Here is a 53,874-nt window from a genome sequence, read left to right on the forward strand (position 1 = left end):
ATTTATTCAGAATCAGACAAGATTGTTATTCTTTGACTGGGTGTGGGAATTCCCTGAGGCAGACTCCAAAGCCAGAAGATTTAGAATCCCTGAATTATTGTTAGAACAGAAGCCCCCTAAGGTCAGAGGACTTCAAAATCATTTGCTGTTTTCCCTGGAAGCCATATTACATCACAGGCCTCTCTGAAATCCTCCTGATGATTTTTACAGAACAATAATATTCCATGACATTCATATACCATAACTTATTCAGCCATTCTCCAACTGATGGGCATTCATTCAGTCTCCAGCTTCTTACCACTACAAAAAGGGCTGCTGCAAGCATTTTTGCACATGTGGATTCCTTTTTCTTCTTTAGATCATCATATAATCTTGTCAACGTGTACAGTGTTCTCTTGGTTCTGCTCACTTCACTCAGCATCAGTTCAGGCTTTTCTGAAATCAGCCTACTCATCATTTCTTATAGAACAAAATATTCCATTACATTCATAAACCATTTCAGCCATTCCCCAAGTAAGGGACATCCACTATATTTCCAGCTCTTTGCCACTTCAAAAAGGGGTGCTACAAATATTTATGCACGTGTGGGTCCTTTCCCCCTTTTTATGATCTCTTTGGAATACAGATCCAGTAGAAACATTGCTGGATCAAAGGGTATGCACAGCTTTATAGCCTTTTGGGAGATTTGCTATTTTATTACATAAATAGCACATAGACTCAACCAACCATATCAAAGCAAGGCAGGGTCTTAGGTGATTGAGCAATTTATTTTGGGGGGGAAATGATTTTTAAAGTAGAGGAGTGGAGAGTAGACATAAGAATATGTATTGAGTTGCTGAGACTGTCGTAAAGATAGTCTGAGAAAAACAAGTTCCCATCAAAGCTGTCTCATGCTAATCAAGACAGTCTAGGAAAACTTGAGTTCCCATCATGATTGACCATAGGAACAGAATGGGCTTGATGAGGTCCTAAATGGAGTGTTGAACAGAGAGAAATTAAAGAATTGGTCCCTGAGGCAAGAAGGGAAAAGGCACTGATAAAAATCAATTTAGCTCCATGGTCCTTCCCTCTGGGGAGTTCATCCAGTCAGGAATCCAAGTTAAGTCAAACCGCAGAGACCCGCCCTCTATAGGGGTCTCCAGAAGTCTCTTCTTTGTCATGCCCTGTCAGAAATCCTCCAAACTCATTAGGTGTTTCCTTTGTACTGGGTAATTGTGAGTTCCACTGAGAAACTTGTCTTTCATATGCTCTCCCACTGTTTCATATTTAGCATTCCTAGTGTCCATTTTATCCCTTTGTTTTGTCTATAATCTGTTCCCATAAATAAATTTACCTTTTGCCAGAGAGAATGGCCATTGTGGATTCTTCACATGACCAAACCCCAACTTTTGATGCCTCTCATCATCGGGTGTCTACATCATCCATATCAGGCTCTTTTAGCAATTCCTGAGAATAAGCTGGGCCAGCCCACAAGCTGGTCCAGAGTTTCATCAGCATTATTCCCTAATCATTACTCCCTAACCACTTCCCTATTTTGATTTTTCCATGGGGATTAGAGAGGTTCAAAAGAGTCAAGCCAACTTTATACCCAAAAAGATAGAGTTTTGACTAAGCAATGTTGCATCTAGAGAAAACTTGAGGATTTGAGAAGACTGCATCTTAAATGCTCTCCTCTGTTCCTTTCTTGCACCCAGCCCCAGTATCCAATCTGTTGCCAAATCTTGTCCTTTCTCTTCTTGAGCCATTTCTTTTTACTTGCCAAGGTAACAGTCTCATTTTGGGCAGCTCATTAGTTTTTACAGATCTCAGGGCTAAATTTGCCTCCTGATAACTTCCCTTCACTTCTCCTGGGTCTGGCCTCTGGAGCCAAAGGGAACTGAACAAGGCTGATCTCTTTTCTAAGATTCAACGCTTCAGATACTGGAAAGTTTTCTCATGTCCCTATCTGTGCTTTCTTTCTCCTGGCTACACAAGGCTAGCCCCTTCATTGAATGGCCCCCTGACCTGGTCTCTAGTATCATTGCTTGCCTGCTCTCATTCCTCGGCCAGCTGCTGAGACTGAAATAGAATCCTGAGGTTCAATTGAGGAGAATAATAACCGGATTCCTTCAATAGTCATCCTGATATAATGGTGGGAACCAGGCTCCTACTTCCTCTGGGGGAGAGGACCATTGTTCTCATATAACTGGGGTTCCCTGCCCCCACCCCTCACTACAGACATACTCAGCCTTTGCTTCTAGCAGAGCTGTAAGCCTCCCTCACATCTGGGCACAGCTGTTTACCTGGAAGCTAAAGTCAGGTGGCTGGGAGAGACTGGGAAATTCCAGGAACCCAACCACCTGCAGCTTGGAAAAGAGCCAGCCACTATGAGGTCCCCAGGGCTGAGAGGCACCTGTCCTGGAAAGGGCAGTTCCTCTAGTATTTCCCCACCTCCTCTGCTATCCCCACTTCCAATGGAACCCCAGAGTGCCCTCCCTTACCTGCCAACTGAACTTCTGTAAATGTATTTTAGTCTTTCTATGGCAAAGAGGGAAGCCTATCCCCCACAATTCCTAGGGAATTAACCTCTCCCCTGCTCCCAGGTTACTCTCTGTAACTTTCCAGAATGGTTTTCTGGATAACAATTTGGAATTTTATATATATATATATATATAATCAATAACTATAATTGTCCATACCCTTTGACTCAGTGATCCTACAGCTCAGAATATGCCCCAAAGAGGTCAAAGACAAAAACAAAAGTCTAACACATACCAAAATGTTCAGGACAGCTTTCTTTGCGATAATAAAGAATGGGGGGAGGGTAGCTAGTTGGTGAGTGGATAGCGCACCAGCCCTGAAGTCAGGAGGACCTGAGTTCAAATGTGGACTCAGACACTTAGCACTTCCTGGCTGTGTGACCCTGGGCAAGTCACTTAACCCCAATTGCCTCAGCAAAAAAAGAAAAGAAAAAAGAATTGGGGGAATGATGTCCATTCATTGGGGAATGGGTATAAAAATTGTAAAATATTAATGGAACATTTTGCCATAAGAAATAATAGCTAGCTATCATTTTCTAGGAGCAGTTAGGTGGTAGAGTGGAGAGAGCACTAGATCTGAAGTCAGAAAGATTCATCTTCCTAAGTTCAAATTTGGTCTCAAATACTTAACAGTTGTGTGACCACGGGTCACATCACCCTGTTTTCTCCAGTTTCCTCATCTGTAAAATGAGTTGAAGGAAATAGCCAACCCCTCCAGTATCTCTGCCAAGAAAACCCCAAATTGGGTCACAGAGAATCCGATACAGTTGGACAATAAAAATCATTTATGTAGCACTTTAAAGTTAACAAAGCATTTTATATACAGTATCTTATTTAATCTTCACACCAAGCCTGGGAGATGGATACTGTCATTTCAGCCGTTTTATAGGTGAAGAAACTTGAGACATCCAGAGGTGACGTGCAGGGCTACACAGCTTCTATGGATCTGAGACTGAAATTGAACTCAGGTCTTCTTCACTCGGGCTCTACTGCACAATCTTTTAAAAATGAACCTTCTCTGAGCCCCTTCCCACAATTCAGCACTTGGAGATTACAGACTGGGTCCCTAGGGCCAACTACCACCTCAGACTCCAGGAATTTTGTGGCACTATGCTTTTAAAAACGGAAGTCATTATGCTAGACTTAATTTTTCTCAGCAAAACGGTGATTCAAGATAATTCCAGTAGACTAGGGATAGAAAATGCCATCCGCATCCAGAGGGAGAACTGTGGAGACTGAATGTGGATCAAAGCACACTATTTTCACCTTTTTTGTTTGCTTTTTCTTTCTCATGGTTTTCCCCTTTCGTTCTGACTTTTCTTTCACGATATGACAAATATGGAAATATGTTTAAAAGGATTGTACATGTATAACCTATATCAGACTGTTTGCTATCTTGGGGAGAGGAGAGGTAAGGGAGGAAGGAAGAAAAACGCATGTTGAAAACTACTTGTACATGTAAATAGAAAAATAAAACATTATTGAAATTTTTAAAATAAAGAGTGAAGTTCACGAAAGGGCAATAAATAGAGAATGGAGAAAAACAAGACAGAGTGGTAATGAGCAGTGTGCAGAAAGGTAGTGAGGTCTTTGGCAGAATGTTTTCCCACTGGCTCTGCTGGCAATGGGGAGTGGTAGCTGGGTCAGGCTGGTGGCCCCGTCTGGATCTGCGCTTGGGGCAAAGCCTTTTTTCTCCTGGGGGGGAGGGGGTCAGGGGGTGAGTTGAGCAGCTGGTCAGTGTTAGAGAAAGAGGGCTGGAAGGCAAGGGAGGCTGCCGCCAGCTGCCTGGGAGCTAGCCGCTAGCTAGATGATGGACTCAGCCACGGGTTAAAGGCCTGAGTTTGCCCAACGCCGTAGGTTTGCAGTCTACACCAGCCGCTGGCAGGAGGTCAGTGCTAGTGACCCAGTTTCGATAGCATCGGGAAACAGAAGCTTTGGTTTGGTTCCCAGCTGGGCTACTTCATACCCACAGGACCTGGGCAAATCCCAGAGCTTCAATTTACCCAGCTGTAAGACGCATCCATTGCACAGGATGATGTTTGATGACTAAGCCAGCAACAAGCACTTATTAACACCTGCTTAATGCCTGGGGAAGCCCTGGGCTCAGCTTGGCCCAGCAAGGGCAAAGAGCAAGCAGGCGTCCCTGATCCAGACACGGAATCCACAGCCCTTGGCTGGCTGGCACCCTCTGGGCTAGGCCATCCGCCTGCTGGGGCCCTAAACCCGAGGCGGTGCCGGGAGCTGTGGGGGAGGAGCCGCTCCCCCCCCCCCCCGGGGTGGGGGAGCCGGCGCTGGGGACCCGGGAAAGGAGCCGAGGCTGACCCCTGGAAGCCCCCCCCCCCCCCCCCCCACACACACACACGTCGGGCTTTATTTTCACACTTAGCACTTCCTGCTTCCCTGGGACGTAACGGTGACACAGACGCGCAGTGGCCAAACTCTAGGGGCCTGTGACTGGCCGCAGGGATCCTCCCTTCCCCAGAGCAAACCGCAGGGCAGGAGGCTGCCTCTGGGAGGCGCTTCGCCAAGCCCGGAAGCCGGCGCTGCCCGGGAAGCGGACGCCGGGGCCTCCCTGAGCGAGGCGTCTGCCACCGGCCCGGACCTCAGGCGGCCGGGCTGCCCCGACGAGGGCCGCTCCTGTCCCTGAGATAACCGCCCTGCCCTTATTTTCCCCGCTCAGCCCACTCCGTGAGGCCGGCCGGGATCGGGAGCCTCCGGTTCCCTTCCCATGGGGGGGGCCTCAGGCTTCCCCGCCCCGCTCCGGGCCGGAAGCAGGGACGGGGCCGGGCTCGGGGGCCAGGAGACCCCCTCCGTTCTCTCGGCCTCCGTCCCGGAGCCCCCCGTCAGGCCGGCTTGCCTTCCCCTGCAGGCCCGGGGGCCGACGCCAGCGCCAGCCACACGCCCCCTAGAGCTTGGCGCGGGCCCCGCCGGCTCCTTCAGGGCCCTCGCTTGTACAGAGGAGGAAAGTGAGCAAGCGCGGGCCGGGCTGAGGCCGGAGGTCTGACGGACCGGAGCGGGAGAAGGTCCGGGGCTGGGGGCCTCGCCAGGGGGAGCTCGGTTTCCCCAACTGCTCGGTGGAACGGACTCGGAGCTCGCTCCTCCCCTGCCCTGAGAACCCTCGACTGTGGGCAAACGGTTCGGCGCCCCGGGCCTCAGTTTCCCCACCCGTACCACGGGAAGGGGTATGGCCAACGGCCTCTCCCAGCCCAGAACGGAGCGTCGGGCTCCCGGAGAGCTCGGCGCAGTGTCGGGCACAAAGCCGGAGCTACAAGCGCCGGTTCTCCCTCCCTGCGTACTCCCAGCGTCAGGTCCAGGAGCGCTCGGGGTTCGGGAACGGGAGCCGCGGACCCTTTAAGAAAGCTCCGCCCGCGCGCTCGCACGCGGGTGACGTCACGACGGGCGACCAATAGGGTTGCTCGTTGCTGGCAGGAGGGCCGGACCCCGCGGGCCTGGGGGAGGAGCGTCGGGGCCGGGCCGGGGCCGTGGCCATGGGCTGGGAGCGGAGCCCGCGGCCGCCCGAGGCCGGACGCGAGCCGGAGCCGCAGCCGGAGGCGCCGAGGGAGCCGAGCGGCTGAGCGGTCCCCGGAGCGCCCCCCCCGGCCGGGCCGCGCTGGAGCCCGGCGGCTGCTGCTCGGCCCCCGGCGGCCCCCTCACGCCGCCCAAGAAGATGAAGAAGCGCAAGGAGCTGAACGCGCTCATTGGCCTGGGCCCCGGGGACGGGCGCGGCCGCAGCCGCCGCAGCCGCCGGGCCTGGAGGGGCGCCGCGGGCCACCGGCTGCTGCGCACCGAGCCGCCCGCCTCAGGCTCCGCGTCCAGCTCGGAGGACGAGGACGAGGACGACGAGGACGAGGACGAGCGCGGCGGCGGCGGCGGCGGAGGGAGCGCCCGCGCGCGCTTCGCCAGGTGGGAAGGGGCGCCGCGCCGCGGGGGGGAGGGGCGGGGGCGTGACCCTCAGCTGCGCAGGGGCCCAAGGCCGTGTGCGGGACCTCGCAAGTCAGGGAGGGGGTGGGGACGAGGCTCCCGGGACAGCAGCAGCAGCGGGAAGCCCGGAGCGCTGCGGGACCGCGGAAGGGGGAGGGGCCCGGAGCCCGCATCCCGCCCCGGGTCACGGAGTAACGCTTTTTCAGGCAAGCCCGCCCGCCCCCTCTGCAAGGGGCTGTCCCGGAGCCTTGTGCTTGCGGGCCGGGCTGACCCCTCCTCTGGGCTTCCTTTCAGAGGGGACTATTTCCGCTGCTGCAAGGTCTGCTACCCCCTGTGCGCCTTCGTGATCCTGGCCGCCTGCGTGGTGGCCTGCGTGGGCCTGGTGTGGATGCAGGTGGCCCTTAAGGAGGACCTGGACGCCCTCAAAGACCAGTTCCGAAGCCGTAAGTATGGGCGGCGGCGGAGAGCGGGCCGCCCCCTCCGAGTCCGGTCCGAGCCCTAGAGCATCCCCGCAGCGAGCCGTGGGGGGAAGGGTCTTCTCTGACCCCGGGCAAGGCCTCCGTTCCCCTCCCCCCCCAGGGGCAGCGGTGGCGATTCCCTTTCCCAGCCTTACAGGGATCTTTGAGAGAGCCGCTGTGAGAGAGACCCTCTGTGGGAGAAACACAGGCATAGAACTTCAGGGCTTCCCGGAGACCCGCTCCAGGCCGGCGTTTCCCAGGGTGGCAGCCCAGCGGCGGCTACTCCCGTGCGGCTTGTGAGAGAGCTCCCAGAGTGGAAATGGGGGTCAGGACATGAGTGACAGCTGCGCGCGAGCCGTGTACAAGGAAACTTTTTAAAACAAGTGAGCTCCGGGGGCCAAAGAAGGGAAACAACATTCTTCCAAGTAGGCCAGTGATTTTGGTTCATTCGGTCAACCTCCCTCCACCTACCCTCCCAGTCTCCTCCCAACCCTTTTAGACGGTGTTTTACAAGTTGCGATTAGCTTGTGGATGTTGACGGGCCATCTCAAAAAGTAAGGAACCTGTTTTGCCGGAAAACAGTCCAGTTGATTTCTAATTTGTTATTGGGGCCCTGCTAGGGGCCGGAGGGACAGGATCCATGCTGGAAACGCAGATAGCCGTGGCCACATTTCTTTGGGAATCACAGGACGCGCCCCTGGGCCTTGTCCATGCTGATCCTCCTTTGGGAGGAAACGGAGGGCTTGCCCGGCAGAAGAGAACAGCCCCATGAGAAAGGCAGGCTGTGAGTGGGCTCCGTCACGATTGAGGGGATCCGAAGGTGGCCTGGCCTTGAAAGCCTTCAAAAAGTGGTGCAGCTCAAGTTTGACTTAGCCAGAATGTCCCCTCAGTAACTCACCTGAGTTATAGTTCTTGAGGACTGGGGACTTGCAGCAGATGGGCCTCCAGCCTATTACCAGATGGTCTAGAAATAGACTTGGGAGCCTAACCCTTTAAGTATTTAGGCTAGCTAGTCAAGTGTGAGCTGGCCCCTTGCCATGAGTGATCAATAAGCACACTAACTACCTTGATAACCTCCTCGTAGAAGGAAGCCACAAGAGCTGAGCTTACCTGCAGGTATCAGGGACCGGGAGACGCCTCCTGCCTTCCTGTCCCACACCTGGCGGGTCCTGCCATCCTGCGGTGCTTCTATCTCAAAGCCTTTTTCTCATTTGCTGTCCACAGTCATCAGGCTCCCAGACTGTCCCGAGAAAAGCTAGCCCTGAATGAAACAACAAAGACCCTTCCTGGAGGAGAGAATGCCAAGGGTGGCTCTGGCCCTTCCTGGCAAAGGACTTGGGGGACTTACTGCTGTTTGCTTGAGAATCTGTATCCATCTGACCCATTCTCCTCATCTCTTTGTAGAATAATTTATGAGGGAGAGAGCTTTACATTTGAGTTAATTATCCTTTTTTGACCCTTTCATTCTGAGTCCCTTGTGGAGTATGATGAGCAGTTGCTAGTGGTTCTGATGTGCATCAGTCTAACAATGGGAGTCCTGATCCCAACGGCAGAGGGTGTTTTTTGAAACTTCCCAAACCGTGATTACAAGGGTGCATGCTGGTGAAGTGGCGGGCATTGCTGAAGGAGCTTCGGCGGGTGTTGGCCATCACGTGGAGTGTTTTGTTTGTAAAGGAATATGTTCATCTTTGGGTTGTTTCCCATCTTGGAAGTGAATAGGGAAAAACCCAAGCCTGCAGTTGTGGCCTTGGGATGGTAAGGAAGTGGATTGGGAAGCTTTAGAATCTCCCCAGTGCTGTCCAGCTGGGGCTTCCACAAAGACCTCCAGACCAGACTCAGCACAGGCCTGTTTTCCCCCACTTCTCTGGGGCTTCACGCTGCTTTGCACACAGTAGGTACCTAATCAGTGACTTAAACTACAGGAGAAAGGAGAGAGCAATCAGAGCCAGAGCTTAAGGTTCCAGGAAATCCTGCTAGTCCCTTTTCTGCAACCCTTCCTTAGTCTTAAACAATCATCTTTAAAACTTTTGCTTTTTGTTTTAAGTCTACTTCAATAATTAGTTCCATCTAAGTTTCATACAGACATTTGGCTGTGCATCCTAATTAAGAGGAGTTGTTTGTCTCTCCTCAGGACCTTCTGAAAAGCCAGAGCCTCTCCCTATCCATGTATCATTAAAATAAAAAAAAAAAAAAAACCCAGTTGATAAGCTTGTATTAAGCACCTGCTGTGTGCCGGGCACCCTCCTAAGTGATAGGGATACAAAGAAAAGCAGAAGCATTGGCCCTGCCTCTGGGAGCTTCCAACCTCATGCTAACCAGATAAGCCTCAGACAGTCTAAGTTGGAAGTGGTCAGTAAAAAGGGGAATGGAGAAAGGCCTCTTGGAGAAAATGGGATTTTTGGTTGGGGTTCCCTGGGTCCCGCCTCTGCCCCTCGGCAGTCGGTCACTCCTCAGCTAGAAGCTGACAGCATTCTCTGTAAGGCTCACCACCGGCCTGGAAAGGTACGAGGCGCAGCCTGTGACAGATGTCCCACAGGGACAGAGAGGTCTGACAGAGGGAGCCTCCTTGGGTTCCTCCTCAGGCAAGAGACCAGCCCTCAGGCCCTCCCAGGATCCCCTCCCCAGGGCCTCCCCAGCAGGTGCTTAGATGGCAGACTGGGGCTTCCTGGAGCGTCCCTAAATGGCATTTACTCAGACACCAGGGTGGGGTTGTTTGCCTGAAAGAGCCTCTGGGTTGCTGGTCTCCCCAGCATGCCCAGGGATTACTGGTGGTCAAGGAGGATTCCACAGTGGGCTGCTGGGAATCTTCCCTGCAGCCGGTCATCAATGTTGTATGAGGTGCTCTTGGTGTTGAAATTTCATGAATTAGTCATTGGGATTGTTGCTTGCACTTCCTCCTATGTATTTAGCCAGAGAGTACTGCTCCTGCTTCCTTAGGAGGCCACACTGAGGGTCCTGCAGGGCCTGCCATGGTCCTGGGCTTCGGCTTCTCCCAGGAAAGCCCCAAACTGGGAGGACTCCTTTGGTTGTCTCATTCTTCCGGTGAAGATGGGGAGATGGGGACCCAGTAATTAAGTCAGGTGGGTTCAGAATTGGCGAGGTGTCTTTACTCAAAGAACAGCTGTGCACACAGTGGGAGTTCTCTGGTGGAGACCTCCAGAGACTGTCTGGGGGCCTGTGCTGCCTTATGTTTATCAGTGACTGGAATAAAGGCATGGGTGTCCTGCTCCTAGGACTTACAGATGACTCAGAGCTGGGAGGGAGCTAACCAACCCACTGGATGACTGGGTCAGGATCCAAAATGACTGTGACAGACCTTAGAACCTTGCCCACAAATTCAATAAAATGAAATATCATGGGCATGAATGTAAAGCACTTGAGTATTAAAGTCAGCCTCACAGTAGGGTAGGGGAGGCACAGGTAGCAGTGATTGTTCTGAAAACGATCTGGGGTTTTCAGTGGATAGTAAGGAAAACAAGAATCATCTAGGAAGATAGGGCAGCCAAAGGAACTAATGCATTAAGGCAGGTGGAGCTTCCAGGAACAGGGAAGTGGGCGTCTCTCTGTCCTATGTCCTAACTAGATGTCATTAAAGCATTATATTGAGGCCTGGGAACCATTGTCTAAGAATCCTGGCAAGCTAAAACATTTCCATAGGTGGGCAAACGGGTTGGTGAAGGGCCCTCAGTCTGTGATGATGGGGATTGGTTAGAAGAAGTTGGGGCATTTGACCTGGAAGAAAGATAAGGCTTGATAACTGTGCAAGTATCTAAAGAGCCATCCTACAGAGGAGGCCTTGTCTGCCTGGTTTGGGAGAGCGAGCCCAGGAACTGTGGAGTGGGGTCCAGCTGGCTGGGGGCAGAAAAGTCACCTACCAGTGAGAACTATCCCAGAAGTAGAAGAGGCTTCCTTGAGACAAATGAGCCTCCCCCTTAGAAGTCCAAAGTCCCTGTGTAGAATGTGTTCTAGTGAAGATTTATTTGGTGATGACTTTGAACGAGGGCCACTGATGTCCCTTCCAAGTCTCAGATTCTGTGATTTAGGGCCTGCCTTTGGCTTGGCCCACAGAAACCCCTGTTCCCTCAGGATCAGGGTCAGCCTCGCTAGCCCCCCACCAAGCCAGGCAGTTATCCGTGTGCCTGCATGTGATACCCTCAAAGTGGGCAGCATGGGACAAAGGAAAGAAATGGTGGCCTTGGGCTCCATCTCACCTCGGATACGGACTCCTCTGTTACTTTGGGCACTTTCATTTCCCTGCCAGATGAGAAGGATGGTGTCTGCTGAGAGCCCTCCTGGCTCCAAACCAAGGATCCTGAGCCCATCTCAGAGATAGTCGGGGGGGCCTTGGGCCTGAGGAAGGGCAGACACATGTCCAGATTAATGTGAAAGAAGGGAGCTTGGCTGGCTTAATTCAGAAGATAACTTGTGTTGGATAATATTAGCACATCATTTTCATTGGGATTTTGTACCATGGCATGAAAGATAAGGAATGGGCATACCATTAATGGAAATACACACTGTGAACCCTGTTCTGACCCTCTGTATACCTTTCCCCACCCCCACCCCGTTCCCAGGTACACATGCCTCATATCGCTTGGACACACACAGACACCTGTGTCTCCTGGCCCCTTCTATGGAGGGGGAGCTCCTGGAGAGCAGAGAATGTTCTTCTTTTGGTGAGGGTTCCCTTCACATAGCCCAGTGCTTTACACACAGTCAGTGCTTAATTTGTTCATTGATTTTTACTCACCTGTGTCTAAAATGAAGCTGCCTGAGTGTGCTGGTGATAGAAGGAGCGAAAGGCTGCATTGCTTTAGGGCAACTAACTTGAGCAGCTGCTTCTCCAAGGTGGAAGTGACCCTTGTACTCATACTGCTCAGGGCCTGCATGTTAGAGATGAGAAACCAAGACTGGGGGGGTGGGGGAGAACTTGCCCAGAGAAACAGCTGCTTCATGCCCAAGCTGGGCGAGGCTCCCACCATCGGCTGCCAGCCCAATCCTTTACTGCTGTACCAAGCTGCCTGTGTGGATCCCTCACCTGATGTGGCTTATTAAAGGATGCTGGTAATGGAAAGCAGGGAGACAACCCCCTTCCCCTGTCCCCTGGACTTTCTTTAGCTTTCCTGAATACTTTCAACCCCCTTCTCTACTGAGAGAAATGATTATTTTTTATTATATTAATTAGGGTCCAGACCTTTTATTTCCTTATTCAGAGACCAGCCCTTATAGGTCAGTCAGTCAAGTCTCCAAAGAGCATGACAGGTAGAGGAGATTGCCCTAAACCTTGGGGTACATGGTCCTCAATCTTGGGTAAGACCCCACCCAACTAGGAGACCTTACTTCTCCTTTGAGGATGCTACTTTGAGGTATAAACAGAATCTAATCTAGGTAAATTCTCTGAGAATAAGCCCATGTCCTTGCACACGCCTCTCTCTCTCCCCCTCAAATCGGGTTTAGGATGACTAAGCTCATGAAGGATAGATAGATTCCCCTGGCCAGAGGCCTAGAAGCACTGAGTCGAGTTTTCAGCAGGAAAAGCTGAATCCTTTTGACCCACCACCACTCATTCAAACATCTACCAATCAGGGTTGATTTCTCCTATTGGAATTCCCTTTCAGAAAAGTCTTTAAGGTATCCTCTATTAGAGGTCTTTGTGAGTGAGAGAAACCGCTGACCATCAATTTTTGGATTATTAACTAGCCTAATAGATTATTACCCAGAAACTCTGCCCCTTAAATGTGTTCACTTATCACACTACCTGACAGTTTGCTCCAAGTCCCTATGAAGATTTAGGAAAGTGTTTCCTCCAAGTATATTTATGGCTGATTCTTTATAGCAGTTTGTTAAGAGCTAACATAATAATGAATGTTTAAGCAGCATCGGCATATGAGAAGGGCGTGGGGATGTGGGGATTTGTGTGTTTCATATGTCTTAGCTATTATGAGTGTCATTTGGGTATAATGTTGTCACTTAAAGTTGTAGAAACTATAGGTTCTCCAGGGCTCCTGCTAGGCCAGGAATCTTGAAGGTCTCTTAAAAGAGTGAGCTCTGGATAACTGCAGCTCATAGCCTGTCTTCATTGTGTAGATTGTCCAGGCCCCAAATCCTTTATGAACAGATGAATAAAGAGGACGTTAGTGTCATAACTTCCAAGTCCAAGGCCAGACCAACTGGCCTGTGTGTCTCTTGATAACCTCATGCCTAAGCTAAATCCTTCCCTTCCCAGCCAGGCCCAAATCTTCTCTGAGCTTGATCTAAGTTCTCAATGTGAACTTTCTCAGTCCCCTCCCTGCATAATTAGGGACCAGTGTGACTGGTGGGTGAGCAGACAGATTATAGTAGAGGCTTAAGGTTTTAGAGAAGAAAAGATTAGAAAGGTTTAGCTTAGTCATGTGGTAAAGGGATGGCTCTCCCCACCTTTGTTCTGAACTTAAGTACAGTGTGATATAAAATGCCAAATGTGAATAGTGCACCTTTGAAGGCCTGGAGGGTTGAACTGTTCCCAGGTAATAGCTGTGTGGTACTTTGGGGCACACAGGGTGCTTCTATAGATGTAATCTCATCAGATCAGGGCCCAGCAGGGCAAAGATTTTTATCTCCCTTAACACTTTAGAAAGTTGGGGCTTTAAGAGGGAATATGTGGGCTAGATGCCCCCAGGGAGGAGATAGCAGAGTTGAGACCAGAACCCCCCAGTTTAAAGAGTCGACTCTTCCCCCTCCTCTTTATAAATCCTGCTGCCCTCCCAAGTATAGAAGATGTTCTTCACGCTGTGTTTGATGAGAACAGAACAGTACATGTCCTTCCCCTACTTAGGTAGTTGGACATTCACTCATTTTGGGGGCACAGAGATTACTGGCTGCTATTGCTGATCTTCTTGTTTTTGGTTTTAGTGGAATCTAATCAGAAAAGCTCATTCCAAGAGATCCCCAAACTAAATGAAGAACTCCTCCGCAAACAAAAGCAGCTGGAGAAGATTGAATCTGGAGACCTGGGCTTGAGCAAAGTCTGGATAAACATCACAGAAATGACCAAACAGGTAGAAGGGGTTTGGTTCCACTGCTCTAGAGCTCCCTGCCTATAGCTAAGAGAAGGTCCAGGCCATGGAGATAGCCTCTTATCTGGATAGTTCAGGAAATGCAGATGAAATTAGGTGATATGGTATGGTCATCTGACTTAGCCCAGATCATTTGGCAGTTGAGCCATCAGCCTGAAGTTGCCATAGGCTTGTCCTTTCTGAAGACAGAGACAGGAGTGTCCTCAGGCACAGAGGGTTGAGGTCAGTGTCAAAAGGCACCCCCTTCCTCAGAGGACCAATGTCTGAAGTGCCGCCCTGAGATGGACCTGCCCCAGGGTCACAGAAACAAGAATCCTGTTTGAAACGGGACAGCCAAAACCAAAGGGTGAAATAGCAGACTGAAAAGGCGTTTGTCCACTTCCCAAGTTCTCCTAGATTTACCAGGATCTGTGTCCTGAGATCAGTGTTCTTGTGATTTCTAAGATTTTACCAAAGAGCCGTATGGTCTCCTATCCAAATGTCTTACTGGGATTTAGCAGTTCTTGTGTTATAGGTGCTTTCTTGAAACAGTTTAATTACCAAATAAAAGTAAATGGTTAAAAATTCTAGCTGCCCTGTAGATATTGAATACTAGAGACAGACCTTTTATTAATGATGTCTTATTCTATTGCATGGACTTTCAAAAACTGCCTTTTACTAAAATAGCCTCAGGTCCCAGCCTGGACTGTGGTCTCTGCAGTCTCTTCCAAATCAAAGATTCAGTGGTTCTGGCATGAAATATTAAAATGCTGGGCTCAAACGCAGCCAAAGCTGTCCGGCCCTGCACCCCTTCCCTCCAAGCTGAGATGCTGCTTCTGGCCTAGATTGGGGAGGTGGGGTAGGAGAGGGCAGTACTCTGATTTGTTTTGTCAGAAGGGGCTGGCACCTTGTACCTGAGGGTGTGATGCAGAGCCAGCAGCTGCAACACGGCAGCAGGGGCTCCAGAGCAAGGATGCCAGGTTCCATCCGGTTCACAGGTTGGAGAATGGCATTGCCCAGGTTTGGGGAGTGGGTGGTGCTCACTGGGTCCTCAGAAGGTGACTCTCCTTGCTGACAGTTCACTAAGAAAAGCCTCTGTGAGGGAGGGGAGCATCCAGGTGTCTCTGACTTATTTGGTGCCCCTGGAACCGAACAGAGTCTGACATTTGGGCACCAGCGCAGGCCTGGAGTGCCAGACTAGGAGTGGGCCCCAAGGGGACGAGCCCTCCCTGTCAGCTGTCCTCACCGAGGTTGTCATCTAGAAGAGGAAAGGTCTAGGAGGGGGAATCAGGCCTCGTTGAGCTTCAGGGAGGTGCTTCTCTGCTCCTCAGGTCTGGCCTTCTCAGCCCCACTATTCACCAGGCACCGGGGCCTGGTTATGGAGCCAGGGCCGCCCCCCTGCCCCAGGACTTCTCTCCACTGGGGACAAGGCAGTCTTTGACCTCAAACAGAGCCAGCCCGGAGTTGGGAGAGGGCCTCCTTCTGGGGACCTGGGGTCCCTGAGCTTTTGCCTCTTCTCTGAAGCCTCCCCTGCTGTTCCGTAGGGCCTGCCTCCCCTTCCCCCCTCCCCCTTGAGGCTCTCAGAGGCCGGGTTTGGAGTCACGCCACCTGCTGTCCTTTACCTTCTGCCCAAGGATACTTCACCTTACTGGTTTCAGTTTTCTCACTTGTAAAATGAGGCACTGGGACTAAGTCCAGGGGTTTTCACTTTTTCTCTGCCGTGGACTCTCCTTTGGCACCTTGGTGAAACCTATGGACTCCTGAACCATGTTTTTCATGAGTAAAACAAAGTAAATGGGATTGCAAGGAGAAAACATTCCAATTAAGACTCCCTGGGCTGCGGGCTGTCAGAGGTCTCTTTACCACCACCAGCCCAGGGTCAGCTCCACGGGGTCCCACTCATAGCCATTTCTGAGCCTCCGGAACCGGGAAAGGCACCGACTCTTGGGGGCGGCCCCTCGGGGCTTCCTCGGCCGGAAGGAGCCGAAGACCGAAAACAGTCCACTGGCGTACGATGAAGGCTGGCATGCAGCACAGGGTCGCCCACGGTGGCTATTTTTACTCCTGCTCATTTTGAGCTGCCTCCTTGTGAGTGCAGCACTTTTATTTTAGGCAGCTCTGGCTGACTCATCCCCAGCTCAGGCTGTGCGATCCTTCCCTCTTTCAGTTTTCAATGAGCTCCGCTTTTTAAGCCCTCCCATTCATGGATCTGTCAAGCCAGTCGTAGCAGAAGGTGGCAGCAGGCTCCATCTTGTCCCTCCCGGCCTGCCTCAGAGTGGCATCCTGACGGGGAAACACCAGGGGCTGGTGTCCAGATTCTGTGTCATGCTTTGGGAGCTCCTTCCAAGGTTCCTGATTCCTTGGAGGATCTGCTGTCCTGGGGGCCTTGCCAAAGGCTAACGGGTTACCCAGAGCTAGGAAGGGCAGTTCTGTCCAGCAGCTGCACTCTTGTCTGATGGAGATGCTAGCAGTGGGTCCCCAAGACGCCTCAAGCCTTCTGCAGGCCTCTGGTGGCTGGAGGCCGAGGCCTGCCTTATTCCCTGCCTCATATTTCACTGGGGAAGGAACTCTGGAGGAAATGGTTACCCTGTGATTGTCTGGGTTTGTGGACTAACCACATTCTGTCCCTCTCTGCTGGCACCTTTCTTCTGCTTAGTGTTTCTCCTTGGCCCAGATTTCCTTCTTACCAGCTCCTCTTCCTTCAGTTTCTCTCAATCTTGCTCCCTCCAAATCCCACTCAGTTCGTCCCACCGCATTCAGCCTGCAGTAGGGGCTCATTGTCATTGGAGTGTCTTCGGCCGGACTTTCTCAAGACCCATTTGGGCATTAGTTCTGTTCTGGCTTGGTGAAGGCAGACTTGTTCCTAGTGTGTTGTAGCTCCCTCCCCGTCCCTCCCTCCAGATCGGAAGCTCCTATGGCCGAGGGCATCCAGCTCTCTTCCTCTCTGATCTGTAGAGCCCCTGCTCGGCTTCTGAGTCTGCTCAGAAAGACCCAAGAAAGAAGGCAGAGAAAAGCGGGAAGGGCAGAGGCTGGCCCTGACTCGGCTCTTCTGCGTCCCCAGGGGCAGGAGCTACTATGAATCCTATTTCACCGATGAGGAAATTAAGGCTCAGAGGGACTTTCCCCTGGCCCCATAGCTAAAAGTGGGAACCTGTCTCCCCACATCCATCTTCAGCCCACCTGCTCCACCAGGCTACCTGAGAATGCTCTCCCCAGTCAGTTGGCCAGGTGTGCTGGGGAAGCAAAGGGAAAAATGGGCCCTGCATTTAAGGAGCTGACCTGTAGGGGGAGGCAGCACATACACAAGGTTCTACACTGTCATCCACTGCACATGGACACTAAGAGGGGAGCACTAGCGACCAGGAGGTGGGGCAGCGGGATGCGTCCAGAAGGGCTTTGTGCAGGCACTCCCACAGGGGTGGGGAGGGGAGCACTCCTGTTAGCATCTTGTGTGGGAGGAACAGCAAGGGGCCAGTGGGATAAACCGGAAATAATGGGGATCTAGGTAGGGGAGCCCGTGGAGGGGTCTTTAAAAGCTAGACCTGTACTTTGTATTTGGTCTTGGAGCTAATAGGCAGCCACCGCGACCTTCTAAACCAACCAGGATGTAATTGTCCAGGAGAAGGGGGGACCAGAACCTGAACAGAGTGCCAGCCACGTCAGTGTAGAGGATGCGTGAGGAACATGGGAGAAGGAGGAGTGGAGGATGATTCTGAAAGGGCAGGCCTGAGTGGGCAGAAGCATGGCCAGATAGTCTGGCCAGAGACAGGGGACACCAGAGCTGCGGGTTCATTCCACCCAGCCGTAGCTCTGAGCAGAGGAAGGGTCTCCTTAATTAGACCCAAATTCACCTCTGCAGCTTTACCTTTTCTCCTCATTCAACCAGTTGAAGCCAATCAGGGCAAGATGAATGACTTCTATGTAACAGTCCTTCAGATGCCAGAAAATAGCCTTCATATGGACCCCTCCTGCAGCCCCACACCCCAGACCAGAGTCTTTTCTTCTCCATCCTAAACGTCCCTCCTTCCTTCAGCCAGTACTTAGTAAGGTGTCCAGACCCTTCGCCTTCCAGATAGCACTTCTCTGCATCAGTTCTAATTTTTCTCGGCCTTCTTGAAGTAAAGGCCAGGAAGTGAACCCCGTCCTCCATATGGAATCTGGTGAGGGCCGAGGACTTGTTCCCATAGACCAGAGAGGTTGCTGCCTTTTATTTTGAACCCAGCGCCTGCTCCTCACATCAGGAAGCTCCTTGGCAGCCTGCCAGGAACATTTGTTTGAGCCACAAGGTGTTGTCAGCTGCTTCCAGTGCCTTAGATGTCCAGTTTTCTCCTGCAGTGCAAGGGCCACTTTGGTCACCCAGACACCGAGCACATGTAGATTAGTGAATGGCCCAGGTGCGATTCTATGCCAATGTCTCGTCTCCACCTTGCCTTGAGGTTGCATCGTGGAGGCCGCTGCATCTTTGTGCTCAAGGACCAGGGTGCAGGTGGGGGGGAAGCCTAAGAGACCCACGGCCTCTAAACTCTCAGGCCTGGGCAGCCCCACCACAGAGAGAGCAAGTGCCCCGTGAGAGCAGGCCATGGCGGTGGGGTTTAGGATCAGGAATTCTTGAGAAGAAGATCAAGCTTTCCAAAAAGGGCTTTCCCATCTTTTTTTTTTTTTTTTTTTTTCCAGATTGCTTCATTGACTTCTACAGTGAACCACCTCAAAGCTAACATCAAATCGGCTTCAGATTTGATCAGCCTGCCTGCCACTGTCGAAGGCCTTCAGAAGGTAAGGGCTGTGAACCTGGGCCCTGGCTTTGCAGCAGAAACCTTCGGTCTGGCACTGGAGACTCCTGCCTCTTGGGTTTGCTGGCTGGCTGTTACCTCAGGGTCACCCCCCACAGTGGGGGTGAGCTTCTGGTCTCTGGCATTTTTACTAAGGAGTTTGAGGGTCATCCATTGGAAAGCCGCCCAACCGCACATCAAGGAGACCTTACAACTTCTCGAGCTTCCAGAACTGGCAGCGGTGTGATTTCCCAAGGGCTGCAGGGCACAAGAACTCAGTTGACCCCATGCCCGGTGCCCAGAGCTTGGCCGAGGCTCTGCCTATTCCTGAGCCCTCAGGGGCCCAGGCACTCTTGCACCAGTTAGGGGCAGGAAAATAGAAGGACGCAGTCTCGGTCTTCCCAGAGCTCACAGACTGCAAGGGGGAGGGGAGCCAGGTAGAAGTTCGGATGTAGCTCGTTCCACAGCATCTTTCCATCAGGCTGTAACCAGCCACCATATTCTGCAGATAATTATAGCTTTGAACAGGGCATGTTTGAACACCAGGTTTGTTCTTTGTTCCAATGGGACGTGACTGGTGAGTATGTGGACAGCAGATAAGGGCCTGTGTCCCCTGAGGGGACAAGGAAAGCTTCTTGTAGAGACAGTCGTGTCAGACCTTCAGAAGGTGTGGGAGGGAGGCAGGGAGGCCCTCCAGGATTGGGGAACAGCCTGGGCTTTTTTAGAGGCTGCTCATCCAGTTGCGGAAACAGGCATAGGGTGGTTTAAGTGCCTTGGTCACAGTCACCTCAGCAGTGAGTGGGCGGAGCCTAGACTAGCTGCCCAGGCCCCCTGACTCCAGATCCAGTGCCCGGTCTTGTCTCAGAGGAAGCAGAGCTGCCAGCCGGTTTATGGGCAATATGACAAGAATTCAGAATGATGGTGAGGGGGGCTAGAAGGGAAGGCAGGGAGTCGAATGGTAGACCAAGGTGGGGGGGGGGGGGGAGTCCCTCCCAGAGCAGAGCCCCTGGCCCTTCTGCTTCTCCTGATCTTTGCCCGGCTGGCAGCCACATTCTCATAGGCAGAAGCTACTTTGGCATTTTCCCAACAAGAGGTCAGAGGCCCTGAGTGTGAATGAATGAGTGAAAGGCCCATGTCACAGTCACTTGTGTGGGTTTCTGGGGTGCTTCCACCATTCTTCATGGGCCCATACTGGCCTGGCCGCACAGGAGCAGATGGGGAGGCTGAGGCGCGGTGGAGCCGTGTGGGCTTTGGCCCGGGTCCGCATCATGCTCCATGACAGTCCTCCAGAGGTTCAGATAATACCTGAGTCCGATGGAGATGAAAGAGGCCAAGTACTCGGAGGTCTGTGGGCTTTCTGGTTCTGCTATCAGAGCAGGGGACGGAACCAAGACATCGATGGTGTCCTCTCATCTCTAGGTTATCCAGCCTCAAACTCACCGATGCTAGACTGAGGCTTCCTGAGCACGGGCACTTGTCTTATTTGTCTTTATTTTTATACTCGGCGCTTGGCAGAGAGCCTGGCATAGGAGGCACTTTGGCTGACTGTGGCCCTGTTTGATGAAGAGGAGTGAATGAATGAATTCAATCCATGAAACTGTAGTTCCTTTCTGCCCAAATCTCTGCTCGGGCCCATTGCTACCCCTTCCTCAGGGCACCAGGAAAAGGAATCCTGCCCCTTGCTCTCCAGCCACTGAGAGGGAAGCTTGGGAGAGAGGCCGAGGCCCGGGAATTCTGGGGGCCTTCCCTGCACATGCTCTAGCAGCCACATGCCCTCAGGATCCACAGAGACGCTTCCCTGGCCCCGGGTTCCTGCACCCCTGGGCACTCACTGATCCGGGCCCTGGGTCCTTCTGCAAAGCTGCCCAGCCATCAAGTAGGGATGATGCCCACATGGGGTTTTGACAGGACTCCCTCCTGAAACCTTTGTCCTTGGCTAAACCAGCCACAGCCAAGTGGCTTCTGAGTTCCTGAGCTGGGAAACCTCATCTCCCCTGGACTCGTCCAGCAGGGAGAGTCTGGCCAGGTCACTTTGTGTGCCTCGGTTTCCTCATCTGTAAAAGGAACTGGAGAAGGAAATGGCAAGTCCCTCCAGTATCTCTATTAAGAAAATCCCCAATGGGGTCTTGGAGAGTCAGACCCAGTTGAACAACAAAATCACCCACAAACTGTCATCCCTGCACATATTCCCCAGCCATGCTGTGAGGTCTGTGCTGTTTGTCGTCCCCATTTTACAGATGAGGCAAAGCTGAGGCATCCAGAGGTCACTTGAGTTGTCCAGGGCCACCAGCTGGAAGTGTCTGACTTCCTGACTCCTTTAGAAGTGGGTGCACAGGCTGGCACAGGCAGGGATGACCGAGGGTAGCTTCTTCCTGAGGACCCACTATCAGGCTGAGCTCTGTCCAGCTAGTTGGCCATGGTGGTGGGCAGCGCCCATGATCCCCAGGCAGTGCCCATGAACCTCAGGCAGTGCTCATGAACCTCGGGCAGCACCCATGATCCTCAGGCAGCGCATCGCTTCAAAGAGCCATGTAATCATTGATAAGTTGGCATCATAGATTTGGAGCAGCAAGGAGTCTGAAAGTCCAAGGCCCTCATTCCTAAAGGAAGTAACCTCCTCAGGTTAGACAATTGAGTTTGTCTTTCCTGGAGAAAAACCCCCACTCCCTGCTCTCTTCAGGGCTCAGAAAGCCTGAGACATCACTCGATGTTCCTTATTTCCTGCCATCTGTGGGGGGCTGAACTCTGGGGTCTCTGTGAGGTTCCCTCTGCTTGTGACCTCACTCACTGGGTCTCTCTCCTCAGAGTGTGGCCTCTATTGGGAGCACCTTAAACAGTGTTCGTCTGGCTGTGGAGGCCGTACAGAAAACAGTGGATGAGCACAAGAAAACCATCGAGACCCTGCAGAGTGACCTGGTAAGGAAATCCTGCCCCAGCCCAGAGGCGGGCAGCCATATCGGCCACGCTGCCTGCCCTCAGAGCTGACCTCTCAGCCAAAACAGGAGGCCGGTGCCCTCCCCGTTCCTTTAGGAGCGTCGGGCTCTGCCCAGAGCATGCCTAGATCCCTGGTTAAGCCCCATGGAGCAGGTGCCCACAGATAGGATCCCGGCGAGTGCCGATGGCCCACCTGAGGTTGGGAGGAAGGGGGAAGGGACAGCCTTGGCTATTGGAGGTCACACTGTCCCAGGGTCGTCACCCTGCATGGAGCTGGGAGGCCGGGTGGGCCAGTCCAATGCCCAGGGCAGGGGAGACTCATGGAGAGCCCCCCCCCCCAAGGCACCCAGAGCAGACCTGCTGCTGAGAGCCAGGGTGACTAGGAAGCGCCAGGGAAAGCTCCTGTTCCTATAACACCTGAAGCTTTGCAAAATGCCATCCTTGGAGGCTGAAGAGGGTGATCGTGACACTTTGAAAATGCTGAGACCGAGGCTTAGAGCTGGGCTTGGGCTGTGCCGTGCCCACAAACCCCAGGAAAAGCAGAAATTGGGGGAGGGGGGACTGAGGGATGGTCCAAAGGACAAGCATAGATTGGCAAAGGGAGGAAGGGGAGAAAGAAGAGGCACTTATTTAGCACCTAGTGTGTAAGGCAGACACTGTGCTAGGACTTTGCATCCTCAGTAACCCTCGGAGCAGCTACTGTCGTTATCCTACTGTACAGTTGAGGAAACTAAGGCAGGAATCTGTTAAGTGACTGGCTTATAAGGGTCTCCCTGCCTCCGGGCCCAGCACATGCCTTCTGCCCAGCCCAGAATCCCCAGCCCCCCACCTCCCAGCACTTGCCCCCATTGCCTTGCTTGAGTTTAGGGAGTTTAAACTCCCTGCAGCCATCATCTGTCCCCAGACCCCACTCTGCTTCTCCCTCCCTTTTGAGGAGGCTTATGGGATGGACCAGAAAGGGGCTTGTCCCACGATGTCCCCAGCTCTTCCCTTGCAGAGGAATCAGTGGTGGGTTCTTTGGTGTCCTGGGGGCCTCGGCCACCTCCTCCAGGCAGGCCCTCGGCCATGTCTCTCTGAAGCTCCGACTTCATTATCCTTATCAAAGCAGAGGCCGAACGAATGCTCCACAGAGAGCCCCAGATTTCGGAATCCATTGGCTGCTGCCGGGTGTGTTGTTATAATTTAGTCTCTCCATCTTGGACCTGCCTGGCCACCAGCCAGGAAAGCTTTTGTGGGTGGGCCTTAGCTGGAGCCCTCCTCTCTCCCGGCCCTGAAGGCGGCAGGGGCGATGGGTTCCCAGGGTGCCGGTCTTGCAGAGGGGGGCCTGGGCTGGGCGTACAGAGGAGCTGGAGCCCTGGGGACCCGGAGATCGCACAGCTGGTTCAAGGACAGAGGCTAAGCAATGGCATGAGGACGCTGCCCCGGGAACAGTAAACATTGACTCAGGCCTAGGTGTGGACCGAGCCTGGCGCAGGGCCCGAGAGGAGGCAGGGTTAGGGAGAGGAGGGGGCGGGGTGCCCCACCCCCACCCATGGCTGCCTAGGGTGGGCAACACCCGAACTGAGACTGAAAAGTGGGCTGGCGGGGCAGGGTTCTGAGCCGGAGGAGGCTGGGCTTCTCGAAACCAAGTGGTGGCTCCATGTGGGCCCAGCTTCTCCTGATTCCCAGTCCTTGCGGGTTCTCCTGGTGTGAGCAGAAGCTCAGAACGGGGAGAACATGGCAGGGCTGGGCATCTGGGCGCTCCTGGAAGGCCAGGACACTGGTCTCTGTGCCCCAGCACTGGACAAGGCCTGGCAGTGTCCCCTTTGACTAGAGAGGAATGTGAGTGAGGTCCAGGGCCCAGCCTGGGCATGGATGGGGGGGTTCACCAAGGGCATGTTGCTGTTGGGCTGCCCCCCTGCAGTGTCTGGGGAGAGCCATGAGATAACGGCCTCAGTCGTGGCTTCTCTCTTCTCGTCCCTCCTAATAGATCCAACACCTTGCGAAAGAGAGTGGGACAGTCACTCCATCACCCTCTGCGGCCCCCGACCTGGGCAGGAAAAACCTGAGAGAGGGCTTGCAGCAGGTACTTGTGGCGCCTCCATTTGGGCCCCGTCAGTGACTCCGGGCCAGACCTCGGCCCACAAGCCTCGGCCCCGACTGCTCGGCATTAGCTTCGCGCTGCCTCCCTCTGGTCTGCGGGCTCAGGGAACTTTTCCTCTTGGGCGCGGGGCAGGCGGCGAAGGGCCTTTTCTCAGTTGCATGCACCCCGGGTGCCCTGGAATCGCCACCACAAATGAAAGGGATTTATTGTGCTTAACATCTCGAGCACGTTGGAGGGAGTGGGATGATGGACGGGCCCATTCAGAAATCAGAGCTTGCAGTTTGAGGCAAAATTAACTTAGGCCTCTCTAGAACTTCCAGTTGTTTAAAAAAAAAAAAAGCTGAGGCCGGCATTGGGCTGAGGAAAGAAATCTGACAAATATTGGGTTCAGAACCCATGAGAAAGGCCGATCTGCTCATTAGATACAATATATTCTTTTTATTTCCTTTCTTTTCTTTTCTTTCTTAATTTCTTTTTTTGTTTGTTTGTTTGTTTGTTTCAGTGTATTCTTAAGCCTACAGTACCAGAGACTGTCCACAAACACGCTGGCTCTTGTGCTAAATAATGTACAACTTATCACAGGGCTCAGTGATTGTTCTCATTCCTAAGGTGGGACTGTTCAGATAAATTAACACCCATGGCCTTTTCATGAGCCCGCCAGCTTTGCTGCCCACCCGCCAGCAGGTGGGGCAGACGCTGAGAAATCTGTTCCCAGGCACTTTGCTCCCGGGCTCGAGGGACTCTCGTAAATGAGCCTCTTCCCTTGTCTGAGGTCAGAGCCACCTCGCGAGAGGAGCCGGGCCAGAGCCAGGGGAAGGGCGTGCGGCCATGGCCTCCAGGGAGGTCTCCTCAGCCGGACAGAGTCCGAAGCATGCTCTGTTTCTGCTCTAGGACGTGCTCCACCTTCAGAGCTCCTTAGAAGAGGTCAGCAGTTCCCTCGTGGGGTATCAGAGACAGAATGACCTCAAGCTTCTGGGGATGGATGGGACAGTCAGGAATCTGACCCAGAGAGTCAGCTCGGTAGAAAGCGGCCTGGCAGCTCTGAACAAGTTAGGGAAGAGAGACAACCTGTCCTTCACCATGGTAAGAATGTCCAGGGTCTCGTGACCCTATACGTCACGTGCTCTGCCCCCCACCGTGTGCTGCATCCGCATGGCTGCCCAAGGGCTTCTCCCAGATGAGATGTCACTCGAGCATGGCAAGTGCATGGCGCTTCCCATCCATTGTCTCATCCGGTTCTTGTGATGTGGTGAAGTGTGTGGAATAGGAGTCACCACGCTGTTTCACAGGAGAAAAGGCCCCCACGTAGGCCCTGAGGTTGAGGACGCCAGCCTGCCCCTTGTGCTCCTCAGTCTGGGCTCCTGCCTGGCGTGGGCAGAGGAAGGACTAGAAGTCTTAACCATTCCCTAGACTTTGTTTGGATTTAGAAGTAGGAGGAAGCGTGTTTGCCAATGAGGAAACTGGGGCCCAGAGCTCAGACTTCAGTGTCACAGCCACAAGCTTCCTCATCCTCAGGAACCACAGGGGTGTTCATGGCATTGAGGTGGGAAGGCGACTGTCGGCACTCCCTGTCTGACCGCCAAAGTCACCAGGGCAGTGTCCATCCAGGGAGCTGCCCAGGGTCCCCCGTCTAAGGTCCAAGAAGCCAGGAAAGCTCTTAGCGGTGGGTCCTGGTCCCTCTCCGCCCTGCTGTGCCTCCCTTCTGAGAGGACTGCAGTCTTAAGGTGAAATGATCCCGTCCCTGCTAGGCCAGAGGGCCGTGTCCCATCCTTCCCATCCTACAGAGCAGAAAACCGGGGACAGATAGCTAGTTACTCTGTTCTTCTAAGACTGGCCTCCTCCTAGTGCACCATGTTGTCTTCATCCTAGGGCATGTGTTCTGCTAGGTTCCACATCGTCATCAGTGTGTCCCCCTCTCGTCACCCGCATGTATGTGGCTCTGTGGTAGGCCCGTGGCTTTCAGGAAACGCTCCACAGACATGCCCAAAGTCGAGACCCAGGGTTTCCTGCAGCACCCAGGCTTGGCCAGTGGCCTAGCCAGCCTCCTTTTCCTCTGTGAATTTGGGGGTACCCAGGTGCCCACTTCTGTCCATCAGACAGAGCAGGGAAGGTAAAGAGGCTCTCCTTGGGACTCCTCAAGGCATCCTGGGTGGTATATTCTCTGGGCCTTGGTATATCCCATAGAGGTTTGGTAACGGGGCCCAGCTGCACAGCCCACCTTTAAAACCAAGTGGAGTTTTTCAGATTTCCGTGGAAGCTGCCCCTGTTACAGGCTTCTTTGTGGCCTTCTCCTTTTCTCCTCCCACTCTCCTTTTTTACCCCTGCTATAACATAACGAGTTCTCCAGCCTTCTGGTTATGTGTAGCTGAGATTCAAAAGGGCACAATGTTTGGGAGACTTTGATGTTTGTCTTACAGAAATTTCTCCTCCTCATTCTCCTTCACCTCTCTCTCCTTTCCCCCCTCTTCTCCCTCTGTCCTTCCCCCTTCTCCCTCTCTTCACGTTCAAGATGACTGATGGAGCTTCTTCTCTGAAAAAAGACTCTCATAAGACAGATGGGGAACAAGCTCAGATCCTAAAGGTAAGGGAGAAAAGGAAACAGACAGGCAGCACCAGACCTTCCCCGGGCAACAGCTCTGCCCCATCCTCCATTATGGCAGTCCCTGAAGGCCTCTGTGAGCCATGTCATCTCGACTTAATGTGCATGGACGCACACCAGCTTCCTGCAGTCCTCCACCCTACTCCTTCCGCTGGTCTTCCCAAAAAGCAGTCAATAATTCCCTCAGCTCTATGTGCCAGAGACCTCTGACACGCTCTGTCCATTTGGGGAGTTCAGAGGAAACAAATGTGGATGAACGCGCCCTTGAAGGCAGCCATGGAGGAGTCTGTGCCGAGAATCCTGTGTCTGAAATCGTGTCCTGGTGCTGGAAAGCTTCCAGACTCAGCTTCTCTCCCTTGCCCTTGGCTTCTCTCAGCTCTGTCCGCACAGACATGGATGCAGAGGCCACTTCTGTTTGTCAGTCTCCCCCCTACTTCCCCCCCCCCCCTTCCCCCCTCCACTTGGGAAGGTGACCACTCTTGCTCCTTTAAAGCCCAGGATGCCTTTGCCTGAATTAGGGAGCAATTGGCCGTTCCCTGCATTGTGCTTGTAAAAGTGCGATGAAGGACAACTCTGCAAGGGCAGAAGGAATCTGCTCATCATCAGCTTTTTGCTGCCCAGGACAGGAGTGCTGCCATCAAAGGCATCAAAGCAGGGGGAGGGTGGCAATGCAGCAGAGAGGGAGCGCTGTGGAGGAGTCCAGGCTGCAGACCAGAAAGAGCCGCGGCCACATTGAAGGTGCCTGTCCTGGGCTGGGCACCTGCTGGGCAGTGGGGGGGAGAGACCTCAAAGAACTGGGCAGGATGGCGGGGTGGGTGACCTCTGAGCCCTTCCTGAGAAGCCCTGCCTGGGGCTTCCAAGCGGGGTGAGATCCTCTGCCAAGAACACTGGTGGTCGCTGCCCTCTGATCCCATTTGCTACAAAAGACTTGGAAGGTGCTGGAGGTAGCGAGCTCGCCAACTTCAACCGTCACCAGAATGATGGCACTCTTGGCCCAGCCAATTTGGCCTTCCATGCCGCCTTCCCCTGGCCCAGAATGAGCCATTCGCTCACCATCACTAGCAGGGGCTGCAAGTGACAGCCTTCAGCCTTCTGGGTTTCTTAGACCAAGGTTCTGCTGCCCAAGAGATACAGGAAGTCCTAGGCCAGATCGTCCTCAGGTGGCAAGTCCACGCTCTAGAGCATGACCCCTTCCACTCTCCTGAAGAACATCCTAGTGCTCCACTTTACCCTGGCCCCAGAGGAGATGAAGCACCTCATGCCCATGATCATGGTGGATGGAAGTCAGGTCCTGCAAGATTCAGGGTGTCCTCTGTACTTCTTCAATGAGCCCTTTTAGGGCCTTGCCCTCTTGGATTTCATCCAGCCCAGAGAGTCACCAGTTTTAATGTATACTTCATAGCACATAGGGAAGGAAGGAGGAAGGGAAGGTTTGGCTATTATAAGTGCTGAGTAAATGCTTAAGGAAGGAAACTGAGGACAACAGAGGGAAAAAAGCTACTCATGTGGCCCAAATGTGTCCAGAGACCATGTGTGTTAGAAGTCATGCTGGAAGTCGGGAGGAATCATCTCTCAGGGGGAGGATACCACGGTCCTCTCGCCAGGAGAATGCTGACCAACATTTTCCAATCTAAATTTGGCTTTCATGGAGACCACAGCTTTACAGAGCAGACAAGCTCCCGCTTCACTCAGCGTTTGACCATTGCAAAAAAAAGTCTTCAATTCAGTCAAGTCAGTTAAGCGATTTTTCCCTGTATGTAGCAACATTTTACAAGAATCTTACATCGATATTACAGAAAGGATCCTGTATAAGAATGCAGGCTTGCTTAAGGTGTTTTGTGGAGAAGATCCCTTGCAGAGTCCCAAGGACCAGGAGGATGAAGCTCCTCTTTCCAGATGGCCTCCAAAATGGAATCCATAATATTGGAGAAACATGGACTAACTTTCCACACAGGAAAAAGCAACTAGATGAATAATGTCTGTGTTCTAGACTCTGGTGTGTATTTAGAGGGCAAAAATGGACCAATGTTCATCAAGGTTTATGTGTAGTTGTTCATCTACTATAAATGGAAAAGGAATTGAACCTGAAATCCATCAGTTGAGGGAAAGGGTCACAGTAGGAGTAAAAAAGCATTCCTTAAGCTCTGACTGTATTCTAAGAGCTAAACATACCAAAGTAGGGATGCTCTCAACAACATGCAAAAAAAACATAAACAAAATAATGTGGAGGTGAGGCATTGGTACTTGAGGGGCTCAGCAAAGACTTCTCATAGAGGTTACTCTTTTAGGGAGTCCACAGAGAGCAGTTATTAAGCACATACTGTGTACTAAGCACTATGCTCTGTGCTGGGGATACAAAAAAAGGCAAATACATCTGCCCTTAAAGAGCTCATATGTTAATGAGCCAGGCACTGGAGGAGAAGAAGAGTGCATTTCAGAGACAGGTAGGTAGGAGCTGGGGTGCTGTGTGCGAGAAGCAGCAAGAGGACCAGACCAGAGGGAGCCAGCTTGTGTGTATGGATGCGCCTCCGGAACCCAGTAAGCTGACCTCTGCTTTAGGAATATGATGGTAGCTGGGTGGGAGGTGGATGAGAGGCAGTCAGAAGACTGGTGACAGATGATGGCCTGAGTGGGGATGAGGCTATGGTAGCTACAGAAGTGAAGAGCTTGGGACAAGTGGGAGGAAGGGGGGCAGAGCCTGCAGAGTTACTGCTAACCGGGTAAGGGAAGAAGCATCAAGGTGACTCGGAGGATAGTGGAGTCCTCGGCCAAAAGCGGAAATGAGGGGAAGGGGCACGTTGGAGAACAAAGGTGGAGGCTCGTGGACACACTGAGTTTGACTGCAGACGAGGCAGGAAATGCTAGTTGGCTGTGGAACCTGGTCCAGGACAGAGTAGTGGCTGGCAGTGCAAGAGACGTCGTGCAGAGCTGGCTCCCCAGGAGCTTGAGGGAGGCCCCCGTGGGAGCGGATGTCACCAGAGAAGAAGCCCAGAGGATGCAGGGCACTTGGGGACTGATGTGGAAGCAGTCCCTGAGAACCAAAGACCCCGTCTCCTTCCTGAGACCAAAACCTGCCTCCCTGGTTCCTCTGCAAGGAGTCCTGCCAGTGGGGAAGCCCCTGGTGGAGCACACCCCGCAGAGCAGGAAGTACAAAAGAGGCCTTGTCAGGAATGGAGGGGCAGGCCGAGAGATAACCTGAACACGGCCCCAGAATCCTGCTGCCCCCGGTGCCAAGAGAACTTGGGGGGCAAAGGGGCTGGGGAGAGTGGATTTTGGACAGCAGCTGGACGCAGTCTGCTCGTTGCCAGGAAAGCCTTCTTCCAGGAGACCATGGGTCCCTTTGAGATCCATGTCTATCTCAGCCCAGACATGGACACTCCTAATGTCGACAGAGCTTGTGTGCACACGGCCCCTAACAGGTTACAGATGGACCCTTTCACGTTCGGGTTATTGTGAGGGTTGGGGGATGATGGGAGAGAGACAGGAGGCACGGGGTGTCTCTGCTTGACAAAGATGCAAAGTGTCCAGGACTGCGGCCCGGTCCTGGAAGTACCAGGCGAAGTTCCTGAGCAGAGCTCATTGTGAGGAGGTGTGACCACGTATGTACATGTGCTGTGGGTGTGGCGTGTTAGCTGAGTGATGCCCTCCTTTGGACAGCTGGATCTCCTTTTGGGTTCTGAGAGCCTCCATCATGGCCTCCCAGGCTCTGGTCGGTTATTCCTACAACCCTGTTTTGGTCTTTTTTGGAACAGAAAGAAGAAAGTTCAGTCTCCAAACTGAGGGAGAAGCTCCAGCTGATCACTGCTCTCACAAGCAAGCCGGAGGCCTTCAAAGAAGGTGGGTGAGCTCCCCAACTCTGAGGGCTTCCTTCCCCAAAGGACATGGGAGAGTTCTGGGCTTGGGGGTTCCCCAGTGCTCTCTCCTGCCCAGCCCCGTCCTTTAGAGCTTCTGGGGGTGAGAATCCTTCTGCTTCCCTTGTAAAGCTGGCATCTCCTTAAATGCCCAGGGAGCTTCAGGGGCCACAGAGTTTCGTCCTCCGGGAAGGTCCCTCAGACTCTGCCCACGGGTTGGATCTGGGAGCCCTGAGGAGGGACCGAAGGAAGTTTTTCTGGTGCCATTCAGCCATTACTACCTTCTGGACCCAGGCCCTGAACCTGTGAGCATGTGCAGTGATGGCTGTTCCTGCCAGCTTCCTAGCTGACTCCCCGCTGCCCATGTCACCGACCTAATTGTCAATCCCCCCCAACCCCTGGCTCGTGCTCAGCACTTAGATCCATATGAGCCCTGGGACTTCCCAGCCCCTCTCTGAGAGTGCAAGGGACTCTTGGTCCTTTCATAGAGGAGGGAACTGCAGCCCAAGGCCCCCTGCCACCCTTGTCATCAGCCTGCTGGGGGTTAGAGATGCATGTGAAACAGCTCCTGTGCCATCGGGGGGACAGCAAGGGTGAATGTGACTGTAGAGTAAATGAGAAAATGGGGGAAGGGGCTGAACAAGTCTGGAGAGAAGCTGAGGCCCAGCAATGTGCAGTTTTAAGTGCCTGACCGTATTTTGTGTTGGATCTGGTGGGCAACAGGGAGCCGAGAGGTGGGCAGCTGGATCTGGTAGACGATGGGCAGCCAAGAAGTGGGCATGTCGGCCTCAGAGGGAAATCACGTTGGCGGTTGGCCAGTGAGGCAATTTGTTTTGCCTGATTGTGTTTATTTGTGGGGGGGAGTCTCCCCCCCCCCCATGGGGAAGTGCTTGCTATTTGCAAAAAAAAAAGTATTAAATAGTAATAATAATGAAATCCATGGGGCCTGAGGAGATCATAAACATGAGGGCAACAGTGAGAGGTTGTGGTCAAAAAAAGAGGGCCCAGGCCAGAGCCCCGGGTGTCAACTGGGGCAGGGGCACTTGGTATTGAAGATCAGGGAAGGAAGCCCAAGGAGAACGCGGAGGCGGGGCAGGGGGGAGGGGGGGATGGGAGCAAAGGGATCTGAGAAGGAGCCCTTGGGAAGCGCTGGTCTTGGGGTGCAGTTGTACTCCCCCAACATCTTCAGTCCTATTCTTTGAGTCCAATCCCTTGTCAGCTTCTAAATCCACCAGATTGTGATCTCCTTGACCCTGCCTCCAAGAGAGAATATCAGGAAATCCATTGCCAGGTTCCCTAATACAGCCTTTACTCCCTGTCCAGAAAAGAGCCATCCGTCTGGTGGCTTGTTCTTAAGGAACCTTTTCACAGTGGGCTTCAGGATGGAGGCCGACTGTTGGCCACCACCTGGAAAGCTCCATTCTGGCTGCCCTTTGCCCACATGCCACAGGCAGCGGCGCTCCACCCACCCACACACACACACACCAGCATCCTTCGGAGCTCTTCTCCCTGCTCCCCAAGTCATCATGCCTAGGGTTCTCTAGCCCCGGGGGAGGAAGGGAGCAGGATGAAGGTGGGGTCACTGTGCCCCCTACCCTCGGAGCCCTTCTGGCCCTTCTGATCCAGCCCCACCGTAGGCTTGTGCCCCTCGGCGCCCTGCTTGCTGCTGCGCCTCCATGTGCAGGTGACTTCAGAGGGGGCCCTCCATGCTGGTTTAACCCTCCTGTGTGTGTTACAGAGAAAAAGCAGAGTGCTGCTTCAGAGCCAGCGACGTTCCCCAGAATTTCCCCACGATCCCTTGGAAACCAGGTAGAGGCGGCTAAACACCTGAAACCTGTCATCCCAGAAATTTCCAGCCTGGCAGGTGAGTGGGGGTAAGGGCGAGGGCAGAGAGTGTGTGTGGGGCGGCTGAAACTGCCCTTTGCAGTTGGTCAGGGGTCTGTGAAGGGATCTCAGGGGAGCCTTGGAACACTCCTGGCAGAGGACCTGGATTCAGATCCACTTTGGGACTCCCAACCCTGACTCCTTGGAGCTCCTTGGAGCCTCAGAGCTGGCTCAGGGGCCTGTAGGCCGAGGGAACTGCTACCTCTGGAAGCTCTCACTGTGAGTTAAGGAACTTCCTCTAAGGCCTTTAACCCGCTCCTCATTCCCATTCTGCCCGCTGAGGGGCAGCGTGGTTCAGTGGAAAGAGCTTGGCTCGGACATCAGAGCACCCGGGATCAAATTCTGCTGCTGCGGAAGCTTTCGGTGGATGCTGGGCGGCCTCTGAGGCCCCTTCCTCCTCCTCAGGACACTCCAGCCAATCAGTGTCCTTCCCAAACCGTGTTGCCCAGAAGAGGATGCGGTCCTCCAGAGCCCTGCCCAGGACAGCAGAGGAGCTCCTCACCACCACGTGGCTCTTGATACAGCCCAGGATCCCCCGAGCTTCAAAGCTGCCCCATCCTGGTACCTCCCTGAGCTTGTGGCCCACTCTGATCCCCAGGTCCTTTTCAGAACAGCTGCTCTTTAGCTGGACCTCCCTGTCTTCCCCTTGCCTTGGGAGGGACCCAAGTGTGAGACTACAGTTACTCCCATTGCATCAGGCATATAAGTCTTTTGTGTTACCACTTAGCTGGCGGGCAGTTGGCATTTTAAAAGTTTTTTTCCATGCTGGGCTTTGTGCTAAGTGCTAGGTACACCCACAGAAGCAAAAAGCCCCAGTCCCTGCCCCCCCTGGGAACCTCCGGTCTAGGAAAAGACACCACAAAAGAGGCAGGAGTGGGGGCTGGGTGACACAGTGGACGGAGATGATCTCGATCTGTCCCTAGAGATCCAGGAAAGGACTCACCGGTGGGCAAAGGGGGCTGGGCAGCCAGGCCCGGGAGACCTCTCTGTGTACGCAGTGCAGGGGACGGAGCTCAGGAGTGGTCCCGCCCCCGCCCCCCCCGGGGCAGATGTCAAGCCTACAACCGCCAGCCCAGTGGGGAGAGCCTCCTGCTGGGCAGACAGGGATAAAAAGGGGGAACATGCAAGGGGGGTCACCCCAGTTGTTGATGAGTGTGGGTAAGAAGGTCAGCTCTGCGCTGGCCTCATCAGCGTTGGGGATCTAAGGGAGCTGCGGCCTCTGGAAGACGCTCCGTGTCAGGGGACTCGCTCCCTCCAGTGTCCTCCCATTGCTCCCAGTTGTGTCATGTGGGGCCAGCCCACCCAGGGTGCTTGGTCTTTTGGATGGGGCTCCCTGCTCTTGCTGTGCCAGCGGGCAGTGGGCCCGCGCTTCCAGAGAAGGACCCTGGACCCACATCCTCACTTTGCATTGAGATCGGGAGTGAAGTGGGATTCGTTTAAGAATCATTGGGCCCCTTCCCTGACCCTTCTGCCTGCCAGGCTGGAGCAACTGGGGGGGCGGGGCACGAAAAGCTTTACATATATTTGCTTTGACCCCCACAGCAACCCTGTGAGTGAGGTAGGTGTTCTTCCATTTTACACATGAGGGGACTGAGGCAGGTGGATTAGGGGCCTTGCCTAGGGTCCCACTGGCAGCATCTGAGGGGACCCAGCAGCTTTCTTCCTCCCCTTGGGATCAAGGCAGATAGGAAAGCCTCCAGGGGAGGGAGTTAGTCCGAGGGCCCAGAGGGGGAAGAAGGCAGCCATACTGTCCCTGTCACCTCCACCAAACCGTCTCGGCTCCAAACCTTAGCCAGTGACTGACACTGTGAGCCAAGGGGAACGTAGAACCCTGCATCCCCATCCTCGGGGGCCAGTGTGAAGAATTGGGAGCTCTGGTGTCCCCCCACCCCCTTTGGTGAGGCTTTGGCAAGGGGGGGGGCGCCCTGGCCGACAGCCCCCACTTCTCTGCTGTGAAACAGCAGGAGCCATACAGGCCCCCCGCCCCCCCGCAGTTTGCCCAGAAATGAACCAATCATAACTGAGTGCCTTATTTTAACAGATCTCCTGGATTTGTTCCAAAGGACGGGCCAGGGGCCTGAGGGAAAGCTGTCCTACCAGGATCTCTGGAACCTGCTTGGCTCTGCCCTCCCATCTGCCCAGAGCATGGCAGAGTTTGATGTGGACAGAGACGGGACATACTCCTTTCCAGAGCTGAGACTGGCTTTAGGCATTGAGCACATGGAGCAGAACTAGAATTGGGAGCCCAGCCCCGGTCTTCAGCTAGCCATCGCCTGCCGCGTCAGCCCTCCCTCAGCCCAGCAGTCCCCACATCTTGAAAGCTGCATAGCACTCCTCATTTGGAGAGTCTAGATAACGGTTATTTTTTTAAAGAGGAGAACATTTCCTTCTGGAAAGTAACTGCTTTCAGGGCACCCACAGGAACGTCGCTTTTGAAACGCCCGCCAATCCAGAGAGTCCTCCTAACTCCGGTCCCTCTCGAGAGGCAAGACCATGTCTTTAAACTGAACACGGTGTACATAGAGAGAAACCCCTATTTTCTATTTTACATAAATTTGCCTTAAATTAGCTGCACTTTATAGAAACCCAGAAAAATCTTGTCTTTTTCTGTCCGAGAGAGGCCTTTTCCAAGCATTTGTCAGTAATTGACATTGAATGGGGAATTATGTGCACTGGGGAGACGTGAGAAAACGGTTCTGAATCGGCCACTAGTGTCCAGACCCTTCGTGCAGGACCCAGGCGGGAGAGCTGCTGCCTCCCCGGGGTTTTCTCACTAAGCTGTCACCCTGCTCCCATCCCCATCCTGACCAACGGGTCAGAAAAAGGGCCTTGTGGGCCCCTCCAACCTCGTTGGAGGCTCTTCAGGTTGTTGAGCTTAGCTAAAGTGTTTGCAGGAAAGGATGGTGTGAAACCCTGGAGCCCACCTTTTGTGGCTTCTCCTCTTCCTGAGATGTTGCCTTCCCCTCCCTGCCTGCCCCCTCCTCCCGCCAATGGGATGGACACAGACTCATCCCCTCTGGGTGGTCTCTGCCTGGTCATTGGGGCCATTCTGGGGGGCGGGCCACCTCTCATCTGCCGGCGGCCAGTGTCAGAGCCTCCCCCGGGAGGTTTCCATGGGCAACAAAGTGAAAATGAAATGTCAGACGTGCCGGGCCCTTGCATGAGACAAGAGGCCAGAAACCCCCGGAATCTTAGCAAGTGCAATAGCTTTCCTTCTTCCCCCCCAGTGGGGCTGGTGGTAGGTGTTTGGGGCAGTCAGTTCCAGCCGCATCTGCCACGTCCCGAAGCATCTGAGGAGGAAGCATCTGCAGAGTCATCTGTGGGGACAGGGAGACCGGAGAAGTCGTGGGGCAAATGCCTTTATTTAGAGGGTTTGGGTGTTGGCCCCTTGGCAGCCTGGCAGTAAAGCATTGCCCCTGCTTGGGTGGGGGCTGTTCTTTGGCGCGATCCTTAAGTTAGATTCACAAAGCCCCTGTCGAGGCAGGTAAAGGTCGGCTGGGGACAGGCGGGCCAGTGCCCCGGGAATGTGTCCGGTCTGTGCGACGGAGGCTACTCCCTGCATCCCCCTTCCGGCCACATCATTTCCCAGCAGGGGGACGTGATCCGCTGACCACTGTCCTGGCCTTGCCTGTGACCCTCTTTGGTACACCTGTCCCTATGAATACTCTAACAACCAAATAAAATTCTAGCAATAAAACTGACCACTCTTAAGAGCTGTATATATTGTCCAGTGAGGCTTATGTCTACGCCTGTGAGAGTTTTTTTTGGTTTGAATTTTTTTTTTTTTGAAAATTGATTTCCATGAAACAGCTAAGGCTTCAGAGCAGTTCGGAGATCTTGGAGAGCCTTTGGGCTGTTTTAGTTTAAAAGTGCGTTTCTTCTTGAGTTTGGCTCAGGCGCTTACCCAGGAGGAATCCCATTGGCATGGGCTAGGCCAGGGCCAGCCAGGTCGTGAGTCTGTCTTTGCTGGCCAACTCCCAGGGGTCCCAGGGTCGAATCACCTGCCTGACTCCCTGAAGCACAACGCACTGACTGGCGGTGCTGCCTGGGCACCCAAGGCCCGAGTGACCACCTCCTCCAGGCCCAGCAGCATAGGATGGCCCTCAAGGGATGGCTTTCTCTGGCCCCGTGCAGCCAACCCCGCCGGGCTCCCCAGTCATTTTGCCTGCTCTCTGTGGCTCCCGCTCTAACTCCTGGGGCTGTTTCTTGCTTTTGGACCCGGTTGTGGGGACGGGGGTTGGCCAGGGAGCTCCCCAGGTTCTTTCCCAAAACTGGCCGGCAGCTTCCAATCTTCGGAGTGAGGAGAGGTTGGGACGGGGCATCAGAGGGAGGTGTAATGAGACCCTAAGGGAGAGAGGATCCCTTCTTCATTAGTTGTGATTTAGCCCCTCCCAGTCCAGGGTCAGAGCATCTGTGCCTAAGGACTGAATCAGGAGCTGAACTCCCCCATCGCTCCTTTGTCCCTCTTCTCTCCCTCCTAATTTCTGTCTCTTTGTCTATCTCTGAATCTCCCTTTCTCTCCCCCTATTTCTCCATCTCTCTCCCTTTCTCTCTTCTCCCCCTGACCCGTCTCTCTCTGTCTCTCCCACCCTTCACCTTGAGATGCTCCCTTACTCTCCTGTTGGAACTACATTTGGTAGAGCATTAGCCATCTTGTCCTTGGTTATCTACCTTGTCACTGTCTCATCCTGAGGCAACAGGTGGATCTGTCCTGTCCTGGGACCCGATTGGTCCACACCCAGAGAGGGGCTGGATGTCTTCTGCCTGTGGAGTAGCCTGGGTCCCCATCCCTGAGAGAAGCTTTGCACTTTAACATGTAACAAGTTTGAATTTCTCTAAATAAAACATTTCCTCTTTTTTTCTGATTGTGTCTGTGATTGAAGCTTATTGAGGTGGGTTGAGGGGTACAGCAGAGAGGAAAAGGCTTCCTTCTGGGAGATGGGGTTGGGAGGGGGGCGAGATGGGTGGAACAGAAGCACCACGTGAGAAATAAAGTGGGGAAGTGGCCCAGCACCTTGGCAGAGGAGTTTGGGCAGCTTGGGCTGGGAAGGGACAATTAAGGACAATCTGCAGCCAGGCCTGAGAGTGTGGAGAGGTTTCCCAGGGGCTTGGGAGAGAGTCATGGTTCTCACACCTATCTGTCTGTGTGTCTGTCTGTCTCTGTCTCTCTCCTTTTGCTAAGTGGGCAAAATAAGAGTTGCCTCCACTTCCTTCCTTCCCAGTCAGCCACTGGGAAAGAACTTTCCAAGATTTAAGGGTTAAACTTTGTTGTATGATTATTATTGCAGCTGAAGCCTCGAGTGAATCCTCCTCTTCACCCTAAGTTAGTATGTATTGAAAGGATGAGAGAAGCAGGTGATTTGGGTCTGAAGACCCAGGCATTTGGGTCTGTATTTTGGGGTGCTGACCTGCTGAACCTGACTACTTGGGGAAGAAGCCATATTCCCCTGGGGAAAAGTGGTCACAAGTGGTCTCAGTAACAGGATGACTTGGAGAAGCTTGGGCCCGTTGTATCGGGGTACCCTGGGAGCATGAGATTCAGAGCCAGAAGGGAAGTTGGAGATTGCAGAACCAACCCAAGCCCTGGTTCTTTTGACAAGGAAACAGGCCCAGAAGGGAAGGAAGTAGCCGTGGCTGCCCCTCAACCCGAGATGAGGGACGCTGCCTCCCGCATCTGTCATCGCTGTGACTGGGCAAATGACGATTTAGGCGTGGTCCCAGGCTCAGCTCCTTTTGTTTGCCGCGGCCCTCAGCCCACCCTCCATCTCCAAGACCAGCGGGTTGGGTTTGTTTTTAACATTTTATTTTAAAAGTCTAATATCAGACTTGTTTGCCGAAGGTGATTTGGCTGGGGATGGACAACTAAGGCGATTGAGAAGACAGAGGCCACGAACTTTAAGAAAAAAGATCATTGCATGGGTGTGAGTCCAAAGCAGGCCACTGGGCCCCCCGGGGCCCCTGCCCCACACCCCTCCCCATGCCTACATCATAGCTCATAGGCCAGGCCCTTAGGGTTGAAGCAATAGTCCCGATGGGCCAGAGCTGGCAGAGAATGAAACTGGACACTCCTCTGAGGGCAAGCAGCGAAAGGGTAAGAGGCCGAGTGGTTCACCATGGGGGGCACGTTGCCCAGAGAAGGGGCAAAGGCCACCTCCTGAAAGACGGGGTTGTGGGGCGCTGGGGTGGGGTAGCAGACCAAGGGCGGCGCAGAGGCCGGGCACATGAGGAATCTGGCTTGGGGCGCGTCACTCTTTCCTTCCGGGATGCTAGTCAGGGGCTTGGGGACCTCGGGCTGGGGGCTGGCCACTGGAAGGTCCACCTTGACTCCGGTGTTCATGCCGTACTGCCGACGCTTGTTGATCCAGTAGAGGAGGGGGCTGTAGGTGAAGGTGGCCGCCTGCATCACCTCCACCCACTCCTGAGCCTGCTCTTCCCTTCGAACCTTCTTCCTCCAGTGGAGAAAGACCATGCAGCCGCCAGTAGCCACAGAGCACAGCCCCAAGACCCCAAAGTATAGTGGGAGCCAGACTTGGGAAAGGAAATAATAGGGGGCACGTTAACCAGCGCCCGAGATGGAAGCATCCCTCCCACCTGACCACCGCAAGCCCCCCCCCCCACCGAAACTCACAGGGAAGCACAATCCCCACTTGAGGAGAGACTCTGGCCCCCGGCTGCTGCCCCCTCCCTCCCACCCCTCAGATGTCTCCTACTGGGCCCGTGCCAGGGCCCTGCTCTCCTCTGACTGCCGTTTGTCCTCCGTTCTCAGAGAGCGCCCCGACATCAGGGAGGGGCCGTGGCATGCGGGGGAGTCGGACAGGAGTGGGGGAGGGGCCGTGGCATGCGGGGGAGTGGGACAGGAGTGGGGGAGGGCCGCGCAAAGTCGCCAGCCCCCGTTCTCCAGAGCCCTGGCCAGATTGTGGCCCCACCGGAGCCGGCCCTGGAGGCAGCGGGAGGAGACAAGAGGCACCTACCACCAGGGATGCTCAGCCGTTCTCCTCGGGAGTCCATAAGGGCAGAGGCTGGTGGCGCCGGGCAGCCTCAGGAGGCTCTCCTAGGGAAGGCCCTCTGTCCCGCCCTCCTCCAGCAAGGCCAGAACCCCCGCATTATTGCTCCCCAAGGTTGCCAGGTGCCAGAACCCGAACATTCTAGAGGATGGGGCAGCCCTGAGGGCAGGGCCGGGGCAGCCCCCGGAGACATCCATCCGGGGCTCCACGTCCCTCCCCACCCCCTCGAGCAAGGCCCTTCACACCACAGGCCGCTTCCAGGATAAGCGGAGGGACAAGTGAGCTTCCATCCGGGTTTCAGCGGGGCCCGCGCGCGCGCTTCTCCTACGATCACCCAGTCTCCCTCGCCATTTCCTGAAGCTGTGCTCCCCACAGCTGCCATTTCCCCGCGCTGGGGAGTCTGGGAGCGCAGCAGCCTTCCTGGCGCCCCCGCGCTCCATCTTTAAGTGTGGCTGTTTGGTTCCCCGCCTCGGAGCTCCCCGGGAGAGTGGGTCCGGGCAGGGCCAAGCCCCGAACTAAAGTAGAGGCTGGAAGGAGGCCACAAGGGCCCTGAGGAAAACCAACGAGAAACATGGCAGACGAAGCCTCCCGGCTTAGCGGGGCCAGCCAGGGGCTTCCCCGGGCCCCTGAGAAGGCTCCTGGGCCTCGGTTTCCTCGGCTGTGAGAAGGACGCCGCGGGCCTCCGCTTCTGGCCCAGCTTAGAGCGGGCCGCGGGCCGCGGGGACAGGCTTATTCCCTCCCCAGCCCCGCCCCCGTCTCGGACGCAATCCCCCGGGCGGGATCCGTCAGGCCGGGCCCCCGGGGGGGCAGGGACCCCGCTTTGCCCCTCTCTGTATCCCCTGCGTCCTGCGGTGCCCGTCGGCGCTTAATCGATGCGCGCGGATTTAGTCTGCGTTAGAAACAGGCTCCGCTCCCACGAGGCCAGAGGTCAGGGCAGGATCCAAACCCGGGCCCTACACCAGCTGCGGGTCCTCGGACCCCACGGGGCAAACGGCCCGGGGGAGAGCGAGGGCGGGGCGGCATCGCAACGGGAATGGGTTGCCTCGACAGGCAGAGAGCCCCCCCCCCCCCCTTCGTGGAAAGACTCTTCGGGGGCCGGGAGCCGGCCTAGAGCTCTCATTCTACAGGTGTCGCCCCGGTTCGGAGCATCCCCGAAGGCCCCGCCCCTCTCGAGGCTGCGCAGAAGAGGCCCCGCCCGTTAGGCAGGAACGTTGCGACGGCGGAACCTTGGACGCGGGGGCGGGGCGGAAGCAGCGGCGCCAGGGGAGGGGGATGGAAGGGCGCGCGGCGGCGGCGGCGGAAGCGGCGGCGGCGGAAGCAACTGCGGGGGCGGGCGCACAGGTGGAGGACGAGGAGGAAAAAACTATGGCGGCGGCCATGGCTGCCATGGCAGCGGGAGGCGCGGGCCCAGCCGTGCTGCAGGTGGCCGGCCTCTACCGGGGCCTGTGCGCCGTGCGCAGCCGCGCTCTGAGCCCGGGCCTCGGCCTAGGCCTGGTGGGGACCGAGCAGCTGCGGCTTTTCTCCGTGCGCCGGGGCGCCGGGAGCGGCGAGGCCGAGCTCGAGACCAACCCCTACTACGACAAGTACCGGGACAAGATCCAGCAACTGCGCAGGTGCGGAAGGGCGGGGTGGGGCAAGGAGGAGGCGGAGCTTCTCCCGCTAATGAATGAGACCAGAGCCTGTCATTGCGCAGGTGCCGAGGGGCGGGAACGAGGATGCGCCTCCCCCTGACTGCGCAGGTGCCGAGGGGCGGGAACGAGGGGGCGCCTCCCCCTGACTGCGCAGGTGCCGAGGGGCGGGAACGAGGGGGCGCCTCCCCCTGACTGCGCAGGTGCCGAGGGGCGGGAACGAGGGGGCGCCTCCCCCTGACTGCGCAGGTGCCGAGGGGCGGGAACGAGGGGGCGCCTCCCCCTGACTGCGCAGGTGCCGAGGGCAGGAACGAGGATGCGCCTCCCCTGACTGCGCAGGTGCCGAGGGGCGGGAACGAGGGGCCCTCCCTGACTGCGCAGGTGCCGAGGGGCCGGGAACGAGGGGGCGCCTCCTGCTGCCGGTGCCGAGGGCGGGAACGGGGGCGCCTCCCCTGACTGCCGCCAGGTGCCGAGGGGCGGGAACGAGGGCGCCTCCCCTGACTGCGCAGGTGCCGAGGGGCGGGAACGAGGATGCGCCTCCCCCTGACTGCGCAGGTGCCGAGGGGCGGGAACGAGGGGGCGCCTCCCCCTGACTGCGCAGGTGCCGAGGGGCGGGAACGAGGGGGCGCCTCCCCCTGACGGCGCAGGTGCCGAGGGGCGGGAACGAGGGGGCGCCTCCCCCTGACTGCGCAGGTGCCGAGGGGCGGGAACGAGGATGCGCCTCCCCCTGACTGCGCAGGTGCCGAGGGGCGGGAACGAGGGGGCGCGAGCCCCTGCTACTGCGCAGTGGGAACCTAGAGGGGCGAGTTCGAATCCTGACCCGCCGCTGGGATTCCGCCGTCCCGCAGCCTTGGCTCCGGGTCCCCACGTCCCCCGGCCTCCAGGCTCCCCGCACTCACTTCCTGTGCCTTCGGCCGGGCAGAAAACGTGCTGGTCTAGTTTGCCCGTCTGTAAAGGGAGGCTGGATGGCCCCCAATCCTCTAACCCGGGCTCAGAATTCAGCGCCGTAGCCTCACAATGCCAGGCATATAGTAGGTGACTAATAAATGCTGGCTGGCTGGCTTGGGTCGGAATTCTGTGTCCCTGTAGCCTGATGATGCCAAGTATACAGCAGGTGATTAGCAAGTGCTGGCTGGCTGAGGTTGGAGAAGGCAGAGGCTCCCATGGACGGGCACATGCTCGCCTGGCCTGGGTCACAGAGCCCAGTGTTTGGCCCCCACAGGAAGCTTGCCCCAGAGCCCGAACCTCCTGCCCTGGAAGCCAGCTCCGTGCCCCTGGGAAGGGAAGAACGGGGGCTCCCTTACAAACACCAGCCTCCAGAGCGGCCTGCGAGGGCCTGCTACGAGAAGCCCCTTTTACATTTGGGGAAACCGAGGCACAAGGTCACAGCTGGGCAGCGGCTGCGGCCGGATTAGGGTTCTGTCACTGAGCCCCGCCGGCCCTGGGCTGCGCAGTCGGAGGCCTTTTCTCCCCCACCCCTTGCCGGACCCCGCAGGGGGCGAAACAGCCAACCCCGTCCTCCCTCCCCTCCCACAGGTCCGACCCCACGGCCTTCGAGTCCCGCCTGGAGAAGCGGCATGAGCTGCGCAAGCAGCCCGTGGGACACTCCAAGCAAGCCGACTTTATCAAGTGTGTGGAGCAGAAGGCAAGCGAGCTGTGCTGTGGCTGCTGCCCTGTGGCAGGGCCTGGACATGCGGGCACTCCCCCGGGGCTCTGCAGGGTGTGGTGGGGGCTGCATCCCTGGCCCAGCCTCCACTCTCGGCCCTGGAACCGAAGGACTCCAGGCCTCTGCCAGGGTGAGGCGGTCCTTGCCAGGCCAGGCTGTACCACCTTGTGGGCTCCTCCCTCGGCGGCGCGCGTTGCTCCTTGGTCTCCCGGCAGGCTTCTTTGCCCAGTACCCGGGACCCCCAGCATCCCTGCCTCATCCCCTCACCACCCCCTCCCAACTCCCTGCGGTTCTGGCCCAGCCGGGGGAACCAGAGCAGAGTGGGCTCGGGGTTCTGGGGGACATTTATCTCCTGATCCCCAGGCCCCGAGCAGGCTCAGGAAAAGCCGCTGTTGCTCAGGCGGCCGCTTACCAAGGATGATCAGGGAAAGACTCAGAATGGCAGCGCTAAGTGGATGGAGACGTGGCGAGGGGCAGGGGGCTGTGAGGGTTCGCTTGCTCACAGGGAGCTCCCTGACCGCTCCTTTCCTTCCGGTAAAGCCGAGACCAAGTGACTGATTTCTTTCAGTAGGAGGCCCTGGGGAAGCAGTCTTCACAGAGAGGATTCACTAAAGAAGGTAGGTCTGGGGTCCGGGATGGGGGGGGGGGGGCTCCTTCCTTCCCCACCCAGAGGATCGACGTCCCCGTCTCAGTGGGTTCCCCTCCCCCCCGGGGGCAGATCCCGTCAGTCAGACGCCTCCCTGACACTCCGTCTCCCGGAGCAGCTCCCATTGGTCCTGGGAGGAGGGGAGAGCAGAACCCGAGGGTGCAGAGGGCTGGAGTCACTTGGGGGTCACTTGGCTACTCCCAGACCCCGGGGCCAGAAGGGAAAAAGAAGAGCAGCCGAAGTTCCTTCTGAGGAAATGGAGGCCAGAGGTCCCCTCGGCACCTCGGCACCTTGTCTATAAAACGATGAAGGGTCGCGAACCTGGGGTTCGTGGGAGTGTGGACGCATCTCAGGGCGTCTGTGAGCCCCTCGGCTGTCACTTCATTCGGACCAATGTTCAGCATTCACTTCCTCTGATTCTTTTACGCATCCGTCAGAGGGGATCCGGGGGCATCCCCAGAGGGGTCCCCCAGCCTCCATGTCCCGCCCAGCGCTGCAGGTCCGTAGCTGGGAGCCCGGACTTTCTCCAGCCCCCCTTGTACCTCACTCCCAGCCCCTCCCCAGGCAAGACTGAGCCCCAAAGCCTCGGTGACAGGCCTGGCAGGAGCCCTCCCGGCCTCCTGGTTACCTGGGCCTCGGCAGGGGCCTTCCCTGGGCCGGGACAGGATTCTGAGCTTCCCCCGGGGATGGCTCTGGGAAAGGAGTGGCCCTTCCTTCCCAACCAGAATCTGGAGCTGGGGGAGGGGGGGTCCTTCCTCTTGACCACCCTCGTTTCCCATTTCAGACGCTCAGCTCATTCTTCAACCTCGAGATGGTGAAAGATAAAACTGGAGAAGAAATCCGGCAGGTAGCGCATCTCCCCTCCCCCCCCCCTGGGGGCACCCCCAGCCCCGCCGGGGGGGGCGGGGGGGGGGGGGGGGGGGGGCCCCGGGGGGCCCCCCGGGGGGGGGGGGGGGAAGAATCCCTGGTCTTGCGATGTCTGCCCCCCACCAGCTAATCCCACAGCCTGTCTTTGGGGTTTCTTCTCCCTTCTCAGCTTCAGGGCAGGATCCCTGCCCACCCCCAGCCGCCACGTTCCAGCTGCAGGCCCAGGCAGCCTTGCAGAAGCCCCTCTCCCAGTCTGTCCCGGGCCTGCTCCGGCACTGCTCAGCTTATTGGGGACCTGGAATACTGTGGAACTGGGGGGGGAGGACCCCGGGCCTGGGCTCAGCTGCCCCTCAGACACTGACTGGCCGCGCCACCCGGGCAGGTCACTTCTCTCTGTCTTAGTAACACAAACTCCTGCCTGCCGGCCTCAGGGGGGCCAGCGATGATGTCCGAGAAGTATCTGCATGCTTTAAAATGGTGTACAGAGGCTAGCTAGGAGGAGGAGGAGAAGTACTGAGGAGGAGGAGTGCTAGGAGGAGGAGTACCAGGAGGAGGAGCAGCAGTACTAGGAGGAGGAGGAGCAGTACCAGGAGAAGGAGGAGCAGTACTAGGAGGAGGAGCAGTACTAGGAGAAGGAGGAGGAGGAGTGCTAAGAGGAGGAGTACTAGGGAGGAGGAGAAGCAGTACTAGGAGGAGGAGGAGCACTACCAGGAGAAGGAGGAGAAGCAGTACTGGGAGGAAGAGGAGGACATTACTAGGAAGAGGAGGAGGAGGAATACTAGGAGGAGGAGCAGTACCAGTAGGAGGAGGAAGAGTTCTAGGAGGAAGAGGAGGAGGAGGAGCAGTAGTAACGACCAGAGTCTTTGATCTGGCATTCAGAGCCCTCCCAGCCTGGCCTCCACCTCAGCCTCAGCGGCCACTGCTGCCTTGTTCATGCTCTGTGTCCAGCAAAGCTGGGTCTCAGAAATGGGGGTCACGAAGCTGTAACAAGGATCCTGCAAGTACAGGTGACTTAGAAGGTTCCATGTTAACATGCTTCCTTTTGTTAGACTTGCTTGGGAAAGATTTAAGTAAAAAAGGGAGAGTGTCGCACGGAGGCCAGACCCAAGCCGGGGCCTGGACAGTTCCCATCAAGGAGAGAGTCCTGTTCTCCCTCAGACCTTTGCCCTTTTGAGAGGAGACTGCCCTGGGGGCCCAGCAGCCCTCCCCAGCTGCTGCTGATGCCATCCTTGGGAGCGGGTTCTAGAGCTCTGAGTGCCGGGGGGGGCGGGTGCCAGTAGCGAGCCTCTGCCCTGGGGAGCGAAGCCCTGCTTGGAACGTCCCCTCTTGGGGACCAGCTTGTCGCCCCTTCTTCCCTCAGGCCCAAGGGCTTTGCTCATCATGAGCTGTAACTGTGCTGACCCGGGAGCATCGGTGGTGAGTCTGACTCGGGGGCCTCCCCTGGCAAGGACTCGGGGGCCCCTGTGACTCCTCCGGCCTTTCTCCTCTCTCCCCAGATTTGGCAGCAGTATTTCGCTACAAAAGATACCATCTACGCCGTGATCCCAGTAAGTAGCTCGGGAGGAAGAAGGAAGGGGCTGTGGGACGTCTGGCCCTGAGCTCCCACGCCCGGACCCATCCCTCAGGGGGCTTCCCGCTCCTGCTGAGCTGAGCGCCCCTTCGCTCGGCCGGGCCCTCATGCCCTTCCTCCTTCCCCAGCTCAGAGACCTCTCCGTGTGTCAGGGGCCAAGGTTGCCTCGGCTTCCCGGTGTCCTGTTGGTTTGCTCTCTGACATGCTGGAGCCGGGAGGTCATGGGCTCTTGGGGTGCTGGGGGAGGTAAAGGGGCTTCAGGCCGGACTTGCCAGTGACTTCTGGGAGGGGGAGCCCAGGGGCTGGCCCAGCTGGAATGTTGGGGGACCCCCTTTGATACTGAGGGAGGCCGTTCCCAGGCGGGGCTCGGAGAGGTGTCCAGGTGCAGTGTGTGAGGGTCTGGGCTTCTCAGGGGGTCCAGGGCCAGGAGGCAGACGCCCAGCCAGGCCTCCCCCGGGGCTCGACATCAGTTCTAAGTACCATGTTTGGGGAGGCCTTGGGAGGGCAGCAGGCTGATGGAAGCTTGTACCCTCCCCAAGAACCCGGGGGGAGCGTGGGCTCCGTCTCCTGGTGTCGGGGGGCCGGCAGCCTTGGCCCCGGGGGAGGGGGTCTCACTTGGAGGAGGGCGAGGTGGTGGATGCAGGCAGGGCCGCAGTGCGGGATGGGCCGGAGCCTCCGGGGGCCCCCGACACCCATCGGGTGCCTGCTCTGTCCCGGCTCCTCTGGTCTTGGCAGCCGCTTCCCGGGGATGGTGCGAGTTGCAGGGGTGACTTTGGGGAGGAGGGCGCGGTTTTCCCTTGGACAGTCAGGGTTTCCTTGTTTCCCACCTGCAGGCAGAGAAGTTCGACTTGATCTGGAGCCGAGCCCAGAAGTGTCCCTCAGTAAGCACATCTCTCTGCCTGGGGGGGGGGGGGGGGCTGGGGGGGGGGGGGGGGTCGGCCAGAGGGACCAATCCCCCAGAAGGGGCAAAGCCTTTCCCCAAGGCAGGGACCTTTTCCTTGGCCCCCAAGAGCCCAGAGAGCCAGCTCTGAGACCCGCAGACCCGGGTCCGCCTCTGGGGGCCAGTCGGCAAATATCGAGTACCTGGCACGTGCCCGACACTGCGCCGGTGCCAGGGATAAAAGGAAGGCAAGAGTCGGGCCCTGCCCCCAGGGGGCGCCCATTCATCGGGCAAGAAAGCAAAGCCCCGTGTGCCCATGAGCTGGAGACGAGATGAACTCCCCGCAGGAGGCACCAGCACTAGGAGGCGTTAGGAGGGAAAGGGCAGAGGCCCTCGGGGGAGGCCGCTGCCCGCCGGCTCAGCCCTGTGCTCCCTCCTGCAGTTCCTGTGTGCGCTGCCCAGGAGGGAAGGTTACGAGTTCTTTGTGGGACAATGGTCAGGGTCCGAGCTCCACTTCACTGCCCTGATAAACATCCAGGTAGGTGAGCACCAGGGCGGGGCTCCCAGCCATGGGGGGGGGGGGGGGGGGGGGGGGGGGGGGGGGGGAGGGAGAGGGGGCTTCATGGGGAGGGAGGGGGGTCAGTGGCTGGGGTGTCTGCCCCTGAAGGCGGGGCTCTTCTCAGAAACAGGCAGGGGGGCCCCAGAGCGGAGCCTCTGAAATGCCCGCATCCTCCTCCTCCAGGGGTCCTCCCTGACCCTCTGCCTCGGAGTGCTCACGGGCTTGGACAGAGAGCGCTTGTGGGGGTCGTGCATCAGCGACCGCAGGTCTGCGTTGCCCGTTTGTGGCTCCTTGCCACAAGGGCTTCCTGCACCCCCCCCCACTTCGGGCACATGCGGCTGGCACGGAGCGGGCGCTCCAAGGGCCGTTCCCGGGGTTCGGGCAGCCTTTGGGGGTGTCCCACACCCTGGGCCTGGATGGTGCCGTTCTTGTTACAGACTCGGGGGGAGGCGGCGTCGAGCCAGCTCGTCTTGTACCACTTCCCTGAGCTCAAGGAGGAGAAGGGCATCGTGCTCATGACGGCAGAGATGGACTCCACTTTCCTGGTGAGCAGCCGCTGGGCCGGCCCTGACTGAGCGCGGGGGCTGCGGTTCCGCCCAGGGCCCTGCGACCCCCAGGCAGCCTCCCCCCACACCTCGCTGCCTCTCGGGAGGAGCTGCCAGGACCTCCTCTGTGCCCACAGACTGAGGCCGGCGTTAAATGAGCAGCCTCGGGTCTGCCTCGTCTCCGAGGCCACCCCCATTGTGCGGCGCTGGGTCTTTGTTCGGGGCACATCGGTGGGGGGCCCATAGGGGACATGGAGCCTCCTACCACAGGCTGCCCCGAGGGTCCCCAGGGGGTTTGACTGTAGCCATGTGAGGGGGCGGGGCTCTGCCCCAAGAGCATGCGGGGGAGGGGGGGCCGGGGTGCGGCGGTGGCCGCCCCCCACGCAGCGCAGAAGGGTCGCGGACATATCAGACTTGCCCAAAGTCACACGGGCAACTGACAGAGGCAGAACTTGAACCCAGGACCTCCGGCTCCCGACCTGTCACTCACTCCACCACATCCCAGGAGACGAGCGTTTTAAAACAAGACCAGCAGGAAGGGCGAGGGCCCTATGGATGAGCTCGTGGTTAACACTGGGAGCCTGGGCCTGTGGGCTGGCGTGGGGGTGGGGCAGGGGAGGAGGGGGCTTCTCTGGGGGCCAGGCCCCGAGCAGCCGCCCGTCACCTCCTCTGGCCGCCTGCCGGGATCGCTTCTCCCCCCTCTGGCCGTGCGCTTTGTCTCTGTCGTGCAGCGTTTGGGGGAGAAGCGGGTTGGTTCTCCTCTCGGGCCTCCCCCCTCCCAGGCCCTGTTTGCCCTGGCTGCCGCCTCCTCCTTGTGGCCCTCCCAGGCCCGGGGAGTCCCGGAGGGCCCCCTGAGGCCAGAGCTGCGGCCAGAGAGGGAGGCCTTAACCCCGCGTCCTTCCCTTTCAGAAAATCCCTGAAGCGCAGTGCATCGCCAACCAGGTGCAGCTCTTCTACGCCACTGACCGCCAGGAGACCTACGGCCTCGTAGAGACCTTTAACCTCCGACCCAACGAGTTCAAATACATGTCCGTTATCGCAGAACTGGAGCAGAGCGGGCTTGCAGCTGAGCTGAGGCCCTCGCGAGGACCGGACACGGCCTAGAGCTGAGGCCATTGTACTGAGGGTGGTGGTCGCGGACAGGGGCCCGAGGACATTGTGCTTCGTACACACACTCATACACTCACACACACACACACACACACACACACACTCACTCACCCAGGCGCTGAATTCCCTCAGTGTGTTCCCCAGGTGGGGAGGGGGATCCCAGAGTTGGCCCAGCTGCTTGGCCTGGAGGCCTTGGGCTGTCCTTGGGAAGCAGCTGGAAGCCGGCTCAGTGACCCCAGAGGACCCTTGGCTTAACATCCCTCTCCCAGAACGGGCCGCGGTTGCATGCCGGCGTTGGCTCTGCAGTCCCTCCAGGCTGGTCGTCCCTGTATGGTCGAAGGAGAGAGGGCCTCCCTGCGGCCGTGCCCGGGGCCCTCCCTGTGGCACGTTCATGCAGGCCGGGGCGGACACCTTTCATCCACAAGGGTCTGCATGACTTAGCTGGCACTGTGTGGGCTTGGCCGGGCGCCCTCTTGTGACCTCCAGGGCTGGCACTTGGTGGAGACAGCAAGCAGCGGCCCCTGGGCACGCCCCTCCCCCACCGAGGAAACCCTGGCGGGCCTCCCTCTGCTCCCCCGCCCTGTAGAAGTAGTCTTTCTGTGCGGCCCGGGGGCACCGTAATATCCCGGGGGCTCCCGGCCCCGCTCTCAGGATGATGTCCACCAGCTTGGGGCCCATCACGTGACAGTGGGCGCCATCCTGGGCAAGCAATAAAACCACTTCTGGCTCTCCAGCTCGCCTCCACTGTGGTCTCCCGGCTGGGTGGGCCCCAACCACCGGCTGAAGGGTCCGAGAAGTCACCAGAGCAGCAGGGGGCCTTGAAAGCTGGGGACACGTCCCTGCTGTGCTTGAAGGGCAGCCGGGATAGCCAGGGGACAGGAAGCCTTGTGAGGATCACAGGGACCGAGCACCTTGAGCTTGGGGAAGCTCCGGGAGCCGGGGGGTTCTGAGCGGCCCAAGTAGTAATGGGGACCGGGTCCCGGGGGCCTTCTGGGGCCCTGAGCACAATCCGGTTATTAGTGTCGCGCCTTTCAATAACTAGAGCTTTAGCGCTTGCTGAGAAACGAGGTGCGGCCCCCCCGGAGGTCTAAGCCGCTATCCTCCACAGTTCAGAGAACGGGGCAATGAGGGACTTGCCCAGGCTACAGCTAGGAAGTGTCTGAGGGTCCGGGACTGGGATGTCTCACTGGCAACCTGCTTCCCGAGGGCTGCCCCCAGCTTAGTTCTCCTCAGCCGAGGAAAGACTCCCCAACAGTCGGGGTGATCTCCAGGGGAGGGTGACCGCCGTTGGCAGCAGCAACCGGGGATGTTCTCGGGCTGGGCTGGTACCTCCGGGGTTCTTCCTCTTGGCAGGGATCGGCCCTCTCTCGAGCTCAGGTCCCCTCCGGGTCCCTGGAGGAGGAAGAACACACTGGCAGGAGTCTTGGGCCGGTGGCACCGAGTTTGTTAAAGGGCCCTGGGGGAATGGCTGGGGCCAGGGTTCTCCCATGATCCTCACAGCAGCCCAAGGGAAGAGGCTGGAGCCTTACTTTAGAGATGAGGAAATGCAAGCCAAACGCAGCCTTCCCAAGCTCCCGGGCCAGTGAGCCACTGGAGATTTAGGGGATGAGGGATGCTGGACAGGGGGCTCTCGGTCAGGTGAAGGAAAGTGACCGCCCATGGCGGGAGGTGCAGCCCCTCGCGTGCAGTGGGTGAAGGGCCAAGAAATCCGTAATAGCAGAACGGACTTTGGGCCATCACAGAAGTATTTGTAAGGGGGCCCGAGTGGCCCAAGGATGTTCCTGGCCACGAGCTAAGACAGTTGTCCGAAAATACAATGGGCTGCCTCGGGAAGGAGCGCGCTCCCCATCCGGGGACGGAGGAGGAGAAGCAGCTGTTCCAGATGCAAGTGTTCCTGTCCGGAGCCCAGCACACACCTCGCACGGCTTCAGCCTGGGCAACGGCCTGGAGAAGAGAGAGTGACTGTCAGGGTCAGGACCAGGCCCGGACCAGAAGCCAGCCCTCCTGCCTTGGTGCAGGTAACTCGGGCCAGCATGTAACCCGTCGCCCTTAATTTCCCTTTTTGGTAGACTCTGACCTTCACTTGGATGGAGCCTATCGCAAACTCCCAGATGAGAGCCTGAGTGCTGAGCACTGTAATACTTAACATTTATATAACATGTTAAAATTTGCAAGACTTTTTATATGCATTTTATCCTATGACAATCCTGGGGGGTAGGTGCCATTACCACAATTTTACAGATGAGGAAACTGAGGTAAACAGTTAAGTAGCTGGCCCAGGACATTTTCTGGTAACTCATTTTAATTTAATTTTAATTTTATCAGTGTCTTTTACTTTAGAATCACACTCTTCTCCCCTAACAGCAAGCAACAAAGCTGGAAAATGAAAAATAGTTCAAGGGAAGAAAAAATCTTTGCATCAGATATTGTGACAAAAGTTTGCTTTCCATAATACGTGGACGACTAACAAATCCAAATGCCATTTCCTACTGGATAAGTAATCAAAGGATGGATAATTATCCAAAGAAGAATGGAAAACTCAACCATATGAAATGATTCTCCACATTATTAAGAGAAATTTTTTTAAAAATCCAATCCTGCATCTTTGAGAAAGATGCAAAAGATGGGGATGTTATTTGAGGAAAAAGCATACTAATGCATCGTGGGTAGAACTGAATTGACATAACCATTCTGGAGACTTTTTTGGAATTATGCAGATAAAGTCATTAAAACATCCTCACTTTGACTCATAAATTCCTCCAATTACTCCAAGGAGACTATTGACAAAAACGAAGCCTCCCTATACACCATTTATCACAGCACTTTTGATGGTATGTCCAAAATATGGGAAACAAAGTTGGTGCCCCTCAGTCGGGGAATTTCTGAGCAGATTGTGGTACCTAAATGAAGTGGAATCTTCTGCATATGGTGAATACAAAGAAACAAGAAGACTTAGCTGAACCTATGCAAAGTGGAAAGAGCAACCATGGAAGTTCACCCCCCTTATGGACTGCTTAAACAGGAAACACTCTCCTCCCCTACAATCCCCTTCTCTTATTATAAGGAAAATGCCTCGGGTGGCCATGTATTCCTCCTCTGAATTCCACTCCTCACTCTCTAGGCTTTCTCTAACATAGCCCCAAATAGGCACTTTCCCACCTGCCTTTTCAACTTTATTTGGGGGATTAGAGAACAGAGTGAGTAATTGTTTAAAAAAAAGAAAGAAAGAAAGAAAGAAATTAAAAAGAATCAAAACAACATTAAAAAGAACAGGAAAGAATGGGAAAAGGCTTGAAAGGAAATACAAACATGTTTAATGTTCAATTAATTTTTAAAATTCCATTTAATTTCTTCAATTATCAAACATGTTTCTACCTCCTTCCCAATGCCCCCTGCCACACCCTCCAAAAGAGCCCTGTACCAAATAAACATAGACCAGCAAAACAAATCTCCATCTAGATCATATCCACAAATACATGTCCCCCTTTGCATTTTACTCCATCTTTCTGTCAAGAAATCTTTCATCTTGGGTCTGCTGGAATCATGGTTGGTTTTTTAGTTAATCAGCTTAAGTCTTTCAAAGTGACTTTTTTTTTTTTTTTTTTTACAATGTTGTTCTGGTTCTGTTCACTTTCCTGCCTCAGTTCCCACAAAATCTTCCCAGATTTCTCTAAAATCATTTCCCCAAGGGGACAGCTAGGTGGTGCAGTAGTTAGAGCATCGGTAGTGGGGGGCAGGAGGATCTGAGTTCAAATTTGACCTGAGACACTTGCTGTGTAACCCTCTATAAGTCACTCAACAAAAACAAACAAAACCGTATTTCTCTCCTTATCTCTTACGATACAATAGTTCTCTGTTACGTTCACATGCCGTAATGTGGTCAGCCAGTATACATTGTTTTGCTGTATTTGAGAAAATACACTTTGTTCATTGTAGAGATGAGGAGAAAAGAATGACGGGGTAGGGGCTGGGTTTAAATGACAAGTCACATCCCAATCACGACCCCCTCTGCGCCCCAGTTTCCTAAGTGAGATGACCACTGATTCTGGATCCTCTGATGGAATGATCTTGGTCCCAAAGCCAAGGACTTTCCCACTGATCGAGGAATCACTGACATCCCAGCCCAGTGACATCAGGGCGAAAAGTCGGGAGCGGGCTGCATGTGCAGGGAGCCTTTGTCCTGGGGGGAGGGGGGGGTCCCCTCCGCCTGGGCTCCTTGAAGACACATCCTGAGCTCATGGGTGAGTGAGCAAAGGCAGATGATGTATGAGAAGTCCAGCAAGGGCTGGAGATGGCAGACACAGCCATAGATCTTAGCAAAGAGACTCACACCCCATTGGGGACGGGATTGATGGGTTGTGACTTTTCTACCGCTGCCCACATCCTCATTTTAGAACCCGGCAGCCAGCTGTCCGAGAGTCCCGGGCTCCGGGGCAGCCACCGAGAAAACAAGACAGTCAAGGTCATCTTGCTCGCTAATCAACCTGTTCCTGATGGAGTTATTTTCTGAGCCCGAGCCTCCAGGCTCAGCTCCATTGCCCACTCCTGCCTAAGATCTCCCCGTTTCCTTGGCTGGAAGTGAGCATTTTCCCCTCCAAATTCCCAAAGAGCTTGAATTTCCTGGAGGCCCCCGTGAAGCTCTTTCCATCAAAGCTATCCTCATGTCTGATCTTCCAAGCCCGTTAGAGTAAGATGAAGCCGGAGTTACCTCCCTATGTTTGCCCATCCTGAAGTTTCTCCTTAGGAACCGAGTGAGAGGGGCTAAGCCACTTTCCCTCCCTGGGCCTTATAAGTCACTAGGCAAGGTCATTTCCAGCTAGAATATCCTTGAAATTAGGACTATGATTGCCATCAGGGTAAGGGCATTTTTCTACCCCCAGCATTAAACACCAGCCCTACACACAGTGGGTGCTAAGAAAATGTGGACTGAATGGAAGGAGGGAGGAAATTTTACACAAGTCACCATGTGTAATGGTCTTTGGGGCAACCAATTTATTTGGTGAGAGTAACAAGCATTTCTTTGGGCTACCTCGAACTTAAATCAAGCAGCTCTTAAGTGCCATTATGTACCAGACACTGCTGAGCACCTAACAGATGTAGTATCCTTTGCTCCTCACCACAACCTTAAGAGAAGTGCTGTAAACCATTTCATTTTTCAGTTTAAAAAAACTCAGACAGAAATGACTTGCCCATTGACTCACAACTTGTGTCTGTGGCTGGATTTGAACTCGGGGCTTCCTAGCCCTCCAGCACCCACTCCATCCCATCATACCATCTTGCGCCTCATGTAGTGATAGTGCTCAGGAAGGCATCAGGAAGGAGCCCAATGGAAGGGCCAGGGGCAATT

At 55.7% G+C, this 53,874-nt stretch overlaps 3 protein-coding genes across 10 annotated transcripts; 2 read left to right on the forward strand and 1 right to left on the reverse strand.

Moving 5' to 3' along the window:
• Positions 1 to 5,858: 5,858 nt before the first annotated feature.
• On the forward strand, positions 5,859 to 36,917 carry EFCAB14 (EF-hand calcium binding domain 14). 7 transcript variants are annotated; one of them, XM_031969173.1, is made up of 11 exons: positions 5,859 to 6,422; positions 6,735 to 6,883; positions 13,790 to 13,935; positions 18,607 to 18,705; positions 21,507 to 21,617; positions 23,605 to 23,700; positions 24,610 to 24,801; positions 26,228 to 26,299; positions 30,070 to 30,154; positions 31,907 to 32,032; positions 34,094 to 36,917. In XM_031969173.1, the coding sequence occupies exons 1-11, from the start codon at positions 6,187 to 6,189 to the stop codon at positions 34,285 to 34,287; spliced, it is 1,506 nt and encodes a 501-aa protein (XP_031825033.1). In that variant the 5' UTR covers positions 5,859 to 6,186; the 3' UTR covers positions 34,288 to 36,917. The 7 variants fall into 7 exon arrangements, with proteins under 7 accessions (XP_031825033.1, XP_031825034.1, XP_031825036.1 ...); XM_031969174.1 differs by lacking the exon at positions 26,228 to 26,299; XM_031969176.1 differs by lacking the exon at positions 24,610 to 24,801.
• Positions 36,918 to 37,838: 921 nt separating this feature from the next.
• TEX38 (testis expressed 38) lies at positions 37,839 to 39,341 on the reverse strand. Of its 2 annotated transcripts, none has more exons than XM_003767175.4 (2): positions 39,024 to 39,341; positions 37,839 to 38,580 (listed from the first exon to the last, which is right to left on the reverse strand). In XM_003767175.4, exons 1-2 carry the CDS (start codon positions 39,058 to 39,060, stop codon positions 38,039 to 38,041), a joined length of 579 nt encoding a protein of 192 aa, XP_003767223.1. In that variant the 5' UTR covers positions 39,061 to 39,341; the 3' UTR covers positions 37,839 to 38,038. The 2 variants fall into 2 exon arrangements, with proteins under 2 accessions (XP_003767223.1, XP_031825040.1); XM_031969180.1 differs by lacking the exon at positions 39,024 to 39,341 and adding an exon at positions 38,681 to 39,016.
• Positions 39,342 to 40,269: 928 nt separating this feature from the next.
• ATPAF1 (ATP synthase mitochondrial F1 complex assembly factor 1) lies at positions 40,270 to 49,260 on the forward strand. The gene is given in 9 exon segments (XM_031969181.1): positions 40,270 to 40,669; positions 42,221 to 42,329; positions 42,919 to 42,965; positions 43,777 to 43,843; positions 45,360 to 45,410; positions 46,267 to 46,314; positions 46,756 to 46,851; positions 47,310 to 47,417; positions 48,327 to 49,260. Coding segments are annotated over 9 exon segments (1,062 nt in total). The 5' UTR covers positions 40,270 to 40,328; the 3' UTR covers positions 48,522 to 49,260.
• Positions 49,261 to 53,874: the final 4,614 nt, after the last annotated feature.

The sequence above is a fragment of the Sarcophilus harrisii genome, chromosome 4 (genome assembly GCF_902635505.1).
Source record: "Sarcophilus harrisii chromosome 4, mSarHar1.11, whole genome shotgun sequence".
NCBI lineage: Eukaryota > Metazoa > Chordata > Mammalia > Dasyuromorphia > Dasyuridae > Sarcophilus > Sarcophilus harrisii.

Excerpts from the sequence above, each read along its gene's own strand:
- TEX38 (XM_003767175.4), bottom strand. The coding sequence starts at position 39,060 with ATGGACTCCCGAGGAGAACGGCTGAGCATCCCTGGTG. Across the intron at positions 38,581-39,023 it reads ACGGCTGAGCATCCCTGGTG|TCTGGCTCCCACTATACTTT; the intron begins GTAGGTGCCTCT and ends TCCTTTCCCAAG.
- EFCAB14 (XM_031969173.1), top strand. The coding sequence starts at position 6,187 with ATGAAGAAGCGCAAGGAGCTGAACGCGCTCATTGGCCTGGGCCCCGGG. Across the intron at positions 24,802-26,227 it reads ACAACCTGTCCTTCACCATG|ATGACTGATGGAGCTTCTTC; the intron begins GTAAGAATGTCC and ends TTCACGTTCAAG. Across the intron at positions 26,300-30,069 it reads AACAAGCTCAGATCCTAAAG|AAAGAAGAAAGTTCAGTCTC; the intron begins GTAAGGGAGAAA and ends TTTTTGGAACAG.